General features: G+C 52.1%; 3 protein-coding genes across 3 annotated transcripts; all 3 read right to left on the bottom strand.

Annotated features, from left to right (window-relative positions):
* Positions 1-26,748: 26,748 nt before the first annotated feature.
* On the bottom strand, positions 26,749-34,633 carry Otub1 (OTU deubiquitinase, ubiquitin aldehyde binding 1). The gene is made up of 7 exons (XM_059261832.1): positions 34,207-34,633; positions 32,247-32,308; positions 31,906-32,004; positions 27,759-27,877; positions 27,472-27,556; positions 27,162-27,356; positions 26,749-27,030 (listed from the first exon to the last, which is right to left on the bottom strand). Exons 1-7 carry the CDS (start codon positions 34,262-34,264, stop codon positions 26,833-26,835), a joined length of 816 nt encoding a protein of 271 aa, XP_059117815.1. The 5' UTR covers positions 34,265-34,633; the 3' UTR covers positions 26,749-26,832.
* Positions 34,634-43,315: 8,682 nt separating this feature from the next.
* On the bottom strand, positions 43,316-45,738 carry LOC131897676 (cytochrome c oxidase subunit 8A, mitochondrial). The gene is made up of 2 exons (XM_059248655.1): positions 45,544-45,738; positions 43,316-43,634 (listed from the first exon to the last, which is right to left on the bottom strand). Exons 1-2 carry the CDS (start codon positions 45,655-45,657, stop codon positions 43,539-43,541), a joined length of 210 nt encoding a protein of 69 aa, XP_059104638.1. The 5' UTR covers positions 45,658-45,738; the 3' UTR covers positions 43,316-43,538.
* Positions 45,739-55,941: 10,203 nt separating this feature from the next.
* On the bottom strand, positions 55,942-69,099 carry Naa40 (N-alpha-acetyltransferase 40, NatD catalytic subunit). The gene is made up of 8 exons (XM_059261826.1): positions 69,084-69,099; positions 63,164-63,259; positions 62,183-62,235; positions 58,929-59,024; positions 58,687-58,845; positions 58,438-58,521; positions 57,248-57,325; positions 55,942-57,006 (listed from the first exon to the last, which is right to left on the bottom strand). The coding sequence occupies exons 1-8, from the start codon at positions 69,087-69,089 to the stop codon at positions 56,865-56,867; spliced, it is 714 nt and encodes a 237-aa protein (XP_059117809.1). The 5' UTR covers positions 69,090-69,099; the 3' UTR covers positions 55,942-56,864.
* Positions 69,100-69,498: the final 399 nt, after the last annotated feature.

The following is a 69,498-nucleotide window of genomic DNA, read 5'->3' as shown; positions in this document are numbered from 1 at the left end:
ATGTCCTTCCCTGTCACAGTGTCTCGATAGCCTCTGTGGGGGAGGTTTGGTGCTCTCTGCTCCTCCTCACATGCCTCCTCCACCTCCTGCCCCAGTCATAGTGGCTTTGTGGGCTTCAGGAGGCCCAGTACCTAGCTAAGCCATTGGGGCTCAAGACAGACCTGCAACTCAGAACTCCAGAGGCTAACCCCCCCAGTCCCCTGGGTCCCCTCTGCAAGTTTCAGCCCCACGGGTCAACTGAAGCCACTACGAGAGGAGGCCTGGGAGGGACTGGGAGTCTGAGGATTCCTGTTGGGGGCCCAGGGTCTCCTCCAGAGCTCTGATATTACAGAGCTGGGCAGGAGGTAACAGGGCGTGTTCCAGAAGCCTCACCTGCCTGCCCAGGTGCTGCAAGGGTAAAGGAGGAGGAAAGGGGCTGCCGAGCCAAGGCCTCAGAACCCAAGACCCACAGGTGCCCTGCTGGAGTTAAGGCCTGCCTTGGGGGGGCTCACTCAAATGTTCTCACACCGACGAGGCACAGGTGCCCCGAGCAGCTAGCTGGGCCTGGCAGGTTTTGAGCTCAGAATACTGCTGAGGCTGGGCATGTGAGGAGCCATAGGAGGAGGGGGAGGGGAAGAGGGCCAGTGCCAGCCATGGGGCGGGGTGGGATGGTGTTGCTAGGCAACCACCACGCGGCTGCCACCAAGGAGGGATTCTTAAAGAGCTGAGCGGAGAGGCTGGGCCACTGAGGGCTGAGGCTGGGCCTTGCATACCAATGGCAGCCACACAGGTCTCCTCTCTCCTCCTCTTCCTACTTCCCTCCTCCATTCTTCCTCCTCCCTCCACAAAGTAAAGCTAGAACCGGGAGATCAGGACAGAGGAAGGGCACCGTGTCAAGGGACCCTGGGACTGTCGAGGCGAGGACCAGGTTGAGTTCTTTGACCCTACAGAGAAGGCTTGGATGGTGTCAAATGGCCACCTTGAGACCTACAGGGCAAGTGACACCCTCAGTGCCAAGACTCCTCAACATAGGCCCTAAGGCCAAGGATGGAAGGGAACTTGGCCTACTGGGCATGTTCCAGGTGAAGGGACACTAACTAGTATTAGAGTCTCATCTCTTCCTGGCTGAGCAACCTTGAGCAGTTTCTGTCCTAAGAGCCACCAGCCCCTCAGAGGAGGTGGGTTCCTGACAAAGCTGTATCTCGTGGCAGAGGAAGTCCTTCTTGTGGTCTAACTTAAATTTCTCTGGCAGAAAGCGGTCCCTGCTTTTCTCCTGTCTTTGTTGCTTCTGTGGTTTCAGAAGCAACAGCAGCAGGGACTCAGCTGGGTGGCTCCTGTCTCTTCCTTCTAGGGACCCCTTGCCCAGCCACCCTCAGGGTGTCCGTCCCCAACCCAAGTCATAATGTTTTGTGCTTATGGGTGGCATCTGGACAAGAGTCCAAAGTTGTCTCTAGGACACAGGAGTCCTGTGGGACACCAGGGTGCAGGGAGCCTCAGCACTGGGTGGGGACAGGGGCACTTTCCAGCTTTAGCCCTGTGTCTCCATGGTTCTCCTCCAGCTCTGCTTGTACAGTGTCAGCACAGCCTTCCTGCTTGCTCCCCAGCTCCAGCACCTCCCATGGCTCTCCATGGCCATGAGGAAGAATCTTGATCAGGCCTGTAGACCTGGCTGCTCCCTCTGCCCTCATCTCAGCCACAGTACGCTCTCCAAAGCTCCCCCAACCTGAGACCCAGGGCCTCATTCTCCACCCTATCCCCACCCCTCACCCTCACACAGAGACGTCCAAGCCGTGTCTGTTGAATGGATAAGCCATGGCCTGCTCAGTCTGCAAAGGGTCGTTTTGTTTGAGAATGAGGAAATGACTCGGCAGGTACAAGCTATGCAACTCTAAGGACCTGAGTTCAAATCCCTAGTTCTCACATAAAAAGGCAGATGTGGCTGTATGCACTCCTATAACCACACACTGTGAAGGATGGAAACAAGAAGGTGCTGGCCACCTCCAGTTTAGTGAGAGATGCTGTATCAAAGGAACAAGGCAGAACATGGCAGAGCAGGGCACCGGATGGCCTCCTCTGGTCTCAGCATGCACCTGCATACATTCATTAATTAGTTAATATTGTTTTTAATTTTACAGATTTTTTTGGGGGGGCTTGGTCTTATAGTGTTAAGGATGACATCTGTGGCATCAAGCACTCTAAGCATATGTTGCATCAATGAGTGACACCCCACATCCCCATGTCCACCTTTGAGACCCACAAATGAAAAAGGCTGCCATAGGCTGGTAATAAGCCACCAGGCAAATGAGAAAGTGAGGTCTTTATGGGTCCACAGAATCATCTCCAGAGGAAACAAACAGGGTGATAAAGGAATATGCAAAGGATATTTTAGTTGGTGGTCAGGGGAGGCCCCTTGAGGGAGCTGATAATTCTGTTGAGACCTGATGGATAAGTCAGAGACAGTTAAAGAAGAGCTGGGAGAAAAGTGAGACATTGGAAGTCGTATGTGCAAAGGCCCTGGGGCATGAGCATGCCAGACCTATTTGAGGAAGAGAAAAGAAGACAGGAAATTAGGGGGAGCGAGTGTGGGATGCAGTCGAGCATTCATGGAAGAGAATATGGATTTTATTCTAAGTATAATAGGAAGCTATTTGAGAGGTTTAAGCAGGGAAGTGACATGATCTAATTTATATTTTAAAACGATCATCCAAACAACCACTTTGGAGAGCAATTTGGCAATAACTAGTGAAGTTAAAGATGCCAGCCTGCCCAGAGAAATGCTGGCACACAAATGGGGTGGGCAAAGATGCCCCTGCCACGTCTGCAAGAGGCCAGGCTTGGCCAGCCAGCTGCCTGAGTAGAGAACGGGTGTTGTGTGGAGGAGTAGCTCCCCGGGAACATGCCCCTGACAGTGCACACCCACCCAGAATGTCACTGTTTATATACAGGACAGTGATACACTCACCAATCCCAGGGCACACACAGCAAAACTAGATAAAACAATAATCCGTTAGCCAGGTGGTGGTGGCACATGCCTCTAGTCCCAGCGTTCAGGAGGCAGAGGCAGGAGTTCAAGGTCAGCCTGCTCTACAAAGTGAGTTTCAGGACAGCCAGGGCTACATAGCAAAACCCTGTCTCAAAACAAAAAACCCACAATAATCTGTCATCCCAGCACCAAGGAGGCAGTAGGCCAGCCTGGGCTAGCTATATAGTAAGACCTTGCCTACAAAAAGATCAAAAAGGAAGCATGTGTTATTTCAGGGAATTGATGTTTCTGTGAGAGAGGCACCTCACTGTTCTGTGACAGTATAGGTTTGTTTGTTGAGACAGGGTCTCTGTCCCAGGCTGGCCTTGAACTCCAGATGCTGCCGCCTCCATCTCCCAAGTACTGGGATCACAAGCACGCACCACCATGCCTGGTTTATGAAATGCTGGTGATTGAACCCAGGCTCTTGGGTATAATAGGCAAGCATTCTACATCCCCAGCCCCGAGCGATGAGTTTGCTGGGCTCGGTGGTAGGTCTGTTGCTGTTGCTGTAATTGAACACCAGAGGCCTCTGAGTGATTTATAAGGAACAGAGATTTACTTCCATGATGATTCCTGCAGCCTGGGAACTCCAGAGTATGGACCAGTGTTGGGTAAAGGCCATGTGCTGTGTCCTTGTGGGGCCCACAAGATCCCTTGGCAAGACAAAGCAAGGTGACGGCCTCAGTCACTCTTTTAGAAAGCCACTCAGGTCATTGAGTATGGTGGCACACACCTGTAACCCCAGCGTTTGGGAGGTGCAGGCAGGAGGATCAGAAATTCAAAGCTATGGTCAGACAGTGGTAGAGCATGCCTTTAATCCCAGCACTCGGGAGGCAGAGGCAGGCAGATCTCTGAGTTCGAGGCCAGCCTGGTCTACAGAGCGAGATCCAGGACAGTCAGGACTACACAGAAAATCCCTGTCTTAAAAAAAAAAAAAAAAAAAAGGGCTGGAGAGATGGCTCAGTGGTTAAGAGCACCGACTGCTCTTCCAGAGGTCCTGAGTTCAATTCCCAGCAACCACATGGTGGCTGACAACCATCTGTAATGAGATCTGGTGCCCTCTTCTGGCCTGCAAGGACACATGCAGGCAGAATACTGTATACATAATAAATAAAATAAATCTTTAAAAAAAAAAAAAAAAAAAAAAAAGACAACAGCAACAATTGAAAGCCAGCTAACAGCGGGGACCCTCCCGGTGGGGCCACTAGCACTTCAGTTAGCCTGTGTTCAGGCCTCATCTACATAGCTAGTTTGAGGCCAGCCTGGGCTACATGAGACCCTGTCTCAAAGGCCAAAACCACCACCACCACCAAAAAACAGCCCAGGTTTTCTCTTTTCAAAAGCAAGCTGAAGGGCAGAGAGTGCAGAGGGCCACGGGAGGTCACCTGTCTTTGGCCGGGGTAGGGCCTGACCAGCTGTCGCTAAGCAGAGGGCTGAGACTGCCTTGGGGATCCCCACACCACCTCACCAGCATCCATAGCCTGCCACAAGCCTTTGCCCCACCCCCACCCACTTGCTCTGGTTCCCTGCACTCCCCAGCTGGCTGCCCTAGGTCCCAGCCCCTCATTCCTGCAGATCTGGATTCCTGAGCTGGAGCCGACACCCGGCTGGCTGGGGCCCAAGCCATCTCCTGGTAATTGGGTTTCAGGGATGCTCTCGGATATGCTAATGGCAGGACAAGAGTGCTGCCGGGCTCCTGGGGGAGGGGAGGCCCGCTACAGCTGGGGGTCTGCAGCCCTCCTGGACTCCACCGGGGATATCAAGCCGCTGGATTCAACCCACTGGCTTCCCAGCCTCGTGGCAAGTTCCTTAACCTCTGAACTCCTTCTATGCACATGTGTTAAAGCGGCAAAAATAACAGGACGTCATGCAGGGTTCCTGGGAACTGGTGAAGGGAAGACTCCACTGGAAATACCTGGCTGAAGCCACATACAGGGCTTACTGGGCCAAGGCTTGGAACTATTCTTTGGTTGTTGTTAATGCCTGACGTTAATGTTGATTCCTTCGGGTTTGTGAGCTGGGGCGCTGCTGGGTCTGAGACGGAGGGTGACTTACCTCTCCTGCTGCTTAGTGTCCCTAACAAAAAGCCAGAACGTGAACCGTGCCTCTAGATCCAGCCTGGAGAGTGGGTGCCAAGTGTCGCCTGAGCTGATGCTGACGTGGGATCCCCAGGAGGAGCTCGGGAAGCCCAGCAGTGGCCAAGCCCAGGGAACCCAAGGCAGGAAGGGGTGGAGGCCCAGGCAGGCAGGAACAGCAGCCAGATAACCTACTTCCATCTCTAAATGTCTGACGAGGCAGCTTTTGTAGGGCCTGGCATGGGCTGGATCCCACAAACCGGACAGTAAGGGTGAACGAGCCGTGGGGGGTCGTGAAGGTGTGAGGATGACAGCCTCACTAAGAACAGCAGGCTCAGATCTGGGCAACCAACGGGAGGCGCGTCCTGAGTAAGGTTGTGAGGGGCTCAGCCCTGGGAGCAAACAAGGCAAACCTCTGAGCCTCAGTTTCCCCATCTGTAAGATAGAGCTGCATATCCAACAGCCCTCCCTAGCTGGGAGTTGGTGAACCAGCCTTCACTGGTGGAAGCTTCTGCTGCGGATGTTCACCTTCACCTCCTAGGACCCTTGGCGCCCAGGACCCCCACCCCTGCGCCTGCCTGAAGCCATGCTGTGGCATCTGTGTGTCCTCTCAAGGACCGTGAGTTGGGATCCTAAGCCCCAAATCCACATACTGATGGTGTTTGGAGGTGGGGCCTTTGAGAGCTGAGTGGTGTTAAATGGGGTCATGAGGGTGGGGCCAATCATGGGGTTAGTAAAAGCCAAGAATGCATGTATCCCAGGCTAGCTTCGCTATATAGCCAAGGCTGGACTTGAACTCCTGAACTTTCTGCTTCCACCTCCTAAAGTGCTGAGATTACAGGCATGGGCCACTGAACCTGAAGGTGTTTTATTCAGTCATATCTTTAGCATCTAGGCCCATGAGGACCTGACCAAATGACTCTCTCGTCACCAGATAAAGAAACAGAGGTTCTAGGAGCAGGAACCACCAGCCCCAGATCACAGGTCACTGCTGGAGGCTTTAAGACCAGCTCTGGCAAAGGACCACAGGGTACTGGCTCTTCCCATTCAGAGCTGTCTCTTTGACAGGGGGGCGTATCTGTCCATGTTAGGGTAGCTATTGAAAGCCCACATGGCAGCTGGCTGGGGATGGATTTGATGAGTAAGTGGCAGCCCTGTGCCCCCACGAGGCCCCCCTCAGCCTGTGTATTTCTACCTTAGCAGCCACACCTTGGAGGACAGTGACCTTGGCCTGGGGGACAGAGCTTGTCCAACATGGTGACTGCTCACCCAGCTTGGAGTGTCTTTGAAGTCTCTTGTTTTATCTTCAAAATTCAGCACATTTTACATCTTATTCCATCTGTGGGTGTTTCTAATCTAAAACATGTTTTAAAGGACTTGCCTCTCAGAACACAGATCCCCACCACTGGCCTGTGGGAGCGGGGGAGGTAACAGCGACTTCCCTGGAACAGAGCCTGCCCCCTAAGCTCCATGGGCCCAGCTGTCAATCTATGTGGCAGTGGAACAAAGCCTTCACAGAGCCCTCCTTGTAGGCAGCAGCCTTGCACCTGACAAGTCCGGGGGACATTTCAGGAGGGGGACAAGACCCCTTGGGCAGTCTAACCTCAGCAGCGCCTTCCTATCTGACGCTGCAGCTCCCAGAGTCACACCTTCAGGCTGACCAGCTTCAAAGGCCTCTGGCCTTCTGTCCCCTTCTCCCCTTCCCTCCCCTCCCCTTCCCTCCCCTCCCCTCCCCTCCCCTCCCCTCCTCTCCTCTCCCTTCCCTTCCCCTCCCCTCCCCTCCTCTCCTCTCCCTTCCCTTCCCCTCCCCTCTCCTTCCCTCCTCTCCCCTCCCCTCCCCTCTGCCACAGGGCCCTGTGCTATACCTCCAAGCTAGGGTTCTGCCTCAGGGCCTTTGCACAATCATCCTTTGCCTGCTGTGTGCTTTCTCATTCAGCAGGGCCTTGCAGCACATGAGAGACAGCCTGCCAGCCCTCCTCTGTCTGCCCTTCGATTACCTTCATGACCTCGGGTGCTAACTAGTTCTGGTTCAAGTTCATTCCTCTGTAGTTTTGACTGTCACCCCGGAGACAGTGAGCTCTGTGCCAGCAGAGTCCACCCTCATCCCAGTGCTCAGCACACAGTAGCAGTAGAGAAAGTATCTGTGCCAAAGCTAAGGTCTGGCTCACTCAGGGGGAAGGAGGAAACCGAGCCAGCGAGGGTTCAGGGGTCGAGGGGAGCAGTGCCCAGATCCCCAGCTGCTCCAGGCAGGTGAAGCCAGGATGCCAGGACAAGGGGTACGGGAGCTGAGGCAGACATGTGGAGGCAGTAGCCTCCTGGGGCATGTGCAGGGGCTGTGCCAGCTTCAAAGTCACCGCTGTGCCTGCCTGGCCAGCCTCTTCCCGGTCCAGGCACCTGCTCAGCGCTTTCCTCGGGTCACTGGTAACTGATTCTCCTCTCTGCATCCCCCTCTCCCATCTCGCTCAGAGGGCCAACCCCTCCTCCCAGGCATGAAGGACACAGTCCCTGTCAGGGAAAGCCAGAAGGTCCCTGGGCCACTGGCCTCAGACCAGCACTTGTTCCCTACTCTCGGCTTCCTGCTGGGCTGGCTGGTGGGGAGCCCCACCTGGGGAGCTGGGCACACCCAGGTCTTGTCCACATGCAATCCGCACGGCGGGCTGAATGACTTGGGGGTGTACAGTCAAACTGTTCAATTCTCTCAATAATCATTGCTAAGGTGTCACACCGACAATCCCAGCACTCAGGAAGCTGAAGCAGGAGGATCAAAAGTACCAGGCCAACCTGGGATACAGAATGTGTTCATGACCTGGAGCCTGGAGCCTGGTGACAGGACACAGTGAGACACTGTCTAAAAACAAAACAACAACAACAAGCTGGGGGGGTGGTTCAGTGCGAGAGCACTTGCCTAGCATGCAAGACACCCAAGAGTCCGTTCCCGATACTGAAAAAAAAAAAAATGTCCCTAGACACCTGCTCTGCACCAGAGCTCTGTGCTGGAGGCTGTGGATGTGGCGCACCCAGGGACAGTATTCAGAAGGCTGCCTGCCTACCTGAAGAGTAGGATGCTGGAGGGGCGGGTGGGAGTCTCAGACCCGGGTGGGTGGGCACCAGGAATGCACCTGAGTGGGTCTCTTGGAGAGGGCAGAGTGATGATTTCTTCCAGGCAAAGCTGCTGGACATGATAACCTGGAGCGTGGCAGAGGGAGGCACCGAGAGGGGGAAAAAGATGGGATCATGTGTTTGGGGGGCTTTTGTCTTCCAGACCTTGCTTGGAGCCCATTCTACATCCTGAGAGCAAAGGAGGGGTGCTCCTTTCTGACTGAGGCTCCATGGGCTCCCTAAGTGAGAGGTTTCAGAGGCAGCTGTTTTTTCTTTTTGGTGGTGCTGGGGATGGACCCTGTGACCCTCTGTATATCGGGCTAGCTGCTGCCTCTGAACCATACTCCCAGCCTTGGGCAGCTGCAGTAAAAGAGGGAACTGGTTCAATGTACACTGTGAGGAGATTGTCCCCGTGGCTCAGGGGCCTCCTCTGGGAAATGGTGGCAGTATCTCCCCAGAGAAGTGAACACTGTACACACACACCCTGTCCAGCCCAGCTCACAGCTACCATGTAGGCTCTGTACCTTGGTCCCCTCCCTCCCATAAAAACATTTAAAATGCTGTCACATGACTTGTTCCACAGAAATATGTATTTTGTTTGTTTGTTTGTTTTTATTTTCGAGACAGAGTTTCTCTGGGTAACATCCCTAGCTGTCCTGAAACTAGTGTTGTAGACCAGGCTGGCCTTGAACTCACAGAGATACACCTACCTCTACCTCCCTAGTGCTGAGATTAAAGGCATATGCTACCACCGCCTGGCTCATGAAATATATTAATATTGCAACATTTTTAAATGTTTCCTAAAGCTAGACATGGTGGCTCTTTACCTGTAATCCCAGCACCCAGGGTCCTGAGGCAGGAGGATCAAGAATTTGAGGTCATTCTCCCTCATCTACACATGAGTTCAAGGCTAGCCTGGGCTATATGAGTACCTCTAAGTAAATAAATAAATAAATAGTTCCTTGTAGAAAGTGAAGCAGGGTAGGGTGCCACTTTTGTCCCTGAGCTTCCTCTGATCTTTAGTGGCACTTGCCAAACTCTCGGGGGATGGCCCTCTCCCTCTCACTGGGCAGTGGCCACCTGCCAGTACCTAACTAGGCCAAGGGCCTGGGCACAAACTGGGGAGTCCCTATTCTGCCACCCCCTAGGATGGCAGTGGTAGCACAGAGTAGGGCCAGGGCGTCGGAAGGTGGAAGGGGGTGGCAGGGCACATGAGCAGCGAGTGAAAACACAGGGCAGTCGGCAGGGCAGAGACAGAGCCTGCAGAACATGTGGGAGGCTTGGAGTGGGGCACCCCCAAATCCCGGCTTTCAGTGGTCAAAGGACTTGGCAGTGAGTGACCTGAGGGGGCACTTCAAGGTCACAGCCTGAAAGCCAGCTGGTTAAGTCCAGTGGAGTGTGGTGAAGTCACACCCATCCCTGGTGAGGGAGCAGCTCATCTGCTGCGTTGGTGCTGGGACCAGCTTCAGCCCCTCCTGCACTTCAAAGGTTCTTGTTTAAAAGCTTGATGCTTTGGCTGGGCATGGTGGCTCACGCCTCTAATCCCAGCACTTGGGAGACAGAGAGGTGGATCTCTGTGAGTTTGAGGCCAGCCTGGTCTACAGAGCAAGATCCAGGACAGCCAGGGCTACACAGGGAAACCCTGTCTTGAAAAACCAAAATAAATAAACAAATAAATAAATAAAATAAAATGAATACATAAAATACAAATAAGATAAAAGCTGGATACTGTGGCATGTGCCTGTATTCCCAACTGTTGGGCATCGGAAGCAGGATTGCCTGAGACCAGGAGTTCTGGCAGAATGGGCAACATTGTGAGACCCCATTTATCTCAAGATAAACCGAGGTGTAAGGGTGTCGTTCAGTTGGCAATATGTTCCCTAACATGCACAAAGCCCTGGCTCCTCCTCTAGCTTGGAATACATTAAGCATAGTGGTTCATGCCTGTAATCCCAGAACTCCAGAGATAGAGACATCCAAAGATAGAGGATCCAAAAGGTCATCCTTAGCTACATAGTAAGTTTAGGGCCAGCCTGAGCTATGTGGGACCCTGTCTTAAAAATAGTTAAACAGGCCGGGCGGTAGTGGCGCACGCCTTTAATCCCAGCACTCGGGAGGCAGAGACAGGCGGATCTCTGTGAGTTCGAGGCCAGCCTGGGCTACCAAGTGAGTTTCAGGAAAGGCGCAAAGCTACACAGAGAAACCCTGTCTCGAAAAACCAAAAAAAAAAAAAAAAAAAAAAAAATAGAGATCAGCTGATCACAGATTCTCTACCCAGGCCAAGAAGGTGCCCAGGATTCACCTACCCTTTCAACATTGGGCCTGTCCCAGGTCCACTCCTCTCTCAGAGCCTGGCTGGGTGGACATCAGTCATTCATCTGGACCTCAGTCATTCTTCATCCCATTTGCCCCTTCTCAGGGGCAAGACCACACAGAGCGAGCCTTTGGAGTGCCAGGCAGGTGGGGTTGACATTCTCTCTGCCTGGGGTCTGCGGCGTCCAGGCCAGGTCCCCGCCCCTCCTCTGCTGCCCCAGCAAGGCTCCCTGCCAACCCATTTGGCACCGTGCCCTCTTTAGCAGGAGCCAGCTTGTTTGTGGCCGGTGTTAATTAAGAGAGAGGTGATGGGGGGAGGTGGGAAGGGCCGTGGAGGGCAGCTTCCAACAGCCGCCAGCGTTGCCCCCGGGCTCAGGGGCCTGGAGTCAGGCCTGGGCCCACCTCAGGTGCCTCGTGCTCCATGGCTGCTTCCCAAACAGGACTGCAGGAGTGTTTGCGGCCAGGCCTGCGGGGCGTGGAGCAATCGAGGCAGATTCAGTCTTTATTTATTTTGAGCCAAGGTCTCCTGTAGCCCAGGTTGGCTTATGTAGTAGGAGATGACCTTGAACTTCTGATCCTCCTTCCTCCACAGGCATCAGAACACAGGCATTGCTACCATATCTGGTATATACAATCCTGGAAATCTAAACAGGGCTTCCTGCACGCACAAGCCCTTGAAATGAGCTGTATCCCCAGCTCCCACCCTCCCCCAACCCCACACCTGTATTGTCCCATTCTCTCCCTCCCCCCCCTCAGCTCAGTATCCTTCTCTGTAAAATGGGAACAGGAGCCTCTCCCTGGTGGCTTTGCTGTGATGATAAATGGGGTCATTTGAGAGAGTGGCAGACTGTCTCTTGCTAAGGATCTGCTCCTTCCTTAGAACCGTGTCCTGGAGCGCTTCTGGGGACCAGAATGGGACCTCTGTGCCCTGCCCCTTGGGTTCCCTTGGTGGCTGACCTCAGCTCTTACCCGTAGGGTCTCTAGCTACCTTGCCTACATGCTCAGCTGGCTCCTCCTTTGTCCCCATGGTCCCCGCTTGGATCCAGGAGCGCCCGGCCGCTCCTCGCCTCTCCATCTTAATTAGCTGCTTGTATTAATCTCGAAAGTAACGTGGCAACTTGCAGCCCTGGGTTTTCAGGCTGTGGAATTAATTATTCCCCAAGCGAAGAGCTGTCAGGTCTGGGAGACCAGCCATTGCAAGCCACCCGACACCACTTAGCAGCATCCATAGCTTTCACACGAAGCCCTGGACCAGTCTGGCCCCTAACCCTAAAACAGAAAGGCCTGGAAGGTGGGGGAAGATTCAGCCCTACGAGGAGCTGAGGGCCCAGCCTGGGAGCCAGGCCCCTGCTACCCAGGCCCCCTGGGTAGCAACTGGATCTTGGGGGACCTGTGGCCTCCCCTAACTCTTTGTCTAGTTGGCATTGGGACCTTATGGATGCAGGCCTATGGCCAAAGGGGGACCCCAGGCTGAGCAGGGGCACTGACCAGGATAGCCCTGGTGTTCTGGCAGAGGGGCTGCTAATCTCCCTTACCTAAAGGTCAGCCACATGGCCACATGGTAAGATGGTAAGGCAGGAGGGGCAGCCAGCAGGGCAGAGCAAGATGTAATCTGGAAAGTGGCAGCCAGCTGTGGTGACAGTCAGGCCCACACTCTCTGACGGAGGGCCCCTCCAGACCAGGCAGGAAGCAGGGAATCTTTCTATAGCACAGCCAGAGCTGACTCCTTTCTCATGACCTTCACCCCAACCCTGTGAGCTGGCGTGTTTTTCTCATTTTACATGGGAAACTGAGGCCTGGAGCCAGGTGGTACTGCTCACCAGGTGCTGGTTGGTGCTCAAGCCTCTGACATGGCCCACAGTGCCTTACTTCTGTCAGGTGTACATGCTCTGCGGCCTCCTGCTAGCTCGCTAGCAGCACTTACCCTGCCCTGGTACAGTTCCTCTCCTCTTTCATTTTTTGAAACAGGGTCTCTCTACATAGTCCTTACTGTCCTGGAACTCACTATGTAGACCAGGCTGGCCTCGAACTCACAAACATCCATCTGCCTTTGGCTCCCAAGGGCTGGGATCAAAGGTGTGCGCCACCATGCCCCATGTGCAGTCCCTTCTTAGTGGCCTTCAACTGTGTTACTAGGCAGCTGGTGGGTCATGAGGGTAAGGACCACGCTGTCCTGTGTACCAGGCTTTTTCTTTTGAGCCATCAACCAACTCCCAAATCATGACACAGAGATTTACTATTAGTTTTGAATGCTCGGGCTAGCTTAGGCACTGTTTCTGGCTAGCTCTTTTAACTTAAGTGAACCTGTTTCTCTGTATCTACCTTTTGCCTTGGGGCTTTTTACCTTTTTCTTTTTTTAGTTTTTTGAGACAGAGTTTCTCTGTGTAGCCCTAGCTGTCCTAGTACACCAGGCTGGCCTTGAACTCACAAAGGTCCACCTGCCTCTGCCTCCCCAGCACTGGGATTAAAGGCGTGCGCCACCACCGTCCGGCCTTTTTTCCTTCCTTATTTTTGTATATCTTGCTTTAACTGCTTCTCTCTGTTTGGCTGGCTGGCATCTGCCTGGCTTCTTGCCCAGGGTATGGCCCTTGTTTGCTCCTCCTTCTTCTTCTCTTGTTCCTCCTCCTTCTTTTTAAGCCTGGAATTCTCCTCCCATTTATTCTCTCTGTCTGCCAGCCCCGCCCATCCTTTCTCCTGCTGTTCAACTATTGGCCGTCCAGCTTTTTATTAGACCAATCAGGTGCCTTAGGCAGGCAAGAGAAACAAATATCACACATCCTTACGTTGTTAAACAAATGCAGCAGAAACAAATGTAACACACCTTTGCACAGTTAAAGTAATGTTCTGCAGCATAAACAAATATAACCTATCTTTGCCTAGTCAAAATTATATTCCACAACAGTCCCGGCCTCCCCATACCTGTGCTGAAGCCTGGGCACTGCTGGGTCTCAGGAAACAGCGTAGAGTAAGAGGGAATAAGCAGAGCACACAGCAGAGCACACAGCAGAGCACACAGCAGTCAGGCGTGGCCATAAGTCCTTGGCAGTGGAAGAGAAAGAACGGGACAGCAAGGCCACCCTCTGCTGCACAGAGAGTTGAAGCCGGTATGAAACACAGGCAACTCCGTCTTTAAGGGGCGGGGCATCAAGACGGCTAGGTGAGTAAAGGCATCTGCTACTAAGCCTGACAACTGGAATTGGATCCTGGGATCGACATTGTGGAAAGAGAGAAGCAGCCCCTGCTGGTTGTCCTCTGACCTGCACATGCATGCCACAACCCTGTGTACTGCTACTTCTGGGTGATCAGGTGGCCTTGGTGGCCTTCCTGTGCCCCTACCCCCTGGTCCCCCTATAAGCCCAGGCCTATTGGGAGCTCCCCAAATTCTCATCATTGGCTCTTGCCCAAAGAGCTGGGAACCCCCATGCCCAGAGTCTCAGGACCCAGGCTCCCCGTTCCCAGTCTCCCGGATTGTCCCTCTGCCCATACAGCCCCTTCTTCCATCCCTCCCATACTTACCTGTTTCTTGTCTCTCTGTGTCTTGCAGCCAACAACTCCCTGCTCGGAGGTGGAGGAGGTAAGTACACAGACCTTCTGCATCTCGGATAAGGGTGGGCTGGGGGTGGGATATGTGTCTCCCGTTCCATCCTTCAGTCAGGCCCCCTGGTGTGCCCCCTGATAAAGCTGGAGGCCTGGGTATTTTGTTGGGTGACCACCATCTGAACTCAAGCTTCCTGACTTGTAAATGGGGGCTGTAGGATGGTAGACAGAGCCTCACTCTGGGCCTGACACCTGCTTGGCCATTGGAAGCTCCTTGCTAATTGTCCTCAGTTTCTCCACTCTCAAGTCTCTGCACATTACCCATTTCTACACCAAGAATTCCCAGGCGGTGTCTCAGGCCTGCACAGGGCAAGCTCTGAATCACCAGGTGGGGAATGGGTGAGTGACGGGACACAGAAGACACCCCCGGGTGCTGCTGTAACATCCACCATGATGCTGAAGCCACTCTGGTGGAGAACAGGGTGGCCAGCCCATCAGGCATGCATACCAATGCAGCAGGTGCCTCTAGAGGGGCATCTCTGTGGCCCCACATCTGCCTCGACCAGCCTCCCACCACCCACTCAGCACCTCAGCCCCCAGCTGCCAGGCAGCCACTGTCTGCACAGCGGCAGGATGATTGGTGAGCCAGAGGCCAGGGGTTAATGCGCCGTCGGATAAATCCCGGGGGCCGTGTTTACGGCAGCGGTGGCGGGGCCCAGGCCAGGTTTTAAAAGGGGGGAAAATAAAAGGGGCAGCGAAGGTCAGGAATAAATAAGCGCAGCGCTAAGAGCTGTCGGTGACCAGCCAGGATGCAGGGGGCTGTTTGTAGCTGAGGATGCTTTTCCTCCCTCCCCATTCTCCTCTAGCTGTCCCCGTGGAGGTCACTGCTTCCCAGGATGGGGATTGGGTGCCCATGGGTAGGCCTTTGGGACCCTTTGAGAGGACCAGGGCCCTCCGTGGTTGGTGACACTATGCCCCATCTACAATGCCCCACCCACAGTACCCATCCCACATCCACTCATTCACCACCCAGTACTCAACACCTATCACCTACAGGACTGTGAGCTGGACGCTGACAGATCTTGCTTAGGAGTCAGGCCTGATGTCTGCCCATCCAAGCTCCAGGTATATAAGAGTGCCAGCTCCAGGTATATAAGACAGGGTAGTGGGAGGTCCCAGGTACATCAGGGCTCAGCCAGAAGCACCTGCTCAGCTTGGGCATCAGGGAGATTTTGGGGAGGAAGGTAGGGCTTGGACTGGTGAGAAGTGGATGGAGGGAACAGATAGGTCAGGGCCTGGAGACGAGGCAGAAAGGTCATTGGGGAGCCTCAGCTGATCAGAGGCCTCAGATTCCAGCCAGGAGGTCAGAGAAGCCGCAGGAGCACGGGAAGCCTTGTGGGAAGCTGGAGTTTTAGTAGTCCCTCTGGGGAAGGTAAAAATGAGGAAGACATGTGGGCCGTTTACTCTTGTCCTGCTCAAAACCCTCACTTCCTTCAGAATCACAGCTAAGGCCCTTAGCTTACTGCGGCTCACAAGGCCCTCAACCACCTCTCAGACACACTTCTGCACTCTAACCCTTCCCCACCAGGCTGCAGCCACACCCGCCTCCTTGAGCTGGGCAAGGCCACTCCTGTCTCCTCAGAAGGGAAGGAGTCACCGCGATGTGGGTCTGTCTAGGCAGCCTTCCCCATGAAGTGGGGGACTCGCCCCTGAGGGTAGCCCACAGAAGCAGGCTGAGCAAAGGGATGGCTTGCAGGCATCCTGGTGCCTGTCCTAGACCATGGGGTGCTCTGACTCCCTTTTCAGGCTTAGGGGTGCAGGGAGGCTGCCTGATGAGGAGATGGGTGGGCAGTGACCCTGGAGGAAACAGGTCTGGAGCACAGCCTCTCACCACAACACAACTAAGATTTATGGAGCCTCTGCAGCTGGGGCTGTCATTCTGCTAATGAGATGGGGACAGGGGGAGGTACAGGGCAGGGGCCGCGGGGGGATGAAGCAGGGCCTGGTGGGGACTGGCATCTGAAGTTGAAATGGAGTGAGCCAGATACCTGGACATACCTCCTTCCCTTCAAATACAACACATCTGTTACAACATCCCCAACTCTGACCTCAGGAAGATGCTAGAACCTTCCACTGGGGCCTGAAGTTCCTCCTGCAGGGCTCAGGTCTCTACCTGCCCCCCTCTGTCCTTTGCTCATAATGGCCCTGGATAAGCCTTGTCCCTTCAGCCACAGGCCAGCAGGCACCGGCCAAGCATCCTGGTACATCACTTTTGTCGTTAGCTCTGGGCCCTAGGAACATCCGTGTACCTTACTGTGTTCTACTCACTCTACCGTAATGTCCTTCCTGTGAGGGTCGGGGCCCAGGACACTGAGCTCTGGGGGGCCCTCACTGTGGCCCCTGCTCAGCCAGCACAGGCAGAGCAGACACTCTGCTCTCCATGTGTGTATGTGTCTGCCCCAGGGCTGAGGGGCAGACGGTAGATCTGTGGGTACCCATTGTCTGCTGGGACTCAGGACTTTGCTCTGCCCTCAAGTGACTCAATTTAGAAGTAGGCTTCTCAAGCAAGGGATGCTGGATTTGGGCCTTGAAGGTTGAATAGAAGTTTATCAGGGTAGCAGGATGGAGAGACACCAGGGAAGGTGGCCTGGTGGCCTAGGGCAGGCCTAGTCTCCTGGAGAAGCTGGTGAGCACCAGGCCCACTCTTCTCCCATGCCTCTCTTTACCTCCCTGTGGAAAGCCAGTTATTGGCTCAATAAAAGATGTCTCAAACACTCTCCCATTGTATGGTAAGGAGGGAGGCGGGTCCTAAATCAGGATGGGGATCAACAAGGCCCAGCGCCTCAACTGTTTATTAGCTCTGAGATGTTTACTTGGCGAAGAGGAGCCGGCTTTCTCGGGGAGATTTGTGCGTTCTTTTTCAATTACCCCTCGTCTTTCTCAGCCACTTTTGCACTAAAGGGATAATAAATGTATCAGAGCGTTTCAATTATTCATCTAAATCATGACTGTGCCTGCCATGGCCAAGTCTTAGTGACAGATTAATTCAGGGCCGCCTCCTCTGCCGGCACGGCCGCCATCTCTGCCCCCAGCCAGCCAGTGCCCCAAAAGGCCAGCTCTAGGAGCCAGTGGTTGGGGTCAGGCAGGTCCCTGACAGGAGGGCAAGACGGAGTAGGAGGGAGGAGTAGACCTCACCCTCCAGTCCCTGCCTGGGCCTTCCAAGTTGTCAGCCCCACACAAAGCTGCAGGAGCCGGGGACTTCATCTACCCATCTATCCACACCTCAGCTCCTGAGCCGCCCGGCACTGCCTCATCCATACGGCCAGATCGCAGCACCACATGCTGGGAGAGGCCAGGATGGTGGAACATCCCTCACAGCCATCCCCTAGCATAGGGCCTTTGAACCTGCTGCTGCTTCTCTGCCCTCCTGCCCTGACTTCCTATCTGAGCATGGTCTCTCCTGTTGGCTACCCCCCCCCCCCCAAATCTAGGCTTAGAGGGCCTGCCTGGTGCCTGCACTGTTTTCAACTGTATTTGGTAGTCTGCTGCCCTTGATGACTATTTAAGATCTGTCTGCCCCCATGCACACCATCAGACCACTTCAGGGGCAAGCATAAGGTGGATAGCACGTGCTGGGTACAGACTTGTCAGTGGCCCACCATGCTTAGCCACAGCCTGGTACAGGCAGTACTCTGTCCTCTCACACAGTATCCAGCCCTCGGTGGCACCCTCTCCGTGGCTCCTCTCCGTGGCTCCTCTCCCATGCACTGGATCTGTCCCTTTCTAACCTCTCCCTTGCTTCCTTTGACTCACCATCCTTTCTATTGCTCTCTCCTCTGCTCTCTCCTCATCTCCCTTGACTCCTCACTCTCCTCCATCCCTTCAAAGATTAGTAAGGAAGGGCTCTGAGCATCGGACCCCAGAGTGGCCTTCCTGTAGATTCTTCCCGAGCTGTAAGCTGCCATCACTGCTGCTAATCTGTGATTGTTTCCATGGCCTCTGGGAGAGCTGGCACTGCTGCCCTGATGAATGGTGGTCTGACTCAGTGGGTAATGTGACCTTCATAGCCCGTGGGCTGCCTTGGGTGCTCTGGCAGCCAGGGTGTGCGAGGTCCTCCCCCTCTTTGGCCGCCTGCAGGACTCAGAAGCAGCAGCCAGCCTGAGGGCTCCCAAGAGCTGGGAAGCTTGGTGGACAAGGGGCTAGGCCTGGGGCTGTCTGCAGGAGCAGCGGGGCTGCAGCACCTTCAGCACTGAGAAGTGTGAGTCACGGGAGGGAACAACGAGAGAGCTTTGCTGCTCAGATAGGCCGGCTGTGTTAGGGTGATCACTAGATGCCTTACCACAGTTTCTGCCCCCCAAGGCTGCACTCCTGCCCTGGATTTACGAGCTGTGGCTCTCTTCTTTTGTCCCTTACAGTAGATTCTATTACCCAGAGCTCCACTACAGTGTTCCACGTTACAGGGACATTTTGGATAGCTGAATGGGCATGTTCCCACCCCTCCCCACCTCCTGTCCTGTTCCATCTTCTCATGTCAGCACTGCTGTCCCTTCCCTGGCACCGTGACACACAGGACTGGCCCGTGACAGCCCTGTTACATGTTTGTTATGGGGCACAATATATAGTTTTCCAGGGCCCAGAGAGTCCTGCCTTGCTCTATCCAAGTTGAAGTTTTCACATTGTGGATTGGCAGGAGCCACAAGAGGTTTTGTGAGCAGGGTATGGCAGGTCCTTCCCTAACCAAGCAGAGGCCCTGGGTCACCAGCTGCCCCTTCCTGACCATCACTGGGAGCACAGTGCCCTAGGAAGCCAAACATTCTGGGTGTTCATAGGTTATCTGGAAGCTCCTACTCCTGAGCACCACAGGACACTCTCTTCAGTGAGGTCATTTTGCAGATGGGGAGACGGGGAGTCCCTATCCTACTTAGCAGCTGGCCTTCCCTGAGGAAGGGAGTATGGGAATCAGTCCTCCTCCAGCAACTCTGGCCCCTGCCACATGGCCACTGCACGCATGCCCTGCCCCCAACAGGCAAGATGCCACCAGGCCCTGCACACGGCTGCCACGGGATCTTTAATAACGCGAGTGATTTTGCATGATGAATGAGGCACCGTGGTTGTGTACATAATGAAGCCCTAATGTTTTCAAATCCTCATTTAAGGAGCTGATCTCACCCCATAATGAATTTCAGATCACATCACAGTGATGTCGTCCATCCGTCTTCTCCCTGGGGCGCCCACCCGCCTGGGCACCTCCAGGATGCGATCTCTGGAGGTTGGGCTCTATGTCCTTCCCTGGGCCCAGCACAAGCCTCTACTGGAGCAGAGATTGGCATGGGGCTATCTGCCGAATGAAGGACCAGAGAGGACAGGCAGAGGCACTATGGGTTCTGACTGGGCAGCATCAGGGCCTCGGTCCCCAAGGTCTATCTGGAAGGAGGAGAAAGTGTGGGGCAAGCCAGGAGAGAAGGGCTTGAGGCCCCAGTGGGTCTTCAGAGCCCGAAGGTCAGCAGCTCGGGAAGCTGCCTTAGGTAGGACTCCCTGCAGACTCAGCTCTCCATCTGCTCAGCCAGGCTTTCCTTCTGGGAGGGAAAGGATCAGTACACAGGATCTGACTGGCAGCTGTATGCCGCACCAAGGTGTGGTGGTTGTGAGCCCAAGCCAGGCCAGAGCCCAAGCAGGACTAGATGTCCAGATGGGGAGAGGTCCCCTGTGCCTTCTAAGACAGAGGGCCCCACACCTCCATAGCCCCTGTCTAGCCTAGAAGGTACTGTCTTGGGAAGGAGGCCTCTGTCCTTGAGGTCTACAGCTGAACCTGGGCCACCTACCTGTGATGCTGACGGTGTGATCAACAAAGGTGTAGCCTCGTTCCACACCAGCAAGGAGGGCTATGCTGGCAGCCAAGAAAACTCAGGCACAGAGAGGAGACTGTGCCCTGGCAACAGTGGAAAAGCCGGGCAAGAGGGGCTTGGCTTCTGAAAGTTCCTGGCTTGTGGCTCCCAGGCCGAGTTGGCCGTCACTACGAACTGGGCCCCCATTCCAGGCTCTCCCTTGCTCTCCTTCTGATGGGGAGTCCACGGCAGCCCACGATGGGCAGGGCAGGGGTGAGAGCTACCCAGCATCTTCTTTTGCTCTGTGACTCTGAGAAAGTGGCCATGTCTCTCTGAACCTTTACCTCCACTTCTTATAAGACAGGGTATAGCCATAGGGATCTCGGTTTCGGCTCCACTTCCAGCCATGACACCTTGGAAAGTTGTTGACTTCTCTGGCTTTTGGTTGCCCACCTGTTGGCTCCCCTCCAGCCTAAGTCAATGTTCCTACAAATCTTTGGACACCTAGGCTCTGAGATTCAGAGAGGTTGAATAACTAGCCCAAAGCTATCAGCAATCTTTGATTTGAATTTCTAGAAAGAGAAATCCCAGAAGAGAATGTAAAAGGGCCAGCTCCACAGAGTGGCAGAAGGGAATGGGAGTATCTGACCCTTTGGCAGGGGCACAGCTGCCCTCTCTGTCCCCTAGGCCACTGGCTCCTCTTGTTCCTGTAAATAATTAATTAGGCCCTGCTCGCTTGTTTGTTTAGCATGAGGAATGCTCCCCCACTGAGACACATTTATTGCTGAATAAATTTAAATATCTAATCTTCCCTTCATGAATATTACAGCACCCTAAATAGCAGCCAATAGTCCTCAGTGCCTACCGGAGTGGTCCCACTGGAGCCTGCCTTGGCTGGTCTGGACGGGATCAGGCTCTAGCCCCTGACCTGCCCTTGCTTGTCCAGCCCCTGCCCCTGGCACGGTTTTGCTCCTACCAGCCCTGCTCTGCTCCTCCTCCTTACTGGAGAGAATGGTACTGGGATAAGGAGGAAGGTGTCTTCTGAAGATCCCAAGCTGAATGTTAGGGTGAGGGGTCTGTCCACACTGTTACCAGGAAGATGTCCCTCAGCATCTCCCGGGCATTGGGGGACTGACTACACAGGAGGGTCAGGGGCTGGGGTTCAGTGGGATGTAGGAGGGATTAGGGAGGCGGCAGCAGAGGAGAGGACTGGAACAGGAGGGATCAGAGTGGACAGGAGGAAGCAGCTATGTCTGTGAGAAAGCCTTGGTGGGTGGCAGGAGCAGACAGCCCTCTGAGTGAGCTGAACAGTCCAGAGCGATGAGGTTCCCCATGGCAGACACTCTGCTAGGGGATGTACTGATTCAGGGAGAGGATAGGTACCAGACTGCAGGGGTGAAGAGGGGCAGAGGCATGGTCCAGTAGAGGCCCTGAACCTTCAGTGCCCAGGGTGTGACCTGAGCCAGGTTTTGCTATGTGTGCCTCAGTTTCTTCTATAAAGGGGTTAGTAGCACCTCCTGGGTCGGGGTGGGAAGCTCCCACAAGACAATCAATGGGACTGGCTCAGCTCCCCAAGGTGCTTACTGAAAGGAGGTCCAATGGGGAGGAAGGGAGGCAGACTGGCTCCACCACAATGGAGGAATGTTCATCCCGGACCTAGTAGACAGGAAGTGGACACAGGAGGATGACCAGGAAGACCCAGGCTGTCTACTGACCTGGGGACAGGCCTAGGTGTTTGTTGTTGTTACTATCGTTTGTCTGTTGAGACAGGATTTTGTCATTTAGTCTCACTGGCCTCTTCCTCCCAAGTGTTGGGATTAAAGGCATGAGGCACCACACTCTGCCCAGTGAAAAACTGCCGTGGGACATCGGGAAGGCTGATGTGTGGGTGGGAGGCCTGGGTGGGCGGTAGGGACCAGGCAGCTGAGACTCAGCACCCAGGACAAGTCTGTCTGGGGGAAGGTAACACAGATGTGGTGGGCAGGGCCTGTCCCTCATCTTTGCTCTGGGGGGACCTCTACCCTAGACACTCACAGAGTGTCACAGTCACGTGGTCCAAGCCCTACTCTAAAGCTGGTAAGTGGCAGCTCCTGTGCCAGTCCCTCTGTGTCCTCACACTCCCAAATCCGCCCCCAAGGCCAGACTACAGGCCTGTCCACTTCAGCAGGAACTGTGGAGTCTCTAAAACACAGATCTTCCAAGCTGTACTTCCACATGACTGGCAGCCAGCCAAGGTCACCTGCAGGAAGCTTCACACTGGAATAGCAGATAGCGGAGTGCCAGGAGAGTGAGACTGCCAGACAGGGCCTATAGGCTCCAGGAATGCGATCTGTATAAATCCCTGTGCTCACCTCAGACTCCATGGACTCCCTGTGCACACTGTGAGCCTGACACTGTCATGTTACAATAAGGGCTAAATCACTTTGTATCTGATCAAGCCCAACACAGCTAACTAAGTAACAAGAATTATTGGCTTGATGGCATACACCTTTAATCCCAGCATTCGGAAGGCAGAGGCAGGTAGATCTCAGTGAGTTCCAGGCCAGCCTGGTCTGCAGAGCGAGATCCAGGACAGCCAAGGCTGTTACACAGAGAAACCCTGTCTCAGAAAGAAAGAAAAAAAAAAAAAAAAAAAAGAGGAAAAAGAAAAGGTCAGCTTACTTAGTGCTGAGGTATAGCTCAGCAGTGGATTGTGTGCCCTGGGTTCCATCTCCAGCACTACCCTACCCCCAGAAAGTCATTTTTCAACATCCTATGAGGTGGGCACTACTGTTAGACCCAGAGAAGTTCAGTGACATGGCCAGGAGGACTCAGGCCGCCCCGCTTCCCTGTCACGACTGTTCTGTATTGTGCTGGGTCCTCTGTGGCATCGCACCCAGAACAGCTACACTGTGATGCTTGTGAACTCCAGGCTGCACATAGGTTCACTGGGGCATGGACTCTCAGCTCAGGCTCTGCCGCCCCCTGCAGAGGGGGCAGGGGGCTGAAAGACTGCCTGGCCACTCCCAGAGTCCCCCAACTCTGGGAAAACCATCCAGTGCCAGCTCTGAGCAAAGCTGAATATTAGGTTTAATTGGCCCCTTAGGGCCCAAGAGAAAAACAGCAGAAAAAAGAGGGTGGTGTTCATTTGGTGTGCCAGGACCTGTGCCAAGAAGTTGGAGGGATGCAGGAAGGAGAAAGGGTCTCATGTTAGGAATCTGTTGAAAATGGAGCCAGAGTCAGGCGGTGGTGGTGCATGCCTTTAGTCCCAGCACTCGGGAGGCAGAGCCAGGCGCATCTCTGTGAGTTCGAGGCCAGCCTGGTCTATAGAGCGAGATCCAGGACAGGCTCCAAAGCTACACAGAGAAACCCTGTCTCGTAACACCAAAAAAAAAAAAAAAGGAGCCGAGATGGTCTTTGGCTGATGCCAGTGCAGCCGGACACCAAGCAGTGGAGCTTCTGGAGAGCAGGCCTGCGTTTCGTCAGCCCTGCCCTCCCAGGGGCCACTGTCCCCATTTTGCAGTCGCGATGGTGGTAAAGCAAGAGAAAACCCTATATCAGGCAGGCCAAACCAGTACCTGCCCCAGCCTGCTTGGGCAAAGCTCTATGGTGCCTGGGTGAGTCAGCAGCAGAGTTGGTCTGGGCCTCTGCTGACTGGGATATTGAAGCACTAAGCGTTGTTTATCTGGGCCTGGGTCCCCAGGGTTACAGAGAGCCCCAAGAGCTTCCCTTGGATAAACAAGCCCAAGCCTGGCCTCCTTAAGCAGGATGCTAGTTGCCTCACCAGGGTTTGAGAGTCTAGAGACACCTGCGAGGCCTGGTCCAATGGGAAGGAGCTGGAAAAGCCAGCTGGAAAAGCTTAGGCCCCGGATTGGATCTGCCATTTGGAACTAGGTGGCCTCGGTTCCTCAGATGGGATTAAATGAAGTCTAGAGTTTGGCATGGCCTTGTCAAAAGGTGGGATTTAGGATCCCACTCGATTCTTAGATCCGAGCTGAGATGACAGGTGACCTCGGGAGGGCGCGTCCCGGACAGAGAACCAAGAGGGTGGGCCAGGCGCGCCCCCTGCTGGTCGCCCCGTGCCTCTTCGCTCCAGGGCCAGCTGCTGCTCCTTAGAGCCTCAGTTTCCCTAGATGTGAAACAAGGGGTGACAAGAGCAGCCAGGGGCCTTGGAGAACATTGTGATGCCGGGTGGGCCAAGGCATAGATAGCTTTGGAGTTTCTCCAGATTGGGGTGTCATGCCTGATCCTTCAGGGATGAGAGGAACCCAACTCCTCCTTTCTCCCGGCCCCCGGCCCCCTCTCCCCCGCCCCTCAGTGGACGGCTGCATCCACCGGGCCGCGGGACCCCTGCTCACGGACGAGTGCCGCACCCTGCAGAACTGCGAGACCGGCAAAGCCAAGATCACCTGCGGCTATCGGCTGCCGGCCAAGTGTGAGTGCACGAGAGGAACTGCCCACGACCGCAGGGGGCGTCTTAACTTTAAGTGTAAGGGCCTGGCCCCTCTGATACCCCAGACAGCAGATGGAGAGGGGCTGGCGCTGCAGAGGGCAGGAGAGGAGGAGAGCGAAGGGACAGCTTTACTGTCTTCCACCACTCAGCGGTGGCGTGCGAGGGGGCGGGCACAAGTGTGTACCCCAAGTGTGGGGTCCTTCTGGCACGTCTGACTGAAGCTCCCTCTACCCTAGACGTCATCCACACAGTGGGGCCCATCGCTGTGGGCCAGCCCAGTGCCAGCCAGGCAGCCGAGCTCCGCAGCTGCTACTTGAGCAGCCTGGACCTGCTACTGGAGCACCGGTTGCGTTCGGTGGTAAGAGTCGCCAGGCGGCGAGGGGCAGGGGTGGCCCGGGAGGCATCTAGTGACCCCGTCTCCATGTCGTCTCACTCTCCCTTCCCCAGGCTTTCCCGTGCATCTCCACAGGCGTGTTTGGTGAGTCTGGAGAAGCAAGGCCTGGCGTGGGCAGTGAGGGCCCCACTCACCGAGGTGGGCGGGGCGGGGCCCGATCTGCACTCACCAGACGCTGCCCTCAGGATACCCCAACGAGGAGGCAGCCGAGGTAGTGCTGGCTGCGCTGCGGGAGTGGCTGGAGCAGCACAGAGACAAGGTGAGGCGGGAGCACCTAGATCTGGGCCGGTGTGGCCAGTCGGTACCTGCCCTCCCCAGGCCCACTCCCTCCGTGGGACTTATTTGTTGTGGGACAGCGATGGGAAGGGGCGAGCGTGCAGCCTGAACCCCTTCTGTGACGGGTACTGTTACTTCTCAAGTCCCCGCGGACATGCACCCCTAGTAGGCAGTTGAGACCCTGCCAGGGTGGGTGTTTGGGGACACAGCACTAGGCTGAGGGCCCGGCGGAGGCCCCGCCCAGGCTGAGCAATCCCTGGCACAGGTGGACCGGCTTATCATCTGTGTGTTCCTCGAGAAGGACGAGGGCATTTACCGGGAGCGCCTGCCCCATTACTTCCCAGTAGGTATGTGCCCTTGTTTTCCTCTGGCCGCCCGCCCCCGCCAGCCTCCCCCTCCCCCATGGCCCTGGGGCGGCTCTCACTGTCCTCTGCCTTCCAGCCTGAGGCTCCTGAAGCCCACCCTGAATGGGACTGGTAAGCAGGGCCTGGCCCGGTGTGGTGTGGCCGCCCTACACTAACCTGGCCCTCTAACACCGCTCAACCTGCTGTTGCCCAGCTCCGTGCAGAGGGTGGTGAAGCTCGGGAGGGCCAGGGGCTTTCACGAGTCCTGAACTCCCTTTGTCCTATCTGCTTTACCCTCAGACCCACCTGGGCCTGTGGGACTTCGCTCCTCACTCTGAGAGGTCTTGGAAGCCGACAGCTTGTTCCTCTACGTGACCTGCCCTGCCTTTCAGAAGCCTCTTAATAAAGCTGTCTGATTCAGCCTCAACTGTCCGAGTGCTGGGGTCTGGGTCTGACTGGGGCCCAGTGGGGGGTGGGGGTGGGGGAGGGGATGGGGGGAGGTAGCCCTTGGTGGGAATGCTGTCTTGGGCGCTGTCTTTGCTTCGAGAGGCTACAGGAGCCCTGGGTGAGGCAGGCGGGTGAGTGAGGCATTGGCTAGACAGCAGAGGCGGCGGCGGCGGCAGCATTTCACATTTATTGAGGGCCTGCCCCCAAGGAGCTCACAGCCTGGGCTGAGACCCCACAGGTGCTGGGGGTGGGGAGGAGAAGGCAGAGGCAGGTAATGCGGATACGTAATGCAGCTACGGAGGCAGGTAATGCAGCTATGGCCCAAGCAATGGGGTGAAAAGCAAGCAGAGGCAGGGCTCTGGGGACAGGAACAGGCAAGCCCTGCCTGGACACGAGCATTATGTTCCTCCCATACCAGCTCAGCTCCTCCTGGGACCCACTGAGGATGCACAGCACCTCCACCTACCTGGGCCAGCCTCCTCCCATAAACCTCTCATCTCAGGACTCCCTCAATCATGCAGACCCCTGGAGGTGGGCAGAAAGCTGTGATCTGGGGGCCCTGGTCAGAACAGCCAATCTATAACTCTAAGCAGCAGCTTTGAGGATGGGTGACCTGAGACCTCCAGCCAAGTTCCCAAGGAATTTCAAAAGTTCCCATGGAAACCCCTGGAAAGTCAAGGAGGAAAGGAGGCAGGCCTTGTGGATGGGTAGAAAGCAGAAATCCAAGGAACCTGGAGACTCAGCCCTCTCAAACTTCTCTTGGCAGAAATGCTTAGGGGTAGATAGGTGGGAAGCTAGGGACCCCCCTGGGGGAAGGGACAGCCAGACACACAGCAGCCAGCGGGCAGGTGGGGAACAGCAGCGGAGCAGGGAAACGCACACTCGGCTCACCACCAGCATCCCCTTTAATAAAACATGGAAGGTTGTGTGACAGGAAAAGGGAGAAGTGAATGAAATATGACCATTTACAACCACAAAACAAAACAAAACAAACACCCAAAACCAAACCCAAACCCAACCCCCTCTGTACATGTCTAGCGAGCGCCTGGCAGGGGAGGCAGGCAGGGCGCAGCAGGCCAGCCAGCCCTATTTGTAGAGGATATCGTAGTGTCCAGGCCGGTAGAGAAGGTAGACCTTGGGCTCGGAGCCCTCAGGGAAGACGTGTGGGTTGGTGGTGCCGCCCTCACCACGGTCCATGTACTCTACTTGGATGGACACGCTGAGGGCCTGGGCCAGGGCGATGATGTGGATATGGTCGCTCTCCTTGCACATGGGTTCCACCTCCTGCGGCACAGGGGCAGGTCAGGCCTGTCCCAAACCCCTCCCCCAGCCCCCCCCCTTTTCCCTGGCATGCCCCACCCTCAAACAAAAGAGAAAAGGAGGGTCCCAGGGCAGAGCGGAAGAGGAGGTGGCACCTGCTGGCAGAACTCCTTAACAGTCCGGCCACCCTCTATGAAGTGCTCGAAGAACTTGCTCTCGCGCTGCAGGTAGCCTGAGGTGAGCAGCCGCAGGTAGACCACAAGGTAGTCTGAGGTGCTCTGGTCATTGAAGGAGGCCAGCAGGTCGGCTACTGAGGTCTGCTTCTCCACCTGCTCAATAAGGTCCATGAACTGCCCCACCCAGGGACAAAAGGTAAAATGAGGAAAATGAGTGAGGAGAAGCCATCCTTCCACAGCCTACAGAGGCACCCTCCCTGCTGGCCCAGCCTGAGACAGCAGGGCTCACCGTGTTATGGAAGTCCTCGATTGTGAATTCAGTGAAGCCCTGGGACACCAGGTCCTCTTTACTCTTGGCAGACACAGCCTTGAACCTGTGGGTGGAAAGGGATGGGAGGCCAGCATGGGCTTCTCAGCCAGCAAAACAAGGGCCTAGCCAGCACAGTCCTGCCTAGACAAGACCACCCACCCAGTTCAAAGAGAAGCCTCCACCACCCCAGCTGACAGCCGTCCCTCAGAGGGCCTGCAGCCCCCAGCACCCCCAGCGCCCGCCCGCCCCCAGGCCCGCCCTCGTACCGCTGCAGCTCCTTGCTGTCGTCCAACAGCGCCTCCAAGTGGGAGAAGCCAAAGGCTCGGTAGAAGCAGTTGCCGTCGGGCCTGGTCTTCCGGATGTATGAGTACTTTTTGTGGAGGTCCTGCAGAAGAGCAGCCCAGTTTAACATGCAGCCAAGCCAGGGCCAGCCCAAGAAATGGCCAGGGCAGCAGCTGGCAAGTGAGCTCCAAGTTCCCCCCTCCAGGCTGCTGAATGAGGACACCACGGTCACACACTGGACAGAGCCGTCCCCTGGAGGCTGTGCACTGATGTGTCAACAGGTGCTGTGGTCACCAGCTGCTTGCTATGTGGGTGCTACTGGCTACAGAGCCATTTGCTCATAAAAACAGATGACCAAATCTGTCTTTGACTAATGTGGCTTTTCAGGTCTTTCAATCCAAGCAAGGCAAAGCAGGGAAACTGGACAGGCCACACTCCCGGCTGCCTGAGGTGCCTTTGCTCAGCAGGGCTCCAGCCACACAAATCAGCTCTCCCTACAGTCTGAGGGTAAACCAATCTCCTCATCCACTTTCACTTCCCAACCATGCTCCCCCAGCAGCAGCAGGGACCATCTCCTTCAGCCTTTTCACTTTCACTTCATTCTCCAAATGAAGCACATCCCCATGGCAGTGACTCCTAGCGCTACCTGGTAAGCAGGCCTCACTCACCCACCTGGACACCCCCTACTCCTGCTCTCTTCAGCCTGCTTCCTCCTTTCCCTGCTCCTTCCCAGGCTACCCCTCATCTTTCCCCATTCTAAAGGGCAGGGCTCCCACCAAACCACACAGTATCCTTTCTCAAGACACCTGCCAGATGACAACCCTCAGGCAATGCTCAGTAATGAGAGTCCCTTCACACTGAGAACATGGCCCTGACATCTGCCACTTAGCTACCCCAATACTCACCACCAGCTCACCTCCTCCTTCAGATTCAAGGACATGAATCTAGTTATATAGCTTATAGACCCCACAGGCACGTAAGATCCAGGTAGGTCTCCCAATAAAAACAGAAACTCCTATGGGAGGCTTTTGTCTGACCAAGGTCAAAAACAACCTGGAGCTGCTACAGCAAGGTCAAGGCAGCCCTCCCCAGCCCAGCCTCTGGAGGGTGACAACACTACACCCCATCTTTTCCTTTCCCTGCTCTCTCCCAGGATACTCCTCATCTTTCTCCATTCTAAAGGACAGGGCTCCTACCAAACCACACAGTATCCTTCCTCAAGACACCTGCCAGTTACAACACACCCAAACAGAGCTTCCTGCCTGAGGCCTGACGGAACTCCACCTCTTAGTCTGCAGATACAGTTCTTTCCTTTCATTTTGGTTTTGAGATGGGGTCTCACTTTGCAGACCAGGCTGGCCTTGAACTTGCAGCAATCTTCTGGCCTCAAGCTTCTGAGTGCCGAAATTCTAGGCCACCAAACCTAGACAAAGTTCTGCCTTTGGTGGGCAGTGGTGGCCTTTAATATCAGTGCTTCGGAGGTAGAGGCAGGCAGATCTCTGAGTTCCTGAGTTCGAGGCCAGCCTGGTCTACAGAGCAAGTTCCAAGGACAGGCAGAGCTACACAGAGAAACCTTGCCTCAAAAAACAAAAACAGCCGTGCGGTGGTGGCCCACTCCTTTAGCCACAGCACTCGGGAGGCAGAGCTAGGCGGATCTCTGTGAGTTTGAGGCCAGCCTGGTCTACAGAGCAAGATCCAGGACAGGCTCCAAAACTACACAGAGAAACCCTGTTCTTGAAAAAACAAAAACAAAAACAAACAAACAAGTTCCATGCTCTGCCTCCTCTATACCTTACTGTCCCAGACAGCTCCACTGCCACAGCTAGGTTACACCAACCTGCTCTACACCCAGGCTTTGAACCACAGTCTCACACATGACTCATTTCTCCCCAACATATCCACCCAACAGTATATCCCTTAGGCTCTTCCTTCAACACAGCCCACTACTGGTCCGTCACATCTGCTTCCTGTTCTACTGCTAAAGGCCTCACTACTTCCTCTGCCTCCACTTCTCCCCTACAGCCTATTCTTACCCCTGAAACAACAGTGCCCTTACAGACAAGCCCTGTTCCTCCCTGCATCCTTGCAAGCACTCACACTCTCCCAGGCCAAACTGTCTTTCAGGATGGTCTCTACTTGCCCAGATGTCCCCTTCTTAAACCACCTCAGCTCCCATGACTCCTGGATGCCTTGTCATTTGTAATCTTGCTTCTGTCCATCAAATACACCTTTTCAGGAAGTTCTTAACCATTACCCTATTGAAAATGCAAACTCTCCCATTCCTTCACTTCTCTCCACAGTACTAACCAACTCCAACAACCCAACTGTGTGTGTGGTGTGGGGGTGGGTGGGGTGGTACAGCGCTGAGACAGCGGTTTTTGCTGAGACAGCGGTTTTTGCGATATGTAGCCCAGGCTGGCCCTGATCCTCCTGCCTCATTCTCTCTCTACCACACATCCCTTTAGGTTTGTATCTGTCTTGCACTGTCCCCTGTAAGCATCACAGAAGCAGGACTGTGTTTCAGTCCCCAGTACCTGCAAGTATCTCCAGCGCCTGGGGCAGAGCACCTGCCTGGTAAATGTAACAGGACCACTGCACAGAGACTGCGGAGAGTCCAGCCACTCTGCTCTCTAAGCTCCCTGGGCACATAAGTCAGGTACCCTGTGGAATGCTCATGTCCACTTCCTCACATCCTCAGAGTCCATTCCACAGGAGCCAAGCACATACCCCAGCCTGGCTCTACCGTTACCACCCAGGAAGAACAGGAGGACTTGGGCACAGTACACAGAATGGAAGTTTAGGGGTGCTGAAGTACATTGCTGCCAACAGCTCTCTTCAAACATTTAAACATTTTGCTAAATGACTCAATGACAGGAAGAACCTGAGGATCATCCTGTTGGTTTTACAAGGGCAGCCTAGTAGGACAATTGGCCCTGGACGGGGCACCATTCTGCTAACTGGCCACAAGGGAGAGGAAAAGTCTACTGCTTTCTAAGCCCTTGCTGAGCAGCATCAGCAGTGAGTTCAACATCTTCTCTGAACTTGCCCCACAGGCAGAAAATAACTCTAGCTTGAGGTCACACAACTGGAAAGCAAAGACCTAAAAAAAGTCAGGGCCTTATTGTCCTCACATGTATTTTGGAGAAATCCCAAACCCCTCAGCAGGGGGGGTATGATCAGGTCACAAACTAGGTACAGCTGACCTAGGCTGAAGAGGGGTTACTTAGCACATACATTTCCCCCAGGTGCTAAGGACAGACCTTAAGGCCTTGCAAACACTAGGCTCATGCTACTACTGACACAGCTGTACCCCAGCCCTACACATTTTAAGTTCTCATTAGCTACCAAATATTCCGTCAGGAAAGCTCGTGAATTCTGGCTTCTCTGAGAACAGAGGAGTAACTGCAGACACTGGTTACCATGCCTGTTTTTGTGAGACGGTGCCCTCCCAGTTAACTTCTTGGCAGCTTCACTCACTGGGTTACCTGCTTGCCCCCTGAAGTAGAGGATATATATACTCCCACGATCTTTAGAGGAAGACTGAGTATACCATTTCCTAACACCTCAGGCTGTCTACTAAATACTGTTTTCATACCAGGGTCACAATTCAACCTCCACTGCTCCCAGCCTTTGGGGCGGCTGGTAAAGAAGAAACCTGCCTCAGTTTGAATGATCTAACAGGGACACACATAAGGGGCCTGTACTCCACAAATATCCAACCAACAGACTGTGGGACAGGTCTCTGTGTAACCCATCTACCCATCCCAACACCAGCAAGTGTGGCCCATGGCTGGGTACTGAGTAGTCAGTGCCCACCCAGTCTGCACCTGGTCCCACCTGGGCATCACCTACCTCAACCTTACAGCCACCCTACAGGCAGATGCTTTCACTGTCCCTATTTTACAGATGAGGACACCCAGGGCTCAGAGACACTGAAGGACCTGTCAAGAAGACAGCTGCTGAGTGGCAATCTGATGTGAATGGAGGTCTCAGTCCAGAGGCTGCACACTTCAAGAACTAGCAATGAGAGGTATGTCCCGTCCCTCCCAACACCCTACCCTCACAAAGATTAGGCCTGGCAAAAAGCAGGGCTGAAACAGGCTTCCTTCTCCCCTCTGGCCAGGATCCCACCTTGATCTTCTGTTGATAGATGTTGTCATCCTCAGCATACTCCTTGTATAGGACGGAGAGTTCCAGCCGCTCTGACACCAGAGGATTCTGCACAGCAATCTGCAGGAGGCAGGGATCCATCATGCTCTGCCAAGGAGGTTGAGTAACCCATGCCTAACACCTACGAAAGGGGTTCTGGGCTGGTCATTCAGTGGTACAGCAACCCCCATAAAAGCATGGAGTGCCTAGCATAGACTGGAGGGGGAGGGCTTCAAAATAGGCACTAGGCCTCAGGCCCTGACTATACATCCCCACCATGAAGTCCTCAGCTACTGCTTCCCCAACCTTCTCCAGCCCCTCACCTCTTGCTGAATTCGGTCTTGCTGAGCCATAATAGCTTCATCATAGGCCAGACAGTTAACACCTAGAAAAAGAAGAAGAAAAAAAAGAAGTGCCGAGCAAGGGTAACTGTGGGGCCTGGCTATCTCTATGGCAGGCAGTTTTGGCAGAACAGGTTTGGAATCTGGAGCCCCATGTCTTATACTCCATTGTGTAATCTTGGCAAAGTCCTTCCTCTTTAGGTTTTTCAATTTCTCATCTTTTGGAGAAGGTAGTTGGGTATGGTGTTATTCGGAAGGCTAAGGCAGGAAGACCAAAAGTTCAAGGCTGCTGGAGCTACATAGAGCCATTCTCCATAAAATAAAAATAAAAAAGAGGGCAGTTGAGCATCACAGTGCAGGGATCTAAGTCCTAGTACTTACAGACCAGACCAGACGGATCAAGAAGCCTAGGAGTTAGAGATCAGCCTTGGAAATACCGCAAGGCCTTATCTTGGAAGAAAAGAAAATAGGGCTAGGGGGTGAGGCTCAGTGGTAAAAGATATACTTGTCCTGCAGGTGTGAGGCCATGGCTTCTATTTCTAGCAACTCAAAAAAAAAAAAAAAAAAGTAAATAAAAAATAAAGTGACAGAATAAAGATCCCCGTCAAGGCGCCCTCCAGCTCTGCTATTCCTTCCTCCCTGCTTTCTAACAGTACTGTGTAGCATTCTGGGAATGTTCTGGGGAAGAGTCTCTCGGGGAAAGCAAGATCAGGGGGGTGGAGCCCTAGGTGAATGAGAGCATCTTGTGAGCATGCACTTTACTGGGACACACCCTTTATCCTTCTGTGGTCCTGTGCATTGTTAATGGTGCTTAGTTTCCAAATGACAAATGCAAAGAGGTGACTCCATCTTGCCCAAGGTCAAAAAACCAAAGAAGAGCTGTGGGCAAGCCCACATTTGTACAATTCCTGTCTGGATTCCTGGCAATGTCACTTGCCAGTGCACTGCAAGGCCCTCTTCCCCTCACCTGTAGAATGGATTAATGCCAACACCTTGCTCCCATCATCAAAATATGCTGGGATTCTGACAGCAGCGAGTAATACCTAAGCACTCTGTAGTGTCATCCCTGGATTTGGGAAGTTCTTCCTATGGACCCTACTCTAAGCAATCGTTGGATAGGGGTCAGGAGATACTAATTCTAGTCCCGGACTCTTCTTAAGATGTGTGATCGAGAACTATTTCTTTCTGCATACCTGGGTTTCCTAGTCCTCAGCCTCTAGACTAGAGTGTGGAGTTAGAGTAGGGTGTGCATGTGATGGATGACTTTTTAAAGTCAATCCTTTGGGACATGGTTATCCCAGGTTCTCTGCTGAGCCTATGTCCTACTACAGGGCTGACCCTCCCACTCTAGAGAATTAACTCAATCCCCAGAGCCCAAGTTCATGGTAGACATGGAGAGGGCGTGACCGGCTTTTTGTTTTTTTTTTTTAAGAACCAGAGAACTAGAAAAACAATGCCTGGATCTGCTCAAGGGGGCTGGAAGACCAGAACGAGCTCTAAAGAAGAGAACTGCCGGCAGCATCCCGAACGCCCCGCCGGGACTTCGTGCTTGGCAGCCCGGCGTCACTCAACGCCTTTCGGCAGCTCGGGTAAGGGCAGGCGGGCGACTCGGCCTGGGCCTAGGCCTCGGCTTGACTGCGAGAGCTCGGGCGGGCTGACTTTGGGAGCCCGCCGAGGCCGCGGGACGGGGAGAGGCGGGGCGGCTCAGGCCCCGCCCCAGGCGTGCCCGAGAGGCCGAGCGGCGGACCTGGCCGCCCCGCCCGGCCGGGGGTCGCCGCGGCCCTGCTTCCATTGTGAGGGGGAGGGGAGAAGAGGCGGCTGAGAGCTCGGCGGCACGCTGCGCCCGGTGCCCGGCGGCCCTGCCTCCCGGAGCTCCTCGGGAACAGCCGGCCGAGCCTCGCCCCCGCCAGCCCGGGCAGGACATCCTTCCCTCGGTCCGTACCTTCGGAGTCGCTGCCCAGCGGCTCCTGCTTCTGCTGCTGAGGCTCCTCCGCCGCCATCTTTAAACAGCGCCGCACTGCCGACCGCTTCCGGGTTATCAATCGCCCTCCTCCCGGAAGGGAGCCCCTCCTCGTGGCCCCTCCTTCGCAACGCCCCTAGCAACAGGCTCCTCTGGCGGTTGTCAGGGGCTGGGCAGCTCCTGCGGCCCTGGTAAGCATCGGCCCGAGGCCTCAGGAGAGGCGAGTGGCCCCGGCGCGCGCCCCCACATCCCCACTGTCCTTGAAGGTCATGAGGCGCTAAGGGCCTCCTCGAGTCACTTCTGTTTTCGGTCTACTGGAGTTTGAAACGCAGGTTGTGTAACTGAGATAAGGAGCAAGATGGAATTAAAGTCGTTGAAGGCAACATCCCTGCTGCGCGTGCACTCGCGGTACGCGACCGTAGCTGCAGTGCGGCGCGGAGCCACTGCGAGACAGGAAGTGGTGCCAACATCCTGATGCCCTTCAGAGCCCCTAAATCGCGGCCTCTCGCCCCTCACCGCTGAGCTATTCTCTGCAGGTTTTGGAGACCTGTTTCCAGCAAGAGAGTATCTTCCCTTGATGTCAAACCAAAAGCTTCGACCTAACTTTGGGCTCTATGTCTTTCTGGTTGAGAAAGCAGAGCCATTGAAAGCATGGTCTTAAATCCATAATCTGAGCACATGGAAGGTGGAGACAAGGACCAGAGAGTTCAAGGTAATCCTGGAATTTCAGGCTAGGTTTGGCTTCATGACACCTTGTCTCAAAATGCGTAAAACTGCCGGGCGGTGGTGGCGCACGCCTTTAATCCCAGCACTCGGGAGGCAGAGCCAGGCGGATCTCTGTGAGTTCGAGGCCAGCCTGGGCTACCAAGTGAGTTCCAGGAAAGGCGCAAAGCTACACAGAGAAACCCTGTCTCGAAAAACAAAAAAACAAAAAAACAAAAAAAAAAAAATGCGTAAAACTGGGCCAAAAAGTGACCGTCCTTGCTAATTTTTGCCAAAGCTTCCCTTTTTCTTTGGGTTTTATCTATTCTGCCTGACAAATGGGGGCTGACCGGTAGGAAAAGGAACACTCCCATTTGCAGGCCCTGTGTACCCTGAAATGCAAGCACCAAACTGAATTTGCAGGAGAAAGACATTCATTTACTTGGTTGGTAGCCTGGCTATAGCCAGCACTGAGCCTTAAAGGGACTCCTTTTTACTCTCCAGAGTAGCAGTTCTCTGTCCTGAGCAGTCCCAACCCCAGCTCCTATTTGGACTCCCTAGCCCAGGTAACAGAGGCCAGGGTGGAGTTGTTTTGTAGCTCTCTTCAAGATTAAGAAAAACCAAGTACAGGCTGGGCATGGTGTACACCATTAATTCCAGCACCCAGGAGGCAGAGGCAGGTGGATATCTGTCTTTACAAGACAGAAGCCAGCCTGGTCTACATAAGTTCTAGGCTACTAAGAGCTATACAATGAGACTCACAAAGCAAACATAAAAAGCAAAGCCAAGAGCTGGAGAGATGGCTCAGTGATTAAGGACACTGGCTGCTCTTCCAGAGGTCCTGAGTTCGATTCCCAGCAACCATATGATGGCTCACAACCATCTGTAATGAGATCTGGTGCCCTCTCTGACTACAGGCAGAATACTGTATACTTAATAAGTAAATAAATCTTTAAAAAAATAAAGCAAAGTCAAATAGAAATCATGTCTTTTATTATTTGCTATCTTTCTTTTGTGAAAAATTTTATTGTGTCTGTGATGTGTGGGAGGCTATATGTACCAAGATGCCTTTGTGAAAGTCAGAGTACAACATAATGAAATCTATTCTCTCTTTCCACCTTTATATGAGTTCTGGAAATAGAACTTAGGTTGTCAGGTTTGTGTAGCAAACACTTTACCCACTGAGCCATCTGTCCAGCCTAGCTTTTATTTATATATTTTTTGAAGATTTATTTATGTGTATGAATTACACCACATGCATGCCTGGTGTCCAGGAAGGCCAGAAGAGGGCATCTAGGTGTGGAGCTGAGTGCAATAGTTGTGCTCTATCCAACCTGGCAGTTTCTGTGGAGTCACAGGAAGGACCTTCTATAATGAAAAGGTGGGAACCAAAGCCTCAGATTATAACCTTTAAAAAAATATATTTTTTTTTTTGAGACAGGGTTTCTCTTTGTAGCCTTGGCTGTCCTGAAACTTGCTTTGTAGACCAGGCTAGCCTCAAACTCATAGAGATCCACCTGCCTCTGCCTCCTGCATCCCGAATACTGGGATTAAAGGTGTGCACCACCACCACTTGGCTAAAAAAAATATATTCTTATTACACATATGTTGTTGTTAGTTTTGGGCTCTTGGGGCACCCACTACCCAGCTCCCAAATAAATCATACATGGAGGCTTATTGTTATTTATAAATGCCTGGCCTTAGCTTGGCTTATTTTTTGCCAGCTTTCCTTAACTAAATTATCCCTTTTATCTTTTGCCTCTGTTTTTTTTTTTCTCTTTCTTCTGTAAATCTTATTCTTTTTCTGTGGCTTACTGTGTAGCTGGGTGGCTGGCCCCTGGAGTCCTCCTCCTTCTCTGGCTCCTTTTTCCTCTCCCTCATCCCTTGATCTCCATTTCTCTTCTTCCTCGTGTTCCCAGATTTTTCCTTCCATATATCCTCTCTGCCTGCCAGTCCCGCCCATCTCTCTCTCCTGCCTTGCTATTGGCCGTTCCGTTCTCCACTTGACCAGTCATGTGTTTTAGACAAGCAAAGTAACACAGATTCACAGAGTTAAACAAATGCAACATAAACAAAAGTAACACACTTAAAATAATATTCTACATACATATTTTTGTGTGTGTTGGTGTGTGGGAAACTGTGCTGTGGCAGGTGTGTAGAGGTCAGAGGAAAATTTGTAAGAATTGATTCTCTCATTCCATCATGTGTATCCAACTTAGGTCATCAGGCCTGGCAGCAAGCACCCTTACCCTTTGAGCCGTCCATCTCCCCTTCCCCAGTCTATAACTTTTCTTCGCTCTCTCTCTCTCTCTCTCTTTTGGGTTTTTTTTTTTTGTTTGTTTGTTTGTTTGTTTGTTTTAGACGGGTTTCTCTGCGTAAGTCTATAACTTTCCTTAACAGCATCTCTGGTATCTGTACTTTTTGTTTTTTTTTTTTTGTTTTTTTTTTTTTTGGTTTTTCGAGACAGGGTTTCTCTGTGTAGCTTTGCGCCTTTCCTGGAACTCACTTGGTAGCCCAGGCTGGCCTTGAACTCACAGAGATCCGCCTGGCTCTGCCTCCCGAGTGCTGGGATTAAAGGCGTGCGCCACCACCGCCCGGCTACTTTTTGTTTTTTGACACAGTTTCTCTGTGTAGCCCTGGCTGGCCTGAATCTCAGGGCTCTGACTCTGCCTGCCGAGAGCTGGGACGGAAGGTGTGTGCCACCACTGCCCTGTTGGGATCTGTGCTTTTCTGTTGTTTCGTATTAAACTTTTTAGATGATTCACAGGTAACTTTTTAAAATATTTTTTTAATGTGTCTGTGGGTAAAGGGGTATGTGCCCTTAAGTGCAGAAACCTATGGAGGCAGAGGCATCTGATCCGCTGGAGTTAGAGGTAGTTGTGAACCATGTGATGTGGGTGCTGAAAACCAAAATCAGGTCCTCTTCAAGAGTAGTACATGCTTTCAAACACTAAACCATCTCTCCAGCCTTTTATTTTTTATTTATTTATTTTTTTTGGTTTTTTCCAGACAGAGTTTCTCTGTGTAGTTTTGGTACCTGTCCTGGATCTTGCTCTGTAGACCAGGAAGGCCTCGAACTCACAGAGATCCACCTGGCTCTACCTCCCAAGTGCTGGGGTTAAAGGCATGCACCACCGCTGCCCAGCCTTCTCCAGCCTTTTATTATTTGAAACAATAAAGATCTTATATGGTATTCACTCAGTTTTCCTACTGGTGGTAAGCATACAGCAGGACATTAATCTTGACACAGTAAAGATAAAGTGCATCTGATTCTCCACAGGGCCCTTCCTTTTCTGTTTTGCAGTCATACTCATTCTTTCCAGCCCTTCCTGATCCCTTCCAGCCTCTCATGTTTTCTATTAAACCCTTGTTAGCTTGCTTTACTTCAGAGCTGAGGACTGAACTCAGGGCTTCTCACATACTAAGCTCATGTTCTACTGCTGAGTGACATTGTCAATCAAATCCTTGCTTTAATTTAATATTTTATGTATATTCAAGACAAAGTCTCATGTAGTCCAGGTTGGTTTCCAACCCACTTGCCTCCAACTCCTGAGTGCTGATATTACAGCAGTGGACAATCATTCTGGGCTTGCTCAACTCTTTTTAATGCCCATTTACCTGGTGGTATATAGCTATTCTCTTACTCACACCCATCTGCCCTGCACCTTTCACCACTTTCTAAATCAGATTATCCCGAAGCATCTGAACCCCACTTGCAGACTTGCCAACAATCCCTGGTACAGCCCTATACACTGTCCCTGCCTCCTGATTTACCATTCCACAAATGTCCAAGGCCAGTGACAAAAACAGGCAATACAAGTTGGGCTGGTGGCTGAGATCTGTAGTCCCAACATGCAGGAGGCTGAGGCAGGAGCATTACTGAGTTCTAGGCCAGTCTGGGCTACAGAGTAAGTTCCACACCAGTCAGGACATCAATGTGAAGTCCTGTATCAAAAAGATTGGTATAGGGACTGGGGAGGTGGCCCAGTGGGTAAAGTGTTTGCTGCAAAGCCATGAGGACCTGAGTTTAGATACCCAGCACCCACATAAAAGCTGGGTGTGATGGCATGTACCTGTGACTCCAGCACTGGAGGAGTGGGTGCTGGTGGGGCCATTTGTCCTGGCAATCTAGCCAGAACAGCAAGCTTCAGGTTCAAAGAGAAACCATGCCCCCCAAAATAAAGTGAAGAGTCACTAAGGAAAATGTCTGAAGTCACCCCCCCATACACAAGCAAGTGTGCATGTATACACACACACACACACACACACACACACACACACACACACACACCATGGCTAGGGACTTAGCCCAGTGGGTAGAGTGCTTGCATGGCATGTACAAAGCCCTGTTTGACTCCCATCACCACATAAAAACTGGGCATGGTGCTGGGCCATGGTGGCGCACACCTTTAATCCCAGCACTTGAGAGGCAGAGGCAGGCAGATCTCTGTGAGTTGGTCTACAGAGCGAGATCCAGGAAAGGCGCAAAGCTACACAGAGAAACCCTGTCTCGAAAAACAAAAAAAGGAAAGGAAAAAAAAACAAACCTTGGCATGGTATTGTTGAATGGCTGTAACTCCAGCACTCTGGATGTAGAAAACCAGAAATAGATTGACATCTTCAGCTACATAGGCAGTTTGAAACCAGTCTGAGGTGTATGAGACCATGTCTCATAACAATAGCTAACACGTGGGTAGGTGAGTGCATTCAGGCTGCATGTTGGGAAGGCGCAGATGGACAGCAGGCAAAGGATCAAGTCTTCTCCCATGCAGTCCTACCATCTGGGGACATCAGAGCCCATCTATGTCCAGGGGATACATGTCCAGGTGGGAAATGAGTCCCCATAGAAGTCAAGGAACTATGAAACCTCAGCCACAGAGAAGCAGCCCCTGGTGACGCCAAGGTGAGTGACCAGGACAAAAGGGTTTAGACAACCATCATCTTTGCAGGAAGCCAAGGCCTCAGGAGGGCAGGCCTCCTTCCTGGCAGTTTTTGCAGAGCAAGAGCAGGGGCACGTGGGCCCCCAGATGAACCTCTGTGTTGTGGAATATTTGTTTAACTCTGCAAAGATGTGTTGCATTTGTTTAATTATGTAAAGATCTGTTGCTGTTTTACCTTGCCTGCCTAAGGCACTTGATTGGTCCAATAAAAAGCTGAACAGCCAATAGCGAGGGAGGAGGTATAGGTGAAACTTTGGGCAGGGAGAGTAAGTAGGAGGAGGAATTGAGGCTCAGAGGAGAAAGGAAGAAAGAAAAAGAGATGCCAGGGGCCAGACAGACAGACACAGAGGAAGCAGGAAAGTAGGACATAGAGAAAGGTAAAAAGCCCCCCGAGACAAAATGTAGATGAATAGAAACAGGTTAAATTAAGCTAAAAGAGCTAGTGGGACCAGCCTAAGCTGAGGCCGAGCTTTCATAATAAGTCTCCGTGTCTTTATTTGGGAGCTGGTAAGTGGACCGAAGAAAATGCCAACTACACCCCCCACTAGGGTCTGGGGATGCAATGAATCCAGCTAAGGCCAGGCCTGCAGAGCTGCACAGGCAGTTAGCTGAGTTGTGATAGTCGCCTATTGGACATGCCACTGAAGCACAGAGCAGTGGGGAGCCAAGCAAGGGGGCACAAGGAGAATTCTACCTACACTCTTGGCTGGGAACTCATTTGGAAGTGGTATTTGTGTCACCCAGAGGTCTAATCAGCTGGTACAGCAGTCCTGATGGCCCATGGCCAAGAACTCAGCTCTGGAGATCAGAACGAAAGTCAAGGTGGATGCCCTCAGGCTGCGTTCCTCTCCAGAGGCTGAGAGAAAACCGATCTCTTCCTTTCCATGCTGGCTGGCAAAATCCAGATCCTCATATGTTACAGGAAGTCTCCCAATCCTTCTGGCAGTAAACTGAGGCCTATTTGCAACTCCTGGTTACAGCACTCCTTAGCTCTAGCCCACTTCTGCAGTGACAGCATCAAGGACGGGCTCGTTTGTAGGGCATGTCGGGTCGGGTGATCTCACTAGGCCACCCAGATAATCCAGGATGATCTCCCAGCTCAAGGCCCAGAACCTTAATCACACCTGCAAAATCACCTTGAGCCATTTAAAATGACTTCATGGGTTCCTGGGATCAGAGAAGTGACATTATCCTGCCTATCATATCATCTTGATTTTGTAGTCCCCCAAACTGAAACTAGACTGGATGACTGCTAAGGTCACCCTGAAGTCTCCAGACTCAGTCCACCGCCATCACACACCAGACAGGGCACAAGATGTGGCTCAGAGCACAAAGTCTTTCTTTGTGGGACATCATTTAAGGACCCCTGACTCAGGGAAAGAAAGCCAGTGAAAGGTGAAAGATTCCAGGCCTGTGAGGATAACTCCACCCATGACAAGTCAGTGGGAATCTTAAGCCCTCTTTCAGGCCCCCAAACCAATTGCCCAGCCCACCACCCCCACTTCCTCTGAGATGTTAAGCCTGCTTAAGGGCTCAGACCAGGGTCTGGGAATTTATAGCCAAATGGCTTCCCTCCAGCCTGAACAAACTCAAGACAGAACTATGGTTTCGAGCAGTTCTGTGACAGTGTGTCTGTCATCTATTTCTTGAGTTCCAGGGGCACAGAAATAGGAGAGAACTAATCCTTGGCAGAGCAGTGATGTTACCATAGAAACTGGAACAAAACTCTTCTGGTACTGCATGGCTCTAAGATCAAGGTATAATCTGTGCCCATGGACAGAACAGGTCCGTGCAGCTGAACCTCTTCTGGCAGCAGAGGCTTGGCAAGGAGGGCCCCTGCCACCCCCCCCCCCACCTCCATCACTTCTAAGGTGAGAAAGCTGATTGACAGCCAGCTTTCACCCCACCCTGAACTGCTGTGAACAGGAAGGGCTGTCAATGTGATTGATAGTGTGAAGGCAGGCACAGGCATGAGACCACTGGGCCAAGACTTTTGAGGTCATCCCTTTATTTTTATCCATTTATTTAGTGGGTTTTTGTTGTTTAAAGAGATGGTGTTCTTGCTGGGCAGGTGTCAGTGTATGCCTTTAATCCAAGCACTTGGATGGCAGAGGCAGGAGATCTCTTTGAGTTCACGGTAGTCCTGGAACAAAATGAGTTCCAGGACAACCAAGGCTTATTACACAGGAAAACCCCATCTCAAAAAAAAAAAAAAAAAAAGAGAGAGAGATAGTATTCTATGTAGCTTAGGTTGGCCTGGAAATCAGCATCCTCCAGCCTCAGCCTCCAAGTGCTAGGACTACAGGTATGGGTCACCACACTGGGCCCTTTAGATCCAGCAGTAGCATACCCCTCCTGACCAATGTCCCAAGTTGTGTCCACCTTATAGCATTCTCTGCCTACTCTGCCAACAGGTTCAGGCAGCTGGTCCATAATCCCTTCAATCTGAAGACACCAAAGTTGGTTTGTGATGAAAGCAATAGCCCCTCAGGAGGCAGGGAATCCTGTCCTACCCTTAGGGAAGCATCCTTGGCCTTGGGTGTATGGGCATCATCAAACACCATGCTGCAAAGCCAGGAGTAAAGGGGATGGAGGGGAGCCAGCTCCACCCGAAGCTTTCAGAAAACAAGCCTTCAGAAGGGCACCAGAAAGGTGTGTTCTGACATCTAGGGTCTATAGCTACAGCCCTCAGCTCTCACCTGCCATTTCTGTCCACTGTTCCAGCCCCAGGTCCACAGGGAATACTGTCCCTGTGTCTATCTGGAAGTCAACCAAGTCATTGAGCAAAGCATGAAAAGTGAGCTAAAGCCATTTCACCCTCTGGGGGTTTGGGGGAGCCACAGTGCTGCTCCTCCCAGATCCTGACAGGATTCCAGCTTGGTAGGTGCTGCTTCTTATGCACATACGGCTAGAGAGGCCATCTCCAGCTCCCCCTTGCCCCTCCCCCAGGCTCCTCCTGAAAATACTGAGGTACAAGGAAGACCACTCAGCTGATAAGCATTTACAGAGTGCTGAAAGCGGCCCTGAATTTTGACAGAAAGGGGTAGTAATGCCCAGCATAAAATGCCTTGGGCTCCACTACACCCACTACTTGCAAGGTGCTGCACATGAAAGACACTTGACAAAGGATCACAGCTACAGAGTTGGTCTTAAAGATGGAGCCCTGTGCATGCGCACATGCACTTACAGGGAGCCAATGAACTTGGTACAGGCAAGGGAACTGGAAGGGATAGGCAACAAGGTGGAGTGCTCAGTAACCAAGGTGTTTTCCAGAAGCTGAGAGCCATTGAAATAAGTGAAGTGCAGCTGACATCCACCTAAGCCACCTCAGACAGCACTGGGGCCTGCCCCAGCCAAGGCGTCCCTCCGGAGACCCCAATCCAACACCATCCTCAGTTCCTGTGTGCAGGCAGGAGCCCAGGGCAGGAGGGCACAATGTATTTCTGAGGCAAGGTTTAAATAAGACTTTATTGTTACAAGGGGGACCTGCCAAGCAGAAGCAGTATTTGTGGTTCCAGCTGTCATCATGGAGACATTGAGCGGTCATGATTGCAGAAGAGGTGACTGGAACTGAATGGCATTTGATCCCAGGGGAGGCCAGCCCAATGCAGGAACATGATCAAGATGGGCTGGCCAGAGTGGTCTAGTCACAGGATGAGGGACCAGATCCTGTCACTCTCGCTTCTTGTAGCTCTCCAGGTGTGACAGGACCCAGCCCGCGGGCAGGAGGCAACAGATGAAGCAGGAAGTGAGCCCAACGGTGACATCCTACATAGAGCACAAGAGATAAGGGTCCCTCAGGGCAACGATTCTTAGTATGCCCAAGTTTTGGTCCCTAGGCATGGGAAAGCCCCTCGGGAAGATAGACTAAAAAAGTCCAGCAGACCCATACTAAAGAAAGCAACCTGGGCCTGAGTTCAATCCCCAGCATATGTGAGGGAGGGACAGGCAGAGACACAGGGAGACTCTGAGGAGGGACATTCTTTCAGATGCCAAGCCCATTCTCAGCCTTTTTTTAAATTTATTTGTCTGCAGGGAGGGGAGATGTACAGGCAAGACTCTTACTATGTACCCCAAGCTTGACCTTGAACTTGAGATCCTTCTGCCCAAACCCTAGTCCTGGAATTACACTCTTGTGCCACCATGCCTACTGGGGTGTGTATATGTATGGCTATGTGTGCTGTTTTTGATGTGCCCATTTGTGGGTGGAGGAGAGCTTGACGTCTAGCATTTCCCATAACTGCTCTTCTTCTAACTTTCATTTTTTTGAGACAGGTTCTCTCACGGAACCTGGAACTCGCTGATCTGGCTAGACAAGCTAACAGTGGGCTCCAGGGAGTTCCCTGCCTCTGCCCCTAGCACCGCTGAGGTTATGAAAGACTAGATGGTCTTTAACCAGCTGGGTGTCCAAACTCAAATCCTCATGCTTGTGAGGCAAGTATTTTACCAAATAAGCCATTTCCCCAGACCCTTGCTGTTTGTGTATTTTCTTTCTTGTTTCTTTTCTTTTCAGTTGTTGTTGTTGTTTCAAGACAGGGTTTCTCTATGTAGCTCTGGCTGTCCCGGAACTCACTTGGTAGACCAGGATAGCCTCGAACTCAGAGATCCACCTGCCTCTGCCTCATGGGCGCTAGGACTAAAGGCATGGGCCAGCACTGCCTGAGTGTTTTTTTATAACTTTTAAAGATTTGTTTTATCTGCATTTGTGTAGTGTGTGGTGGAGTGTGAGCACAGGTGTGTGCTCCTATACTTTCACAGAGGTCAGGAGAGGGTGTCAGTTCCCTTGGAGCTGGAGTCACAAGCATCTGGCTTAATACATGGTTGCCAGGACCCAAGCTCCAATCTTAGGGAGATCATGCACCAAATGCTCTTAAGTGCTGAGCCTCCTACCTCTCCAGCTCCCAGGCCCTTGTTTTGAGACAAAGTCTCATTATGTTGCCCAAACTGACCTGAATTCCTGAGCTTGGTCTTCCTGCCTCAACCTCCCCAGTACCTGGGACTACAGACAGGCATGACTTGATTGTTAATGTTTCCTCAGTGGCAACGCTTTGGTTCTAGGCCTAATTCAGGACCCACTCTCACTTAAAATAGAAAAGCTCAAAAAAAAAAAAAAAAAAAAAAAAAAGAGGAAGGGGCCTGGGCCCGGATGTAGCTTTTGAGAAAGTCCTGGGTTTGATCTCCAGCACCACATAAACCAAAAGTGGTGGCACATGCCTGTAATCCCAGCACTAAAAAGATGCAGACAGGATTATCAGTTCAAAGTCAAATATGACTACAAGTTCGAGGCCAGCCTGGGCTACATGAGACCCTGTCTCAATTTAAAAAAACGTTTAAAAAGTGAAAACAACTATCATCCTACATTTCTGAGAATCCCAAAGACCTAGTGGGTCTCCTGCACCCCTCCTTAAAAAAAAAAAAAATTGCGGCAACACCATTACGGTCGCTGCCAGTTATCAGGCATTCCCCACCAAAAAAAATGGAAAGGTAAACTGGCTTAGAGGCTGAGCAGCGAGTAAACAGCCAAGCAGAGTCTGACGGGCTGACCTGAGACCCAGGGACTGGGGGAAAGTCCTAGCTAGGGCTTAAGAGCTTCCAAGCAACTTGTCCCCTCCACGCCCTGCAGACAGGCCCGAGCCGGAGCTGCAGGCCGCCCCAGCACCCTGTCGGTCCCGCTCACCAGGACCCCGAGCTGCTCCCGCGGCGGCTTCGAGTGGATCTGAGCGCGCGGCACCATGAGCCGCCGGGCCGAGCCGGTCAGGCCCCTCAGCAGCAGCGGCGTCAGGACAGACATGACGGCGCGGAACGACTGGACGAGGACCAGCGGGAGCCCAAGGTCAGGAAGACGGCCTCACCAGCCGGAAGTTCCGGCGCTGGACCCGGCCGCACGGAACTGGCTCGGAAATGACGTCACGACGCGCCCCTCGTCCGCCTGGGCTGTTTCTGGCGCGCTCCTCGAAACAGCCAATCGACACCATCCAATCGACACCATCCTACCGGAGCTGGGAGGAGAAACGAGACAGCTTTTGTCCCACCTGCACACGCAGGCCAGAAGGCTAACTGCATGCTTGACTCCTCCCCCGTTCAGACACTATTTAGTATCCTCTCTCTGCCAGGCCTGAGCAGGTGACTCCAGCCTCTAACTAGTTGCCTCTACTTTTAAAAACATTGTTAATAGCCAGGCGGTGCTGGCACATGCCTTTAATCCCAGCACCCGGGAGGCAGAGGCAAACGGATCCCTGTGCTCGAGGCCAATTTGGTCTACAGAATGAGTTCCTGGGCAGCCAGGACTACACAGAGAAAGCCTATCTCTTTAAAAACACACAAACACATACAAAACATCTTTTATTTTTATTTTGTGTGTATAACCTTTTTGTTTGTATGTACATCTGTGCACCACCTGCATGCAGAGTGCACAGAGGCCAGAAGAGGGTGGTGGGTCCTCTGGAACTGAAGTTACAGGCGATAGTGAGCAGTCATGTTGAGTGTCGGGAACTGAACTGAACTGATCCTCTGCAAGAGCAGAAAGCGCTCTTAACCACTCCAGCCTGCAGATTACTCTCACTCACTTACTATTACCCTCTCAGATACTAGTTTCCATGTAACTGTTAACGGTTCTCAGCTTCTGCCTCCCTCCTTGTGTGTCTGTTAGGGACATAGTTTTGTTTTTTTAAGTCTCCTGTAGCCCAGGCTGTTGCCATTACAGGTATGTGGCATCATGGCCAGCTCCCTCTTTATCCATCTGTCTCCCCACTGCCTTTATTCTTTCTCTCCGTCCCTTTCCCCCCCTCCCTCCCTCCTTCCTTCTTGCTTTACTAGACACACCCCTGACCAAAGTGGTTCCCCCTTTGCTTCCTAGTCACTTCCCCGGTCATGGAGATTGCCTTTCTGCTTCACTTATCAATGTTCCATATTTCTGTCCCTGTGTCTGGGTCCCTTCTCCACCTCTCCAGGCTTCGGCCTTTTTACTCTTTGTATTCTACCTAGAGCACCTTTTCTGTTGCCTCCTCATCATGCCAGCTCCCTGTCCTAGCCTCCACATACTGACATAGCCTTCTTTATTCAGCAAATATGCGTTTAGCCCAATGGTGTGCCAGACACTGTGATGAACAAGGCAGACAGGTTTCTCATCCTTTAGAAGAAAAATGTAACAATAAGAAATCTTTTTTAAATGATTTATTTATTTTTATGTGCGTTGGTGTTTTCCCTGCATGTGTCTGTGTGAGGGTATTGGATCCCCTAGAACTGGAGTTACAGTTATGAGCCGCCATGTGGGTGCTGGGAACTGAACTTGGGTCTTCCAGAAGAGCAGCTAGTGCTCTTAACCACTGAGCCATCTCTCCAGCCCACAATAAGCAAACATTTAAAGCTATGGTGAAAATAAAACAGCCATAAAATACAGGTCATGGTGGTGTATACCTTTAATTCCAGCACTCAGAGGGGCAGAGGCAGGCAGACCTCTGAGTTCAAGGCCATCCTGTTCTACAGAGTGAGTTCCAGGACAACCAGGGCTACACAGACCCTGTATCAAAATAAATAAATAAACAAAAACTGCCATCTATTAGGCAGTGTCTTTGGATGACACTGCTTCAGGAAACCTTCTGCTGACCACTCCACACCTTTGCCTCCTCCACATCCTGCAGCAGTTCTGGTAACACTAGCCTGTCACAGGGTGGGTCTCTATCCAAAGTCTGGGCAAGTACCTGAAGGCAGAGGCTGTCTGGCCACCCACACTGTCTCCCAGTGGCCTGACAATCCTCTGACACTGGAAGAATGTATCGTATTCAAGGAGGTAAAATGCAAGGCAGAAAAGGGAGTAGGGTGAGCCTTAGAGCCAGGCCCCAGCTGCACGTCTCGAGTGTCTCCCTCACTGCCATGAAGGGAGCTGTTAGTGTTTCTGTGATGCTGCACCACAGGGAAACAGGCTGCTGACGATGTGCAGCCAAGAGGCTGCCAAGCAGGATTCCAGGGCAGGTCTGCAGCCTGAGGCCACACTTGGAACTGCATACCAGCTGCTGCAGAGAGAGAAAGGAGCCTCTGGAGCTTCCGAGGGGTTTGTCTCTTTAAACAGGGTCTTATGTATCCCTGGCTTGAAGCCCTAGGTCCTACAGGATAACCCTGAACTTCTGATCTTCCTGCCACCATCTCCTGACTGTTGGGATTACATGCCTATACTGTCATGCCCAGTTTATGCAGGGCTGAGTGTCAAACCCGGAGATTTGTGCACGTTAGGCAAAAATTTGACCAAGTGAACTACAACCCAAGCCCTAGAGATGAAGGTTTTCTTTTATTTGTTTGCTTGTTTGTTGTCTGATATGCTGAGGCCGGACCTGGCTCTGTGGCCCAGGCTGCCTTGGCTCTGGTACTCTCCCTGCCTCAACCTCCTGGGTGCTGGGGTTATAGGTATCCACCACCAACCCCAACTTCAGAAGTTCATTCTACATTCAAGGTCAATAGCATCAAAGGCTGTGAGAATGGAGCACCGGGGAGAGATGGGAAACCGGAGGGAGCTCCTGGGATGATGTGGTAGGGTAGTGAAAGGTGACAATGGACCAGGGTGTCTTAGAGGGCAGGCTGTGTCTCATGCCTCCTCTGGATGTGTCCCCGGGTCCTAAATTAACCTGGTAGGTACATCCTCAGTTACTAGCCACCCCTGTCTTTCTTTTTCTCTGGGCCCTGGCAAACAGCCTAGGATAGATAATTCTAAATTTCTCACCCCCATCCCTAGGGACACAGTTGGAGCTGCTATCACCCAGGAAGATGATGGGGCAAGGACATTCCTGTTGTCTTCTTGGGTTCTAGGAAACAAGAGAATAATGTCTAGGTGTGAGTAGAGCCGTGAGAAGGGCCTGGAGACACTCCAGGAAGACTTCCTCCGAGAATGGCACTTTGGGATAAGGAGGGAAGCTTTGGGCTCTGTCCCAGGGTGTCCTCGGGCCCCTGTGACAAGGCTTGTCCCCCACCAGAGTGGTAAGAAAGTAGTACCAGAGCTTGCCCCAGACCTTTCTGCTAAAGTAGTTCCAACATTTCTGTCTTCTTTATCCCCCTTGCAAAATCTACCAGGGACAATCCTTTTATAGGAGAGTAGGGATGGGCGAGAGAGAGAGAGAATATGAATCAGAAAACCTATGAGGAGGAGTATACATATTTGGAACGCTGTATAAACCAGACCTTGGTGGCATTAGCCTGTAATCCCAGCTATTCAGGAAGCAGAGGTAAGAGAATCACAAGTTCAATGCCTGCCTGTGCAATTTAGACTGTCTTGAAATGAAAATTAAAAAAAAAAAAATAGGGGGGGCTTGGGAAATGGCTCAGTGGATAAGAAGTCTTGTGGAAACAAGAAGACCTGAGTTCAAATCCCTAGGATTCACATTAAAAAAAAAACAAAAACAAAACTAAGGTTAGCGAGGCTACTCAGTGGATAAAGACACCACTAACCCCAACAACACATTTTGATCTCCAGAACCCACAGCAAAAGGAAAAAATAAACTCCTAAAAGTTGTCCCCTGACACACACACACACACACACACACACACACACACACACACACACACACAAATAAATAAATAAATAAAATGTAAAATAAAAAGCCAGGTATAGCCACATGTGCCCATAAGTCTAGTGCTGGGAGGACAGACACACAAGCAGCCTAGTAAAAATGGAAAGTGTATTGCTCAGTGTGGGATTTTTTTAAAAAAGATTTATTATTAATATAGTGTTCTGACTGCATGTATGCCTGTCCACCAAAAGAGGGCACCAGATCTTATTATAGATGGCTGTGAGCTACCAAGTCGCTGCTGGGAACTGAACTCAGGACCTCTGGAAGAGTGCTCTTAACCTCTGAGCCATCTCTCCAGCCCCAGTGAGGGATCTTGTCTCCCTTCCTCTGACCTCTACCTGTGTGTACACAAGTATGTGTACCCACACATATCTGTGTATATAACATACCCTAAAAAGTTCTGGGGCTTAGATTAGTGGTACAGCACTTTCCTAAAATGCACAATATTTAGGGTTCAGTCCCCGTGATAAAAGGGCTTGAAAGAGTGTGATAGTTTGAATGTAATTGGCCCCCATAATCTCATAGGAGTGGCACTATTAGGATGTGTGGCCTTCTTGGAGGAAGTGTGCCACTGTGGAGGCAAGCTTTGAGGTTTCTTAAGCTCAGGATACTTCCCAGTGTTTCAGTCGACTTCCTGTTGCCTGCAAGATGTAGGATTCTCAGCTACTCCCCCAGGACCACATCTGCCTGTATGCCTCTGCCACACTCCCCACCATGATGATAATGGACTAAACCTCTGAAGCTGCCACCTTAATTAAATGTTTTCCTTTAGTAGAGTTGCCGTGGTCATGGTGCCTCTTTTTGTTTTCTTCATTCAAGACAGGGTTTTTCTGTGTAGCTTTGGAACCTGTCCTGGATCTCGCTCTGTAGACCAGGCTGGCCTTGAACTCACAGAGATCCGCCTGCCTCTGCCTCCCGGATGCTGGGATTAAAGGCTTGCGCCACCACCGCCCAGCTGTGGTATCTCCTCACAGCAACAGAAACCCTAAAAGAGCCGGGCAGTGGTGGCGCACACCTTTAATCCCAGCACTCGGGAGGCAGAGCCAGGCAGATCTCTGAGTTTGAGGCCAGCCTAGGCTACCAAGTGAGTTCCAGGAAAGGCGCAAAGCTATACAGAGAAACCCTGTCTCAAAAAACAAAAACAAAACAAAACAACAACAACAACAACAAAAACCCTAAGACAGGGCTCAGTGGTTGAGAGTACTGGCTACTCCTCCAGAGGACCCAGGTTCAATTCCCAGCACCCACATTGCAGCTCACAAGTGTCTGTAACTCCAGTTCCAGAGGATCTGACGTCTTCTTCTGGCTTCTGTGAGCACTGCATACACATTGTGTACAGATATACATGTAGGCAAAACACCCACACGCAAAGTTTTTGTTTTTAAAAAAGGACAGGCACAACAGTGCATGCTTTTAATCCCAGTACTCAGGAAGCAGAGGCAGGTGGATCTCTGTGAGTAAAAGGCCAGCCTGGTCTACAGAGTGAGACCCTGCTATCTCAAAAAGGGTCTCATGAGCATTGTATGGAGGAAAAAGCCAGGCGTAAAAGCAGACTGCAAGGCCCAGTGCTGGGGTATGACTATAGTCCTTGCAAATGAGACCAAGCCAGAAAGACCGCCTCAAGTTCCAGGACAGATTGCCCCTCCCCAAAAGTAAGTAAACAGGACGAGGGAAGATGGCTCAGTAATTAAATGTGAAGCCTGAGTTCAGATTCCCAGCGCCTGTGTAAGAAGGCAGGCAGTACGTGCATAATCCCAGCATGAGAGTCTATCCCAAAAGAAGAGTTCAAAATAACCTGCTGGTGTGCTGGGGCACACCTTTAACCCCAACACTTAGACGCAGAGGCAGGCAGATCTGAGTTTGAGGCCAGCCTGGTCTACAGAGGGAGTTCTAGACCAGAAAAGCTACATAGTGAGAGGTGTCTCAAATAACACTGATAATAATCTTGAGTCTACATACAGTTTTACCATTGATTGAAGAGAAGGAAGAACTGGGACTACAGCTCAAGTCAGATGACTGCACAGCATGCACAAAGGCAGCCCTGGATTCTGCTCCCCAGCACTGTATCCACCTGACTTGGTGGTCCAACCTTGTAATCTCAGCATTTGGGAGGCAGAGGCAGGAGAATCAGAAATTCAAGGCCATCCTTGACTATCAAGTTTCCAACCAAATAGGGACTTTGGATGGGTATCCTCCTTTTGTTTTTTGAAATTGTCTCCGTCCCCCCACCCCCCAAGACAGGGTTTCTCTGTGTAGCTCTGGCTGTCCTGGAACTCACTCAGTAGACCAGACTGGCCTCAAACTCACAGGGATCCACCTGCCTCTGCCTCCTGAGTGCTGGGATTAAAGGCATGTGCCACCACCGCCTGGCTTGTTTTTGTTTTTTGAGACATGGTTTCTCTGTATAACAGCCCTGGCTGTCCTGGAACTCGATTTGTAGACCAGGTTGGCCTTGAACTCAGAGCTCTACCTGTCTTTGCCTCCCTGGGATGAAAAGGCATGCACCACCATGCCCAGCTGCTGCTTTTTTGAAGTTTTTGAGACAAGGTCTTACTATGTGGATGACTAAGCTAGCATCCAATTTACAGCAATCCTTCTGCCTCTGCCACCCAAGTGCTGGGGTGGATGACAGGAATACACACATTAGGCTTTGTCATTGTTAGTTATTGTTTTGTTTAATACAGGATCTCATTCTTGCAGTCCTGATTGGCCTGGAACTCCCTGCGTAGCCTAGGCTGCTCTCAGATAGTGGTGGTCCTCCTGCTTCAGCCTCCCTGAGTGCTGGGATTTCAGGCATGAGCCATGTCCAGCTACAGAAATCCCTGTATTACTTTCCTAGCTGTGCTAAAACACCACGACCAAGGTAACTTAAGACTGAGTTTATTTGGGCTTACTGTTCCAGATGGGCTGGGCGGTGGTGGCGCACGCCTTTAATCCCAGCACTCGGGAGGCAGAGCCAGGCGGATCTCTGAGTTCGAGGCCAGCCTGGTCTACAGAGTGAGTTCCAGGACAGGCTCCAAAAGCTACGCAGAGAAACCCTGTCTCGAAAGAAAAAGAAAAAAAAAAAAAAAAAAAAAAGCCATGATGGTGTAGAGGAGCACGCAGAGGCATGGTGGCTGGAGCAAGAAGCTGAGCTTACATCTTGATCCCCAAGCACAAAGAAGAGAGCCAGAAATAGAATGGTGCCTGGCTTTGAAAGTTCAAAGCCTGCCCCCCATGACACAGTTCTTTCAGCAAGGCCACACCTCCTAAATGTACCCAAACAGCACCACCAACTGGGATCCAAGTATTCAAACTTCTGAGTCTATGGGGAACATTCTCATTTAAACCCTCTCACCCTCTAGTACTCTGGGTAATTTGTGCTGCCTGCAAGGATAAGGAGCACCATTCCTTACCTGTGACTGCCCAACAAGCTGACTGCTGGGGCCCTTCTACACCGTGATGAGGGTTAAAAGGCCCTTACCTGAGACCCTGCCTCTGGTTCAAGGGCCCAAGCTGTTTCTACCACACCCCCTTCCCTGTACAGGACACTAGGAAGAGATGCCAGGCCTTGAGAATGGGCAGGGGATGTGGTCCCTAGCTCTGATATCCACTTCATACCTCTACTCTGCATGTCTGGTGGATAGACATCGACCAGAATGACTAGTGGCCATCTCAGCTGGCCCACGATACCACTGGACAGTCTGGAGAATCACCAGGCGTCCTTTACTGCAGTTTATAAAAGGCATGGGCCCAGCAAATGCTGAGGCCAATGTCACGGGAAAGTGCCTTTGCTCTTCCTGCCCTCAGCCACCTCCCAAAGCACCTGACCTGGAGCTGCTAAAGAACTCAAGGCTGGCTCTGCAGTCTTCTCTTAGTCTGAACTCTCCTCAGCATGTTGAATGGTACAGACACTGAACCCTAGGGCTGGCAGGAGGGTTGCCTGCAGGAAGCTGGATTGGTCTTTAGACTCCTACTCTGTGGCTCTCACGGAAGATGAGGGTAGCTGGGCCTTCCTACATCCACAGGAAACGGATTCCCTAGGCAGTGACAGCAGCAGGAGACACCAGGATGGTTTCAGGATATACCCAATATGGGGCCAAACAATAGCCTGGCAAAATCTAGAAGGTGGAGGACAGGGTTTGGCTCACTGTTAGGAAGAGCTGGTCTAGGAACCCAAGCAGGCAAACAGGGCAGAGTGGGGCAAGGGACAGTGTCTCAGGGTCCTGGAAGAGTGTTTGCTCTTCCTGGGGCACAGCTATTGGGTGGAGCAATGAGGTGTCAATGCAGAGGGGCCAACAGTGTCTGCTCCTGCCCCTGCAGGCACAGCTGTCTGGCTGGCACCCTAGGATCCAAAAGAAAGATGCTAGTACAGCCATCTGGGACTTGGAAGCAGGGGACCCTGACAGTTAACCCCTTCAGGGCTGTAATGGTGATAAAAATCACCATCCTCACATGGAACAGTGCTTCCAGCTTTGAGAGCAATCACAGGGCAGGCACTAGAGCTCTCTTCAGTGTGAGCTGGACCCCAGCCTACCCTTCCCCTGGTGTGAGCAGGTGTACTCAGTATCCTCTGGACCCTCAGTGACTTTTTCATCTACCACCACACCTGACTAAGAGTATGAAGACAGTCTCTCCTCTGTCTACAGGAATTTCTTCTGAGTTCCAATTCCCCAGACCACCTCCTGCCTCTGAGCCTGTGCCCGGCAGGAGCCCAGCCTAGGTAACAAGCTACGGAACTCTACCAGTCATGCTGCAGAGGTCTGACCCATTCTTGGGCCTTTTTGTCTGAGGAGACTTCAGAGTCCTTGTTGAAGACTGATGAGGAATACTCTGAGTATTGTAGTAAACACAGGGACAAAATTCATCCTTCAACTCACACAGGGGACTGAATTCATGTCTGGGTGTTGATGTCCAGAGTCACAGTGCCTGGCTCAGGGCCTGCTCCAGGATGCCAAGCAGACAGTATTTTGAACATCCCTGACCTCACCCTGCAACTTCTGGGAAATGGTACAAACACTTCCACTTGGGCTCCACTTGCCCAAGGCTTCCTTTTTAGGAAGGGCGTGGGGTTGGTACAACTATGTGCCTCCCAAAGCCAATGCCTGACACCCACTGCCCATGGCACCCAGCATCTGGATACCATCCCAGCATCTGAACAAAGTGTCTTTTATTAATGACGTACAAATAAAACTGATACAAAGAGAGATGTTTTCCCCCTTTGATTCCAGTGATAAGTTCTAGGAAAAAATATATAAAACAAGAAATTTACCTTCCAACTTTCTGCTAAAAGACAAAAAAAAAAAAAAAAAAAAAACCACACAAAAAACCTCCAGAAAGTGTTAAAAAGAACCATACACATTTAACAGCAACAAAAATAACCTGAAATGGGATAGGTTCACTAAAACAAAACAAAAACCTTTAAAAACATTTTAACATGTCCTGAACAAAAACCAAGAGCCTGGTACAGCAGGCTAGACCTTCTGTTTCTCAAAATCATGAGGAGGGTAGAAGATGAAGTATGCCTGATAAATCATTGGGCTCAACACCCACAGGAGATCTGCTGGTCTTGGCCACCATCCCTCTGGTCCAGTGAGATCCTGAAGGGCCCTTTGGGATGTGGCCTGCAGAGGGTGAGGAGCAGGGCAGGCACTATGCACCATGAGAGCCCTGGTGCCAAGTGTCCAGTGACTGGAGACAAGACACTCAATTCACCTCACATGGGGCTTATACTGGGGGTTCCTTTTGGTCCCCCTAGGTGGGAGGTATCAGAAATTCATGATCTAAGATAGACGAGGATCAGGAGTAACTCTTCCAAGCATGTCCATGTTTCATGATTCTTGGAAGAAGCCTACCAATCCCCTCTGGGCAGCTTCAACTCTCACCAGGGGTACAGCCCCAAAATCTAGCAGGCCAGGCAAAGGTAGACCTATTCCAGTGTAAAGCTGCAAGGCCCTCTGCAAGGCAAGGCTGACAGGGCTGAGAACAGCACGGGATGCTTAAGAGGACAGATCATGGCAAAAAAGGTCCCTCCATGCCCAGGCTACCACGCAAGCAAGGATCTGGTTGAGAGGCGACTGCTCTGGGGAGACTTGCCAGGACAGCCAGGCAGGCAGGCATCAGGGGTGAGGTGAGCAGACTGAGGTCAGGAAGAGTCTCAGAGCAATCACAGGTAAGCTCTCTGCCATGTCCCAAAGCAGACCTCAGGGCGGCAACAGGGAAGTGGCAGGTGTGTGTTCCTAGGTGAGGATTTGGTTTTGCTTCCTTGGAAGAACATGGCCCAGAGGTCAGGATGAGTTCAAGTTCTAAGCCTACATCTCTTCATCCTCTGAAGAGGAAGGCCTTCTGGCTCTGGCCTGCCACTGTAGGGTGATACCAGTAACAGAAAAGCAGCTGTGAGCCACTGAAAGGCATTCCTGATGTATCCCAGCGGGGCCAGGACAGTGGCACAAGTGCCTCACTGAGGCAGTGAGGGACAGGGCTAGGGGAAACAGGCTAAGGGGCCTGCTGCTGGCTGGGGCTCCTCAAACTGGGGGGGGGGGGGTAACCCCCCTCCAGAGAGCTATCAGCACCAAGAGGAGGAGGAAATGGTATTGACAATACCAGGAAGGAGGGGTCCTGCTGGGGGAGAAGAGGGGCTCCCTGATGTTACTCCCCTTGAGACTAAGAACAGAGGTATCTGGGCTGAAGTCAGAAGTGTGAGAACAGGCAGGACTGTGACTTCCTTCTTGAGTAAAAAGGCTGAGTCAAGATCAGGAGAAATGCAGCAAAATCCAAAGGCCCAGAGATGCCACATCCCTTCGGCAAACACAGAAGAAACTGACAGACAGCTCTTCCTGGTCTTCTCTGCCATGCTGACAGTGATGGAGACACACAGTCTCCCCCCCTGAAGTTGGTTGGTCCCCTGAGACTCCACCCTGTGGCTCTCTGAGGACACGGCACGAACCCCTGCATCTTGGCATCAAAGAGCTACATGGTCTCCAGGAGAGTACTTGGTTCCCAGAGTAAAAATGTCCAAGGGCTGTTGTGTACCCAGATCTGCATTCAATCCTTTCTGGGGACCGGAAGACTTCAGGTCTTTCACAAAGGTGGGTATAAACATTCCATTTGTCCATATGGAGCATGGTGTGGGGCCCTGTCAGGAATCCAGCTGCAGACAAGTGGGGAACCTTCCATTTTAGGGGCCCAAGAGCTAATCAAGGAGGCAGCCACTGAACAAGGATGGGCTCAGTGGCCGACCGATCATCCTTCTCACAGCACCCTCTCCTTCTGTGTCCCCTCCTAGCACTCTGCTTTTCCAGGAGGGGGTGGAAAAGCGGCAGGGGTCACTGCTCCCCAGGGTACGCTGGCTCATGCAGGGCTAAGACACCCACAGCTCCAGGGTTACCTGGCAAGTGGCTTAAGACCAGGGAAGAGGACAGGCCTAAGGAGAGTGACTTCACTTGCAAGTGATTCTGGGAGTTCAGTGGCAACAGCCACCACAGTGCCCGCCTGTGTGGGAATGCTGACTGTCCCCAAACTTGGTCCTCCGGCTCAGTATCTCGTAGGAGCAGTCCTCCCCACAGCAACCAGACATGCTAGGGGAAGAGTCATCGATTTCAAACCTGCAACACAGACAGGAGAAAGTGTTGGCTGCTGGCTTTGCTCCCAAGCTGCCAACTTCTACAGCAGTTCTGTGACCTGTGGAACAGGCACAGGGACCAAGTCAAAGGACACTGGCACACCATCTCACAAACCCCAATCCCCAGACCACCGACGTATCGGGAGGAGGACAAGCAGGCGCCTGGGAACCAGCAGAGGGAGTACACTAACCACCCAAGACCACACCAGAGCCTTGCTCCTTACTGCAGTGCCTCTCGGAAGAACTGATAGGCGCCATGATTGTGTTTAAATACAGTTAGCATCACCTTCTTCATCTGTGTGCTGAAAGAGAGCAGAGTGAGCATCTTTTAGAAACGGAATCAAGGGGCTAGAGAGATGGCTCAGCAGTGAAGAACACCAGAGGACCAGAGTTCATTTTCCAGCCTCAGGGTGGCTCACACCCACCCTCCTTCAACTAAAGATCTAGAGTATCCCATACCCTTCTGGCCTCTTCAGGCAATGCACTCACATGGCAGACATGCATATAAATAAAGATATGTAAAATGAAATAAAATATATATTTGTTTGTTTGATTTTTAAATGTATGAGTGCTCTAGCTGCATGTATGCCTTTATGCCAGAAGAGGGCATCAGATCCCACTAGAGAGGGTTGTGAGCCACCATGTAGTTGCTGGGAATTGAACTGAGGACCTCTGGAAGAGCAGCCAGTGCTCTTAACCTCTGAGCCATCTCTCCAGCTCCCAAGATATATCTTAAGCACACACACACACACACACACACACACACACACACACACACACACACAATTTGGAGAAACATCTCAGGAGTTAGGAACACTGGTTGTTTTAATCTTTAGCCCTGACACAGTGGTGCATAGCCATCTGCAACCCTAGTTCCAAGGAATCTGATGCCCTCTTCAGGCCTTCAAAGGTACCAAGCACAAACATGGTACATATACACACACAGGAAAAACACCCATACCCTCATAAAAATGAAAAACAAGTTGGAAGCCAGCGGTAGTGGCACATGTACTTGGGAGGCAGAGGCAGGGGGATCTCTTTGAGTTCCAGGAGAGCCAGGGCTACACAGAGAAACCCTGTCTCCAACAACAACAACAAAGCACATCAACAAAACAACACAGAACAGAGCCTAAGGTCAGGCCTCCTCTCTCTCCCCCTTCCATTTTGCCTCAAAGGGAGTCCTCCAGTCCCTCCTCCAGCCTGCAGAAGTCTTGGGCACCTTGGCACTGAGACCCTCCCACCACTGCAGGTTGGTCAGTGCCCCAGTGTCAGGGATCTGCCCTATTTGCTCTCTAACCTGGAGCCACAGCAAAGCAGGGTCAGCTTTCTGACAGGGTCTGGATGCCCCTTTCCTCCAAGAAAGCCCAAGGTCAGTGGCTTCCTTAGTGCAGCTCTTTCCCCCAGCAGCCCTTACCTGTTGGCCATGAGCTGCAGGATCTGAATGAGGAACTTCCCTAGGCCTTTCCGCCGTACCTTGCTTTCCAACTGCACTTCATAGCTAACAAAGAAAGTGGAGGAGTGAGTGCACAGGACAGTGCCAGAGAGAGGGTCCAGGTCCACAGCAGGAGTCTGCAGCTCCCAGGCGGCCCTCAGATCCAGACAGGCTCAGTGGGCTCTGCCACTTGGTCTCCTCCCTCTACCCACGTTAAGTCTCGATTCCTACCAGTACAGGACTTCATCCCCGCACTCCACATCAAATCGGAAGTGAGAAAAGGCAACTGGGATGGAACTGTTTTCCCAAGCAATGAGGTACCAGGCTCGGTCATCAGTCATTTCCTCCCGTTTCTCTCGGTCCTTCCAGCCCCACTCACTTTGCTCATACCTGAGGAGTTGGGGCAATCAGGACAGGGACCTTGGAAGAAAGCCACTGGGGTGCAGGGCTGCCCTCGATGGGGCCATGCTTACATAGTCTGCATATTGGTTTTGGTGAGGTCGAAGGCCCAATCCACAGTGGCTGGCTCCAATCCAGACACTCGTTTACATTCAATGGAGACATTCAACCTGAGAAGCAGACAGGGAGGCATCAGGCCTAGGGTTCTCACCAGGACACTGCTATTCCTCCCTGGAAGACTAGGGAGGCATGCCAGTCTCAAACACCCTACAGTGAAAAGCCAAGTTTTCCAGACCTAGGATTAACAACTGTCATCACATGGCCACCACCCTGCCTCAGGGCCCATTTCCTGCCTCACCTGTAGTGTCTTTATCAGACTCACTCTGTCAACTGCTCTCCTTGGCTACCTCTCTGCTTTCCCCTACCTGCTCAGTCTCCATTTCTGATAATTACCAGAAACACTCTGCTCCCTAGCTGTTTGTAAGCACTAGTCCTGCTAACTGTATCTCTGGCCCTCTTCTCACTGGGCTCTCACAGGACCAGGTCTCTCTTAGCTACCTATCATTCCTTCACAGCAGCTGAGTGAGCTGGCCTTTCTAGAAGAGCCCTCACCCAGCCCAGTCCCAATGGCCTCTTCCTCATGACACCCAGTAGGGACTGAGAGCTGGTTACACAGGTGGAACAGTGTACAAACCACTGCTCTAGGCACTAAGGTCCCTCTTTCCAATGAGATGGAGGGGAACTAGTCTGAAAACTCAAGCTTTTACAGAAGAAAAAACAAAAAACAAAAGAAGATCAGTTGCTGCTCTTCCAAGACCTGAGTTTGGCACCCAGCACCCACATCAGGCCATTCACAATGGCTTGTAACTGGAGCTCTGGAGTCAGTCTGGTACCCTGATCTCAGGACACTTGCATACATACCGACATACATACATACAATTGAAAATACAATGAAACAAATACTTATTTAGTTATTTCACACTGAGTGTTGGGGGGGGCACACCTTTAGTCTCAGCACTCAGGAGGCAGAGACAGACAGATCTGACAGTCCGGATCCGTTTGGTCTACATAGTAAGCTAGTTCTGGCCATCCGAGGCTATATAGTGAGACCCTGTCTTGAAACACACACACAAAAGGTTTGAGTGTGTGTGTGGTGTGTATGAGTGAAGACTCACACAGAGGTCAGAGGGCAGTTGTGGGAAACAAGTTTTCTTCTTCTCTGATGGGATATCTGGGGATCAGACTCAGGTCATCAGGGTTGTGTGGCAAGCACTTACCTGCAGAACCGCCTCATCAGCCTTTTTGTCTGTTTGGAAACAGGCTTCCTCTGTGTAGCTCTGGCTGTCCTGAAATTTACTATACAGACCAGGCTGGCCTTGAACTCAAGCAATCAGCCTGCCTCTGCCTCCTGAGTACCCGGATTAAAGGAATGCACCATCACCCCCAGGCAGTCCTTTTTTTTTCAGATACAGGGTCTCACTATGTACCTCAGACTAACTTTGGATTCATGAGTCTTCTGTTTTAGTCTCCCAACTACTAAAGTGATAGGCACTCCCGTCTAAAATTAAGCATTTAAGAACTCCCACATCAGCATCTCTCAGGAGCCTTTGACACAATCTTCCCAATGGAAGTTCCCACTGAAATCCACGGCCATCTCTGCTGACTGGCAAGATCTTAACCTCCTGCCTTGGAAGAACCTTTCTTCACAAGAACCAACATGTTAGAACCATCCAAATCCAGCTCTGTACCTCTTGGCTAGAAAATACCCAAAGTCCAGCCCACTGTGATCTGCATTCTTTTATTTTTTTGGTTTTATGAGCCAAGGTCTCTCCATGAAGTTCAGGCTGGCCTTGAATCAGTATGCAACCCTCAAACTCATGGGAAGCTCCCCACGTCAGCTTCAAGTGCTATCGCAGGCATGTTGAAGAAAGATCACAGCTACAGGAACCATATGAAAGAGCCGAGCCTGCTGGTGTGGCCTGCTTCAGAGCAGGTTCAGATTTCTGGAAGTCAATAGAAGCCCAGCACATGTGAAAACACTAAGAAAAATGACAGAAGCGATCCCTAAACCATGCCATGACTTCCCAGAAATGGAATAACAAAGCTGCTACAAGAACTGTCACATGTCAGATCCCAGATAGGAAGAGGTAAGAGTAAGTGAATTGATTCATGATTGCCACATAGCTATAAAAGGCCATAAGGCTTCTGGAATCTACACAGCTGTTCCTCTCTTCCTCGTTTACTTTCTACCTGGGTATTAGCTCATCTTAGCACACCTCTTAAATTCTAGCATTACCCTATCTGACAGGTAAGAAACCAAGGCTTACGGTGCATGAGTGGCTTATTCCAGGGGCATAATGCGAAGTCCAGCCACTCTTCACCATAATAGAGAAACTGTAACCTCTGACCTTCCTGAAGCAAGCCAGCACAGTACAAAAACACCACTCAGGAAGACAGAGGGGAAGTCTGCAACCCAGAACCAAACATCAGCTGGAACAGCAGTCACGACAGCCATGGTTACCATCAGCAGGCTCCGTGGACCAGAGCTTTGCACCTAACCCTTCTAACTCCTCCTAAGGAAGGAAGGGACCATTAGACCCCAATCTTTTTCTTTCTTCTCTTTTACTCTTTGTTTTCAGTGTCTTACTGTATAGCCTAGGCTGGTCTCAAACTCATGATCCTTTTCCCTCTCCAAGCCAAGTTTTTAGAACCATTATAAAACTGAGGTAAGACGGGCTAAGTGATTACATACTGTATACTCAAGGAAAAAACACTTAATTGGGAATTAAAAGCTCCTTCAGATGTGAGGGCATACTCCATAAACTCAGAAACTTCATTCAAACTTTTGGAGCCTCAATTTCCCAATCATAAAATGCAACAGTAGGCCAACAAGTTTCCAAGTTTCATCTTATTCTTTTTTTGTTGTTTTGTTTTTTTGAGACAGGGTTTCTCTGTGTAGCTCTGGCTGTCCTAGAACTAGCTCTGTAGACCAGGCTGGCCTTGAACTCACAGAGATCCGCCTGCCTCTGTCTCCCAAGTGCTGGGATTAAAGGCGTACACCACCACTGTCTGGCTTTACCTGATTCTTTGAACAGAGAAAATTGTAAGTCCTAAAGGGCTATCAGTCCTCACCTGTGCAACCTCAATGACACACAATCTTTGCACACCTACCAATTCCTACATCATTTTAACTGGGAGACAAAACCAATAGAAGGTAACCAGCCAGCTGTTGCCTTTTCACACTGGAGGGAAACATGCAAGACTCTGGAGGAGTGAATGCCCAAGGACCCCCAGGAAATAATTATTAGGAATGCTAAGCACAACTCACCCATTGCGGTCATACTTCTTGAAGACTGGGAACGCCTCCAGAGGGTCTCCAAGCTGTGTAGAGAAAGAAGACAGAGATGAAGGAAGACACTGGTGAGGAGACCATGATGTCAGCTTTATGTGGTGGAAGAGAAGGGACACCACTAGCCTGTGGCATAATGCCTGCCCTGTGTAGCTATCCCAGGAAAGAGGTGGCTGATCTGCTTGAGTGCTTCAGGAACAAGACTGCCAACTAACTATAACCTGTCCATCACCCCGGACAGAAAAGCATGGCCTTGAAGGGCATCCTTCAGAGGCACAGCTCTCTACCAAGATGGAGATTAATAAAAAGTGACCTAATGGGTTGGAGAGATGGCTCAGGGGTTAAGAGTGGTTACTGCACTTCCAGAGGGCCTGAGTTCATTTCCTAACACCCATATAGGGCAGCTTACAACTTCTAGTAATACCAGCTCCAGGGGACTTTAAAGCCTCTGCCCCCCATGTGCACCCACCCTCAACAAAATTAGGAAAAAAGCAATGTGAAATATCGCATGAGGCAGGAAGGCCACCAAGGCCAAACCCTTTGCTCAGACTGAAAGCTCCCAGGCCTCCAGGAGCCGATTCCCAGCTGCTGCTTCTCTGACTACAGCTCCAGGACAAGGCCTCTGAAGCCTTGGGTAAAGCAGAGCTTACATACAGCACCTGTGGGTAGCCAGGAACCTCTGAAAGAAGGAAGGGTTAAGAACAACATGTGTTGTGTCTCATGAGGGAGATTTCCTCACCCAAAAGCAAAATAGCAAAAACTCTTCCCGAGTTCCATATCAGGAAGACCCGTAGCCTCTTCACACTCCCCGCCCCCGTCTGAGCCAACCACAAGTCCTCCTCCCAACTCTGCCTGGGCATAGGCTGGTGTGTACAGTGCCACAGATCTGCCACTGGGTGGCGCCAAGAAGTCAAATAAAAAACCAAGCTAAAGTTGAGGGTAGAACTGAGAAGGAGTTACCCTGTTGGCAGCATCCACTTTCGCACAGACAGCATCCATGGCTGCTCGCTCCTCCAACCGCTTCTGTTTCTTCTCCTTGGCCTTGCTGGACTTTCTCTGCCAACAAGGAAAACACCACCACTAGAAGGGCTGTGGCTAAGCCCCCCAGAGGAACCCAAGGGGCCTTGTACCCATTGACCTGGCCCTGCAACAGGAAACCTGGGTATGGCCCAGCAGGGAACACTGTTCCCCCATGGTCCTGAGGTCAAAGTGGAGAGGTAGGGATCATTAGACTTCTCAGCTTCCTTCCAGGAAGAGCACTCATCCAGCTGTGTGATCCTGGGGAGTGTCGACCATCCTGCAGCCTATTGGCCCAGCAGTGATGCATATTCCTAAGGAGGAAGCATCCACTTTCAGGAACATTTAGGGGAGCTTTCTGGGATGTGAGGTGGCCCCAGACCACTGCCCTTTATATCTTCTGATTCCAAGAGACACAACCCTGTGGACTCAGGATCATATGCACTCGAGGGCCAGGGCACACTGGCTTCAAGACACAGTACAGAGTCACTTCTGGAAGCTCTGCCCAGCAAAGGCCAACAAGTGGCAGGCACACCACGCACCTGTTGATGAAAAAGCTGGACTGAAGGCCTCATGGGTTCACCTCAGGGCAAAGGTGCCACATGGTCAGCAAGACCAAGCTGCAGGGTCATGCCAGCAGGGACGAGCAAAGGCATGCTGTTCTTACCTGCATCTTCACCAGACCCTATTTGAAGGCTAATGTGGGCTTCCTCAAAACCCCTCCTTCATGGAGGGGAGCAGGGGAAGAGGGTGGTCTCATACTGTAGCTCAGGCAGGCCTGCAACTCAACAGTAATCGTCCTGCCTCAGCCTCCCAAGTCTAGGATTACAGGCGTAAGCTATGGCCCCAGCTTCTCACCAAAGGTGCTTGTTCCTCTTTCCCTGCCAGATCCTAGAACAAGAGCCTCAAGCCCTCATCTGAGAGTAAGACTTCCAACACCTGCCTGGTGCTGTCACGACTAGGGAAAGGTGCTCACTACAGCTCCTGTTCACCCTCCAGGGAGGACCTGGCAGCCCCTATCTCCCGACTCCAGCCCTACCTCTCCTACAGCTCACTGGAAAGAGGTCAAACAACATCAATGCCAATGTGACCATGGCACTGCCTGGCCCTAGGACAGGGCACTAAACAATCCACATTCACATGAATTGAAAACCAGCTGTTAAACAGCTGGGCAAGTTCCAAAGCATAACTTCAGCCTGGTTGTTCTAAGAAACAACATTGCTTAACTCTTGCTTAGCAACCAGAAGGTAAAAGAATTAGACACAGAACTCCTAAGATTCTTCTGGCAGGCAAAACGCCAGCCAAAGTGCCAGCACCATCTACTACTTCCCAGTAGTACGCCAGGAGCCAGGCTGGCTCTCAGGTCTCACCTCCACTGAGAAAGGCATATAAAGAGAGTAGAGCAGAATTTTGCCTTCGTGGTGCTGGGGTGGAACTCAGGGCCTTGTGCATGTCAGGCCAGTGATCTAACTAACACTTAGCTATACCCCCAAACCGAGGCTGTCTTCACAGACATGCCAAAGGGAACAGAAGTGGCCCCTCTCCCAGACAGGCTTTCCAGTATTCACTTTTCCTCTGGGAATCTGGGCTTCAGGACAACACTGAAATTGGTTAACAAAACACTTTCACAGAACACATGGTTCAAGGCTCAGAGTGGAAACCATCACTTACCTTTACCCATTAAGAAACTGAGGCTAAGGGAACATGACTCATGCAGTTCCCCAGGGGTCAGGGGCCAGGCCACAGACGCAGTGTCTGTGCAGCAGGCCACCTGTCTCCCAGGGGAAGAAGCACATCTAGACTTCAACTCAGTCACCAAACAAAGACCTTCTCATATCCCTGCAGAGATAAAGCTCGAGGCCTCAGGTGCTCTCAGGCCACCACTCAGCAACTCATTTCTTGATGCCTATCTATCTGGGAATGGATTTCCAACGGTGCCACCTCACACCCTACCTCCATGCTAAGGCAGGAACAAGGAAAAGGGAAAGGACAGATAAAAGTCTCCAGAGCTTCCCATCAATCAGACCAGGCTATACCCCACCTACCACCCCGAATGACCATCTGAACATCTCCAGGGAGTCAGGGATGCAACATACCTTCACCTTCACAGCAGAGAGAAGGCCCTTCTCCACCCTGCCAAGCCAACAGATTGTCAAACACAGTGTGGGGCAGGAGTAAAGGTGCTGGAAGGCAAGTGTGACTCCCAGGCCCCTAAAAGCATGAAACCCGGGTTCGCTCCACAGCACCTCATTTCTGAACGTACGTAGTTCCTAAGACTCGTTCTGCAGGCTGACTGGTGAGCCAGGCAACCCTCAAATTGAGGCCCACGGCTGCCACCGAAGACTGAGATAATGAAAAGACCCCTTAAGCACTTGGCTGCCAGCACAGAGTGAGAGGTGGAGGCAGGCTGTAGCAGGCTGGGCCACACAGGCAGGGGCTCTCCCTCAGCCCCAGCAAGCACCAGTTAGAGTGGTCTCCCACTGTTCCAATTAGCTTCACTGCAGCCTTGTGGAGGTAAGGCTGTCCTGCAGGGACGAGGGAAACCTTGCCTAATTAAAATGGGAAATAAGCACAGTGAACAGTAAAGCTCATTGTGGTTAAGTGTCTTTCCCAAGGGAGCTTTATATAATAAAAAGAGTGGGATTTTGAGTCAAGAGACCTGGATTTGATTCTCAGCTCTTTCACTTGATAGCTGTGACTTTAGGCATGTTACCTAAAATCCTTTTGGTAGTTATTCAATTTGTCAAAACCTCAGTCTCCTCAACCATAGACTGAGCCGCTATACAGATAAAACGGTCCTATACATCAGACAGTCTCTTTCGGACTGTACCTGTGCTAGGACCCACCCTCATTCATGGCAAGGAACTGCACTACACTGAGCTGTACCTCCAGCTTTAGAAACGGTCTGTTTACAGGAACCACTCCGCTGGACACTCCGCTAGTGCATTGGGGGTGTGTGTGTGTGTGTGTGTGTGTGTGTGTGTGTGGCAGTAGGAACAGGATCTCCTATAGCCCAGGCTGGTCCCTAACTTGCTATGTAGCTAAGGCTGACCCTGAACTTCTGCTCCTCCTGCCTCTACTTCCTGAGTGCTGGAGTTACAGGCCTCTGTCACTTCACCCAGTTTATATGGTACTAGGATCAAAGCCAGCACTTCATGCACGGTAGGCAGGCACTGTACACACAGCTAAGTATCCCTAGTCCCCTGCCACTGCTTTTCCAAGGAGCATGTGTTTGACAGCTCAGCTCTGACAAGAAACCTGAGGCTTAGAGAAGCTACTAGCTCAAGTCATAGAGCCAGCAGAGTTCTGAGAGGTCTTCCCAACCTCCCTTGGACTCAGCTCCACCAGGCAGGGGTGGATCTACTTTACTTACCAGTGTATGCACCCAGTGCTCACAAACAGGACATCCAAGATTCAAATTTAGGCTTGAACTGTGAAGTGTAAGTCCCTCCCACGACATCCCATGTAGCTGTTTATGCTATGTAAATACTGCTTTCACTGGGTAGCTGCAGAGCTGATCTCCCTTTACTACTCTGGTTAAAGCAGTAACTCTACACAGTTCTAAGAGGCCCAGGAATCACGAAGAGAAATGAGAAAACAAAACAAAGCAAAAAACAACAACACACATACACACAAGTGGCTGCTTCCAGAGATTTAACATCGCTTAGATTTCGGTGCCAATGCTTCTGTCCAGCTGGTTTTGGCGATGAGAGAGAGATCTAACATCTAACTCAAATCGATGAGTAGCAGCTGGTGCACAAGAACCTTGGAGAGCCGGTGGCGGCGGCACATGTCTGTAATCCCAGCACTCGGGAGGCAGAGGCAGGAGGATCTCTGAGTTCGAGGCCAGCCTGGTCTACAGAGTGAGTTCCAGGACAGTCAAGGCTACAGAGAGAAACCCTATCTCAAGGGAAAAAAGAAAGAACCTTGGAGAGGTGCTCCACCTGGTGTGGCTCTCACTTAGCCTGGGGTAAAGAAGCAGGGTACTACCTCCTGTGGGAATGGGGGTATGAGGGCGGGGCCCATGAAAGTACTGGGAGGGCTCCAGCTCTGAGCCAGTGAGGCAATTCAAGTCTCTGCTGCTTTTTCAGGCCAGCAGACACTCGGAAGGAGGCTGTTGTGAGAAACATCTCCAAAGTATGAGCAATAGAGTGGGACCCAAAAGAAGTAAAATCTGCAGTGTATCTGGGTCCTACTACTTCATGCCACCAATGAGGAAGTAGAGAAACTGAGGCACGTTTCCCTTCTTGCTGAGGGCTTAGTCTGCAATGGCTGATTCTGGGCAAAGCGTTAGTAATACTAAAAACTTGAATTTCATTTAGTTTCAACAACAGCTGGGGCCTAGGATCACTTACTAAAATCTAAGTTAAATATGCCAAGGTCTCTAAGCTTGATTTTCTTTATATTAGGTAACAGCAGTAAAAATTACTGCCTGAACTATGACAAATGCTTTGGGAGTATTTTTTTTTTTCAATGCTGGAGATTGAACTCAGGGCCTCACCTATGCTAAGCACACACTCTACTACAGTTATATAACCCCAGACCCCCAAGGTTTGTTTTGACATGGATTCCCAAAAAGTGTTTTGACACAGGCTAGATTATTTTCATCTAGTAAGCTGATTTGTTTGTGAAAAAAGAAAAAAAAACAAACAAACTAGGTTAGTGACAGTAGGGACAAACCCAAGGGGATAAAAGTAGCACCAATCTATTTTAGATCACTAAAGCAGAGTTTGAGAATATAAAGCAAAATAGCAGCCCCGGCTTCCAAGGCGCCTCGCGGGCTGTTTACATCCATTATCTTGTTTAATTTTCACCCCGGTCCTGAGAGGGAGGTCATGTGCATCACACAGATGCAGAGAATCCGGTCAAGAAAGGCCTCATCACTGCCCGTGTCATGCCGCTGGCCCCTGAAGATGGGGCTGCCACTGAGTCATCCGGTTCCAAAGGCAGGACTCCCTAAAGGTGCTGCAAATTCCACACGAACCCTAACAAGCCAGGATCAGGAAGGGCCAGTTACGTTTTTAGGAGTGTGAACTCAAATACGAGAGACTGTTTTTGCCCAACCCTAGATCTGCACATTCCAGGAAAGGCCACGGAAATGCATCTTCTTACTGCCAGCGCTTAACAGGTGGTTACTATGCATCCTGGCCGGGGCCATCACCAGTGGCTCCCTCCTCCCTGCTCATCCGTACACCTCCGCCCTCTCTCCCGTTGCAAGCCACCTGCAGTGACTTGACTAAGAACAATCTAACCTTCTAAGACCCACTTTACTGCAGCCAGGGGCTGAGCCGGCAGGCCTCTGTGGGAAGGAAGACTATATTTTATCAGGAGCAAGAGGAAGCTGGTAACGACGGTTCAAGAGTGTAGCGGAACAGGCTGGGCTGAGGCTTGAGCAGCGGGAAGCAGATTCCACCGGGGCTCCTGGGGTCCAGCGCCCAGGCCATTGTCGGTGTGACCTTGGCCGTGCGCCTTCTTGTCTCCCGGCCTCAGTTTCCTACAAGTCTGGATTGCAGGAAACCGCTGGGGACCCTGACAGCCGGATGATGAGTGACCTCAAGGAGCAAGAGGCTAACCTCAGGGACGCAAAGGGGCTTGGGTGTGGGGAGACCCAAGGAGGTCAGAAAGGAAGGAAGGGGCAGGAGGGGCGCGGGGCGCGGAGGGGGAAGGGAGAAGGGGACTCCAAGAGGATTCCTGGGCTAGGCTCAACCCTGGGGCCCTTACAACAGGATCTGGTCAAGTGGGGGTCGGGGGTTACGTGAGGCTGGAAGGGGTCAGGATCACGTGAGGGGATTCAAGAAACAATGAGGACGCGGAGGATGAAGGGCAGCTGTGTACTTCCCATTACTTCTCCAGCCTCACTTACCCCCATGGTTGCGGCGGCGGCGGCGGCGGCGACCCTCGGCTCCTCCTCGCACTTGCCGGTAGGGAGGCGGCAACGGCGGCGGCCCGGCGACAGCGGAGCGGCGGGCCGCGCACTGCGCATGCGCCTCACGATTCCCCCGCGCGTCCTAGCGGGCCCCGCGCCGGCGCAGAACCGGACAGGGGTGGGCGGCGAGCGCGAAGGCGCGCAGGTGGAGCGGTCGCCGTGCGCGCGGAGGGCCTGAGACCAGAAAGGCGGGAGGCGCGGCGGAGCGTCGCGCTAGGAATGACGCGCACGCCCCGGTCCCGCCCCTTCTCCAGTGCGCGTCTGTAGCTATGGAAACGACCACGCGGAGCAGAAGGGCGCGCGCTGGCCTGGAGCCGCGCGCCTCGTAGAGGTTCCGCGGGCGCTGGCGCGC

This window comes from Peromyscus eremicus, chromosome 1 (genome assembly GCF_949786415.1).
Source record: "Peromyscus eremicus chromosome 1, PerEre_H2_v1, whole genome shotgun sequence".
In the NCBI taxonomy this organism is placed as follows: domain Eukaryota; kingdom Metazoa; phylum Chordata; class Mammalia; order Rodentia; family Cricetidae; genus Peromyscus; species Peromyscus eremicus.
Note: the sequence above shows the minus strand (reverse complement) of the source record. Positions and strands in the feature narration are given on the sequence as shown.

Excerpts from the sequence above, each read along its gene's own strand:
- LOC131897676 (XM_059248655.1), bottom strand. The coding sequence starts at position 45,657 with ATGTCTGTCCTGACGCCGCTGCTGCTGAGGGGCCTGACCGGCTCGGCC. Across the intron at positions 43,635-45,543 it reads GGGAGCAGCTCGGGGTCCTG|GATGTCACCGTTGGGCTCAC; the intron begins GTGAGCGGGACC and ends TGCTCTATGTAG.
- Otub1 (XM_059261832.1), bottom strand. The coding sequence starts at position 34,264 with ATGGCGGCGGAGGAGCCTCAGCAGCAGAAGCAGGAGCCGCTGGGCAGC. Across the intron at positions 32,005-32,246 it reads AAGACCGAATTCAGCAAGAG|ATTGCTGTGCAGAATCCTCT; the intron begins GTGAGGGGCTGG and ends TGCCTCCTGCAG. Across the intron at positions 27,557-27,758 it reads GACAGCAAGGAGCTGCAGCG|GTTCAAGGCTGTGTCTGCCA; the intron begins GTACGAGGGCGG and ends TTCCACCCACAG.
- Naa40 (XM_059261826.1), bottom strand. Across the intron at positions 59,025-62,182 it reads AAGAAGTATGACCGCAATGG|GTTGAATGTCTCCATTGAAT; the intron begins GTGAGTTGTGCT and ends TCTGCTTCTCAG. Across the intron at positions 57,007-57,247 it reads TTCTTCCGAGAGGCACTGCA|GTTTGAAATCGATGACTCTT; the intron begins GTAAGGAGCAAG and ends TCTGTGTTGCAG.